The 72,089-nt window shown below is 36.8% G+C and overlaps 2 protein-coding genes across 2 annotated transcripts; both read left to right on the top strand.

Annotated features, from left to right (window-relative positions):
• The first annotated feature begins 6,048 nt into the window (after positions 1 to 6,048).
• Positions 6,049 to 8,586, top strand: LOC120355205. Its single transcript, XM_039443540.1, has 2 exons — positions 6,049 to 6,702; positions 8,457 to 8,586. The coding sequence occupies exons 1-2, from the start codon at positions 6,216 to 6,218 to the stop codon at positions 8,513 to 8,515; spliced, it is 546 nt and encodes a 181-aa protein (XP_039299474.1). The 5' UTR covers positions 6,049 to 6,215; the 3' UTR covers positions 8,516 to 8,586.
• Positions 8,587 to 46,563: 37,977 nt separating this feature from the next.
• Positions 46,564 to 47,013, top strand: LOC120355157. The gene has a single exon (XM_039443480.1). It carries the CDS (start codon positions 46,564 to 46,566, stop codon positions 47,011 to 47,013), a length of 450 nt encoding a protein of 149 aa, XP_039299414.1.
• Positions 47,014 to 72,089: the final 25,076 nt, after the last annotated feature.

The raw sequence follows: 72,089 nt of genomic DNA, 5'->3' as shown, positions 1-72,089 counted from the left end.
ATCTGTTTCAAACAAGAGTTACAAGACTGACGACTGTTGATGAATTTATTCTAGGTTAACTTACTATATATAGTGAGGCCCACGTTATAATGGCAGTGGATAAAGATAGAAGAATAGCGATGCCGATTCTCTGCATTAATAAATTATATTTCTACACTGTCATAAACATAATTGGCATTGTTGTGGACCTAGAAAAGGATAATACCACCGGCTTTGTCGAATGATAGACAAGGATAGCAAAACCAAAGTTGATCTAATAGTCATTATAACGTGGACCTCACTAAGGAACCCTTCATATTTGTTTTGCGATAAATTTGTTTCATCACTCATTTACACAGTCTCGCTAATAACGATCGATACTGTGAGCTCGATATATTTCCAATTCCACATACTTTCAATCCCACCAGCTGACAAGATATTTTGAGTTCCGCCGGCATGCACGATAATTATTCGGAGTTCCGCCTATCAACATATTCAGAGTTCCATGTATTTCCAATTCCGGCCAGCTGCAAGATATTTTGAGTTCCAGATATTCCCAATTCAGGCGACCCATATTATTCTCACAACATAATGTCCGTGCAAACGTCCCTTGACGCTTGACGCTCAGACGCTTCCTGTGTGTATCATGAACGCTCTGATCACGCCATGCCACGCTCCGCTCTGCTTACAGTGTGTTTGTACGCTTAGGCACAGAGAAGAGGATCTCTTCTCTGTGGCTTAGGGTAACCATCCACTGGAACCGTATTCAACCGATCCGTTCGGCTGTTGGATCGGACGAATCTGTCGGCCGTTAATTCGGCCGAATATGGTCGTCCATTGGGAGGATTTCTTATTTTATCAAGGATAAGATAAAAAGTCTCAAAGATAGATAAAACCAAAGATTTTAGTCAATCAGTCTAGTTGCCAATTATTGAATTAACTACTATCATAGCCACCAACATTTTTCATAAACAATGATTATATTGGGATTTTGAGAATATAATAAACAAATATCCACTAAATTAGTTATTCATTACAATAGTCTTACCTTCAACAGATATCCACTGAATTTTTTATTAGTTATTAAGCAATCTTTGTTGACAGATCCTTTGAACATTACGACAATGATATCTTTTGTCTCACATATCTCACAATGGAACATGCTCTTGAACCAAGCTTACAAACTTTTCATTGTCCATAGTTACAATTTTATAAAACAGAACAACTTCAAAAAACAACACAAACAAGACTGTGAAACAATTTCAGGTTAGGAGCACTTTTTTGTCTCAGCTTGACTAGTTAGTTCGGCCGGATAGAGCCGGAAAATCCCATTCAATTCGGATCGAAAAATTGATCGGCCGGAGATGGCTGTATGAACCTGTTGCAATGGACGAGCATCTATTCCTTCCTTTGTTGGGGGATCGTTCGGTCGCTTTCGGTAGTATTCGGCCGATGCTAGTTCAGACGAAAACGGTTCCAGTGGACGGCCCACCATAGACCTCGCTACGCTCGCTCACTTGTGTCTCAACAGTACATCTAACTTGTGCGTTTATAGCAAAACGAAAACAGCTGATTGCAGCGGGATAGTTCAAAAGAGCATGCTCTCCAAACTATTTTGTAAAATTATTTTGTGAAAAGCTGGAATAGCTATTTATGTATTAAGATCATAATGCGCGACTTTATCGCTCGGGCAAAACAGTTATCACGTGACGCAAAGTGGAGCTTGATAATTTTGCAAGAGCGATAAAGAAGCATTATGCGCGAATTACATACAAAAATTTTTCTACAACTGCCCAAACCTGTTAAATCACTTATATCTGGCAGAGTTGATAATTTTTCTATTCAATCTATCATTGACATTTGTAATGCAATTGATGTTCTAAATTAGCTGCTGCAATAAAATATTTTGAATTTTGACTGGTGACCTGCTTATCATCAGCTGATTAGCGAGTGTAAAGAAACTCTTCTGCGCATGCGAGAATGATTAGCAAGCTTAAAGAAAATCTACTGCGCATGCGCAGATGGTTAGCGAGCAAAAAAGTAGATTCTTCTCAGAAATAAGCTGTTTTACGAGGAGAATTGAGTACCCTATGTAGATTCTTTTTTAGAAAATACGTTTTTGCAACACTGCACAGAAAGCAGATGTTTTCCAGTCCCTATCAAGACATTGTTTGCAGACGACTCTCGTCTGACGTCAGAACAGGTTTCTTTCCGGCTAAGGCCGGAAAGAGTACCCTTTCAGGCTGCTTACATGGAACTAAGAAAGGTGAAAGAGAAATGGTCTCTAGCATTGGGAGCAAATGTATCGGATTTTCGGATAGATATTCCAAGCCAGGGCAGAGCTTAGAGATGGCTCAAATAGAACAGACCAATCAGCATCTCGGGATCACAGCCCCAGAACAAACATTAATGAATAAAAATGAACATTCCCAAAGTTAATAAATCCGTAGTTAATAAGTCATCCACTAGATCAGGCGAGTGTCAACTTTCTCCATCTGAAGTCACCATTATTTCAGTTCGAATTTCGAATCAAACTAATTCAGCATCGCTAAGCAACCATTTTTATTCAATTATTTATTGTTGATTAGCGCATTCCAAATTTTCAAAAATTCTTGAAGACGATGATGCCCGTGATATTCCAAGTGAAATTTTAAAAGAATCAGAAATCCTGACTGCAAATCTTCTACCAGAAAAATCAAGAGTTAGGTACAATAACGAGTATTCTTTATTTTGTAAGTGGCGCAACAATAGAGACATAAGAAAAGTGAACGATGATATTTTATTGGATTATATGTCAGAATTGGTGAAAAATATCATACGCGACTCTCTCAGAAAGGTGTTAACGGTATTCGGGTAACATATTAACTATCCTCATACCGTAAACACTAACTTTCTGTGCTTTTAGCGTAATGTACTATCACACCCCACCTGGATGTAATGAGCTGGTTTTCGTGCGCCATATGGATGCCGAAAGTGATTGTTTTCAGACCAGGCCGGTAAAATGTTTACGGCCCTAGGGCTGTAAAATAACCTTGAAGTCAGCTGATTCTGATTTGATGTGTACGTTTTTACAAAATAGTTTATGACACGGAATCAGTTTATGCAACTAGATTTGAATAAAGTATTTTGCAATAAGATACTATCATTTTATTTGGATGACTGAAATACAAATAATATATATCATATTAAACTATTCAAATTCGATTATCAGAGTAGGATAGAACTCCTAACCTAAACTTCCACAGCCGACGACGATAAGCATTGTTGACATTCAGATTAGCCAAATTTCAAGTGAGCTAAAACAGCTGATCAAAAAACTTCATTATTTGTGTTCATTATTCAAGAATCGAAATATTTATAATAATATCATCTTATTGTCATTTGAAAGAATAAAAAAGTATAAGCTCAACCTCCATCATTAAAAACATTTATAATAATATCATCTTATTGTCATTTGAAAGAATAAAAAAGTATAAACTCAACCTCCCTCATTAAAACATAATTGAACATAATCTTTTAGGTTATTTAGACATCAGAATAAAAACTAAAAAACTTGGACAATTTCCTGATATTCAGATTACCTAAGATTTGCTTCAGCTATGACCTTTCAGTTTTGCTTTCTGAAGTGCCTAATAAACAATATGTATATATATATATATATATATATATATATATATTATATATATATATATATATATTATATATATAATATATATATATATAATATATATATATATTATATATATATATATATATATATATATATATAGACCTTTCAGTTTTGCTTTCTGAAGTGCCTAATAAACAATATGTATATATTTAATATATATATATATTACACTATATATACATATATTGTTTTATTTTTTGTGTGGCGAAAAATAGCGTTCGCACCACGGGCAAAAATGTGCTTCTCGGCCTACGGCCTCGGACTTGAAAACCGATTTCGAGCCGGAAAAGTCTAATTTTCGGCCCTAGGTGCGAAATATACTATTTGTTTTTTTTTGTAGGCCCATTCAAAGCAAAACCTAACCTTTTGGAAGATGAATGACTGAACATTTTATTTTTCGTTATGCTATTATTGATCATTGATAAAAATTTCATTAGGCTATTGAGTTTGAAAATGTATCTATTTGTTTTGAAAAAAAAACTGGAATAATAATAATTTATTATTGTTATATTAATATGTTAAATATGACATTGATTAATAACATTCAGATTGGAATTTAAATTACAAGGCAACCCTTTTGTATCATTTTTCTTGAACATTAATTTTCAGGTTATGTCGCAGTCGTAAAATAAGGTTAGTTTTTTACGCATAATTCTAATAAACAAACTTGCTCCAAAATAAACTTCCTATAAGATGGAATAATCCAATAATTTAGGTATTCCATGACATCTATTTGGTTTTTCATCTACTCCAAAACAATAACTGAATTGATTTTGCTCAGTTAACTCTAGAACGTAAATTTAAACCCTACTCCCGTCGAGGGTTTTAAATCACGCTGTTTTAAGTTCTGGACTTGACAATTTTTATAAATCCTCGATTGGAGAGAGGCGAGAATCTAATTCAAGACCTGGACTTATAAGCCCTCACTCAGATAGCGAAATTATAACTCCAGGGTCTAACGTGATCTCTAAACTCCATAGTCTATTCAAGTCCTTAACTACGTTAATGCTCTGACTCTGAAGCCAATTTTCTGACTCCAGAGTTATGGCCATTTAAAGTTGTCAGGTGTACCTGGAAATCTTTATAAGATAGAGCGCTCTATCTGATCTCATATAGTAGAGCACAAAAATCCGCCCAGAGGGATTTTAAATTATACTTTTAAATGGTAACAATCGGAAGATATTGTTGATCGAAAACTAAAATTCATCAAAATTGATTTTTCTCTTTAAATTTCACTCATTTTTGAAACATCATAACTCAGTACTCATTGGAGATGAGACAGTTCCGAATGATCTCATTCTATTCAGAATTTTATAATCTAAAAAAAAGGCGAGAGCAAATTTTTCTGTCCGATTACGATATTTGGCAGAAATAGCTGAAAACTGGAAAATGAGCCGAAAATACGAGGTTTTTGGACCACTCTGTATCTAGCACAAGGAAATTTTGCATGAAGAAATTTGTTCTGGACTTCTCTCATGTACCCAAATTATAAATTTAAAAATCAGAACTACAATATAAATTGCATGCACCAATATATAAAGTGACTGGACTGGCAAAAAATTGAATTATGTTTAGGCTTTTTCAGTGTGTCATATCCTTATTATTGTCTGTAATTTTATGCCGATGATTTGGTAGTCAATGAACAATTCTGTGCATACTACTATGATTTACCATAATAATAATTAGTCAATTTGTGTCAATTTGTGCGATTGTTAAAACATTCGCTTTTCTCATTTACAAGTATTGTTGTTAATGTTTAGAAGGAGAGGTGGCGAATCCAGGGTTGGCGGGAATTTGGAGTGAAGAAAGGCTGAGGAACGAGGCTGATGCGAGCCAGCTCAGTGAGAAGCAATCGCAACAGAGAACGGCCAACAACAAAACTCTCAGTGAAGTTTTGCTGAGGCAGAGGCTCAGAGAAGCACTTAATGAGGTAGGTGATTATAAGTTGGAGAAAATCCAAATTAATGATATTCTTCATTAAGAAAATCTTTTCAGGCCGTTCTAACTCAAATCCTAAGTATAATAAAAATGAAACTCACTACACAGTACAAATCAATGTTTAAGTGCCGGTTGCACAGAAACCGGTTCAATTTTAATCGTGATTAGTTTCACGAGAACTAACCAGAGAAGCCGTCTTATCAAAAAGGCCTTCTCTGATTGGTTCTTCTGAAATTAATCACGGCCAAAATTGTACCGGCCTTTGTGCAACCGGGCCTCAGTGTTATAAATCTGTTATAAATCATGTGTCAAAAATGGCCCACGTTTGTGGGTCAAATCAGTTGTTAAGGGATCACCAATCAAAAACAGTAATTCTCTGAATCGGGATGGTAAAATTGATAAAAATGTCAATTCTCCCAAGTCAAAAATATCGTCCAGGTTGGAAAAATGTTTGCGATTGAACAATATAAAACCATGCTAAGTTGTAATTGTTAGATTACCTGAAAATTATAAACATTTGTCTGTGAAAACTCGCTCTTCTAGGCAGAAACAGAAGAAGAAAGCTCTCTTTCCAAAGCCAAAACAGAACAATGTAGTCGTTGATGACCGAAAATTAGTAGACTGCTCAATGCCAATTGAGAACAGTCGGCAAGTGAATCAGGGTGTAGCAGTATGCTCCGAGAAGGAGTTTGACACTTTTCAAGTGCCTTCCGATAGATTTGAAGTTGCTGAAACTAGCTCGAAAATAGATGTAGAAGACTGTCATAACCTATCCAAGTTGGTAGAAGAGAACCCGATTGAATTCAGGTTGTCTGTGAGATTGGATCGTATTGACCAATCAGTATTTTTCCTCAGCAATGAAAAGCGCGACTCGTTCAAAATCGACAATCTGTATGGATCGTTTGGAGAGGACATGGAGACTTCATCGGACGACGATGTGCCCATCACACCTTCAGCCAGAAAGACCGACCGCAACAAGGCACGTCTTAGCACACCTCGACCTAGATACAAACCATTGAAAGTGAAAATCACCAAGAGCCCGCCGAGGAAGGTCTCCAAACCTCTGCCCCATTGCTGGGTCCTCTTGAACAAACTCAATTTTGATGACTATAAAGGTACGACAATTTTGAACTATATGCTATTTGAAAACTGCTAATTTAGTATTTTCGATTGTTAGTTTCTTTAATCCAACTGTTCAGTCACCTAGAATAGTGGGCTTTAACAAATTTAGAACCACTTTCTATTGATTTGTATTGTTTTACTACTCATTATAACATATACAGGATGGCACAGATGAAGAAGAACTATTGTAATAATTTAATTTCTAAGAAAATTCATAAAATTAGTCAATTACTAATGTAATGGCATGCATTTTTGCTCCAATCAATACAATCTAAATTTCCAAAAGTATATCTATACGTTTTAAGATAGCATCGGAGAGATGTGCTCACATACAACGATCACAGCCAAGCAACCGAGAAATTTTGAAATGTCATTCCCACAAATAAATTTATAAAACTGGTAGATTACAGGTGAAATGGTATGTATATGTCATTCCATTTATGTTCCTTTAATCGTAATTTCTCATTACCCACGCTCCACGCTCAAGTAGAAAACAACGAACAATTACACGATTAGCACCTGTTTATTTCAAACAGGATTTTTACCTGTTTATTTCGATCTGTTTAAGTCACAATCAAAAAGATGTAGTTTATCTTTATTTCATCGTCAAACATCTCATTCGGCGTTCTCAGCATGTTATGGAATGACTGTGTAGCATATCTTGGGTAGTAAAATTTATTTTATTTATTTATTATACATGTCATAGACTATTTAGAATAGCATTGACAATAATTGTCACACATATAATAAATTTACATAATAATTATATTGCAACAATAAAATTATATAACAATATTCATAATAATTGAATAAAATCAATTGAAGGATTTATCATCCTTCAAAAAGGCTGTAATGTCTAATATAAGTTAGGAATCTCGCCAACAACCATTTCTTCACCCTAGTCCTGAATGACTAGTGGTGACTGAGAATTAGTAACTCAGTGACTGAGAGTTTTAAATGGGTACTTTTTTTCAGTTCATGTTTTGTTGTGGATGTTTACAGTGCACTGGATACGTTCATGACTTCAAAAGTGTCATGATATTCTAATAATGTCAAAATATTGTCTTTGCGGCAGTTATATCACCATTTTCATAAAATGCTCTCATCGCTATTGCACGTTCCAAACCAGTCCGATGATCATATTCTGCTCTCACTTAGCATGTTTTCGAAGGGAGGATAGGCCTACCGACTGCCGAGAAGGAACTGACCAAACCCTTAGTCTAGTTACAGTACTTACACATCGATTCCATGTCTTAAGATTTTTTGCAGCCCTTAGAAATTCTATTAGATTAAACATAACTTGACAAACATCTTTGAAACATACATAGCCTATTATGCTGTCTTATGTCTCTTTTCTGTATAGGGCTACTTTTTATAGAAATAGAAAGAGAAATAAAGATCTCAGTACCATTTTTTAATTATTTAATCACAACATGTTTCGGACATTGATGCCATTTTTGATAGAATTATGCGAATTTAAATCCACAATTTATAGTTTTAGTTCATATAATCATATGATCATATGATCAAAATAAGAATTTCCAGCAGTATTATTTATTTACTTCATATTACTTGAAAATGGCATCAATGTCCGAAACATGTTGTGATTAAATAATTCAAAAAGGGTACTGATATTTCTTATTTCTATTTCTATTCCTATTATGTTGTATTATCAATATATCAATGAGTAAACATTATTACTGTATATTATGCTTCTTAATAATGTGAAGTTGATTTTTGTTTGTAGGATCTTGTTCGAGCTCATCAGCCAGCTCGTCACACTGCTTGGCTGGTTATTCAAAGTGAGTAGCCTCTACTGTACTCAATCAAGTATATCTTCCTTTTATATTTATCAAATTGTCAATCATTTGTTTATTATAATTTAGTATTTGCTTAAGTATATTAAATACATAGCCCCATAGCCCCAAAGTATTTAAATGTATAAATCATTATTTTTATTTTTGAAGATTTATTTTAGATATAATTATTATTTTATCAACTCAAGATTCCCATGTTTAGTTTTTATATTACACATTGTTAAATGGGCATAAATATGTAGATATTTTCAGACCACTGAAGTGAGTAATTTTTTATTCAAACTTAAATACCATTGACTACATTCATGCATAAAATATTCGTATATCAGCTATTATTGTTATTAAATTATCATTCTTAATTTTTACGAATATAACCATTATCCATAATAGATTTTACGGAATATTTTTGTGATGACATCTATCGCATTTAATGAGTAATACCCTTTTTATGATATCTAAGTGCCTTCATCAGATAACATAAGATTGCTTTTTCTCACTTTTGTAGTTTATGATTTAGTGTCGTGTAATACTAGTTATCTGCTTGACTTTTCAAGAATTATTTTGAAATGTTGTCAAATCTATTCTTATTTTTTATTGTTTAAGTTGTTTTAAAGTATCTAAAACTTGTTTACATGACAATAAAGATTTTGCCCTCCACCAAGAAATAAACTTGAAAATTCACGCACATTAATTACATTCATTAGCAACCTCTATAATAATTACTTATAATAAAAATAAATAACCTACAGTGTTTAATAAGAATAAATACTTATTTCTCAACAATTGTTATTTCATAAAATATTAATTTATTGTTTGGGTAGTAGCTTTCCATTAAGTCATTGATCTTATTCATTGAAAACTTAATAATTATAAGTAATAATTATAATCTATAATGAAGAAATGTATAATAAATATATAAGTACCGATTTTTCTACATTTTTTATTTATAAACTTCCGAATGTTATTAATTTATTGTTTGGAATGGAGCTTTCACTAGCCTATTGATCTTATTCATTGAAAAGAACTTTCATACCTCCCTTTTAAACTACCTACATAATTTGAAGCATTATTTTAGGTTTATTTAGGACAATCTTTTTTATTTCTGCTTATATATTACCAAGTTTCAAGAATACGTGCCCGGGACCACTTTCTGACAGATTTTTCATTTTTTCAATCATGTTAAATTATAATTGAGTTTGAATACTAGATGAGTAATGTTAGTTGAAGTGGTTCACTTGTTTGTACTTTTTCACTGTAATATTATGTTTATCTTAGAAATAATACCAATTCATGTACTTGGTCCCTTGTATCACATTTATCAAGTTCTCTAAATATTTTAGTTAATTTTCATTATTGATGAAGTCGAGTATGATGATACATAGTGTTATCATAAGAAAACATTATGTGTGAGTTTATTTCATATGTGATAATAATTATTATGAATAATTAATCAATTCTCATTTATTATATAATTAGTTACCTAATTATCCGAAATATTTAGGATAATTTTACAATCAAAATATCTTGAGATAAGTAAATGAGTAAAAACTTACCTGTAAAAACACGATAGTTTCATGGTGATCTTGATCAATTTATTGTTTGTGAATGAATGAATTGTACCAAATTTTATTCATTAAAATATGTATACCATATGTTATAAATGTAAATAATTCTCTATTGGGGGACAATGTGATATCAGATTGTGTTATTCTTGCGTAGATAAATATAATTATTTTTTTAATATTGGAAGAATGCTCTCCACCACTCGACTGATGAAAGAGACAACTGTGAGCTGTGTGATAAACTATGAGGCCTGATTGAGTGATAAACTATTCCTGTGTTTGGCTAGCATTAAATTATAATGGTCGATTATGCAGTTCGATTCAACTGTTACAATTTATCACAAGCTTTTTCACACTAGAATAATGTTGAATTTGTATAAATACTTATATTTGGCTTTGAGAAGTCATAAGATTTCACCCTCAAGCATAAGAAGAACCATAATTTATATTGTATTTTCTTGTATTTAATAATTTCATGAGCCAATAAAGTAGTTTTAAAGGAATCAATAAAATAGCATACATAAAATTTGGGGTACAAAATATAAACTGATTCAATTATTTATAACGTTTTAGTACGATTTTTTATCGAACAATACTAATTGAAAAAATATCAACTTTTATATTCATTCCCTATTCAGATACATTAGGTATGAGCAATTGATATATACGTAATTATTTTTCCTCTTTATTTATTTTTTCGCGATTCCAAACGATAAACATTTGTCCTTCATGAATTATCTATTATTAAATAAATTATTAATGATCATTATTAAAAATCTAGACGAAAAAATATTAGTTTGATGCATAACAATGTGTTATGGTTGTGGGGTCACGGCTCCGTATCAATCAATTTCATTTTATTATTATTTTCATAACAGTATAATTTAACTTGGCTTTGTTCTTATCAACAAAATAGTACATTATTTTTAGTTGTCCAAGACACCCATTCGTCACTAAAAATTGATGTAATAACATTTGACGGAATTTGTTCATTTTGGATCTGAGAAATCAACTTCTACTACATTCATATTATAACAGTATAATTTAACTTGGCTTTGTTCTTATCAACAAAATAGTACATTATTTTTAGTTGTCCAAGACACCCATTCGTCACTAAAAATTGATGTAATAACATTGAAGGAATTTGTCCATTTTGGATCTGAAAAATCAACTTCTACTACATACATATTATGTATATAATTTATGTTTAAATTTGGCATTGAATACCATGAAAATATTCTGTATTTTCTAATTAAACATTCATTTACCGTAAGAGTTGATCTATTACCAAATATGATCAATAGTTTACTGTGAGTCTTGGTTATTTTTCAGTACGTTAATTGTATTTTTGAAACTAATATTCTCTTGGTTGAAGAAAAGAAGCTCACTTCAATGCCAAATAAATGTCAATAGTTTGAAATGTGATTCAGTATGTAAGAATACCTGTTAATTTTTATTATTAGATATTGTTGAAAATTTTCAAGGATATTGCATTCTTATTTTGTTCGAGATAGTTTCGTTTTGTTTTTAATTTGTTTCAAGAATCAATTTGTTCTTGTAATTGATAACTATGAGTTTTTGAATAAAATTAAATTTATTTCAAAATGTTGAGTTTTCTTTTATTTTGAATTTCAGGATCCGAAATCCTGTTGATGCCACTTGATCACATAGTCATTCGGGAAGTGATGATTGTGATATTTTCGGGGAGAGGGAGGTCCTATCGCAACCTGAACCGAAAAAGGCAGTGAATTTACAGTTAGAACCTGATGAAGATGATTTCGAATACTTGGCAAGCTCAAATTTATCTCAAGCTGCTCAAGACAAGACTTATCAGAGAGTTGAAACCAACTCAGAAGAGATAGGTTTGTGCTCTGAGAGCATAGATGAAGAAAATATTAATGATCAGTCATTCCTGAATGCCTCCGAAAATTATGATGATGATTCTGAAAAAAGGAGTTTTACCTATAGGAGTGCCTTACCAGTTAGTCCGGTTACATTTAAAAGTAAAGATACAGTGGATAAGTATATGAGCATACCTGGACCATCCACATCGTCCACCCAACCATGGTGCAATGCTAACGTTTATGGTAGTGATAGTTCCACTGATGAAAAAGAAGATAAAGCAATTTCAAGCTTTTATAATACCAGTGTCTATTTTCCAGAAAATGACTCGGATAGTGAGAAAACCATTTATGAAATTGTCTCAGGCGATGACAGTTGTGAAGTTAGTGACAAGGAGTACAAAACATTCATTCCTGAAATTCAGCCGCCATCTCACGACGGAATCTTGTCCTCCCTAACTCAGTACGGCTTGACCAAAGTTTTGAATCCAGAGCCGTTTTGTAGTGATCTCTCAGATAGGGCATCAACAGAGGTGGGTCCAGTTTCCTTGAAATTGAAAGGTCTTACAGCTATTGATGTTGAAGAGTACGATGGGCCTTATTCAAGGGGTCTCTGTATGTACAGAAATAATCTGTTGAAAAGTCTTCAGGTGAAAGGATCGTGTGTTCTAGCCGGCGATAGACAAGTGTCTCTAATACCATTGAAACGACCACCATCTTGCATGCAAGTTACAAAATGGTTGAAAGTGAAAACGGAACTAGAAGAAACTAAAAAATCGGAAACAGAGGACAAGAGTCAGTTGTTGTTGAGCATTCGAGGTGAAAGGTTCGTTTATCATTTGTGCGCCTTATCTGTTTGTTTCTTGAATCAAGTTATAACCGAAATACAATAATGTTCTAGCTTTACGGAATCTCTGTGTATAACCGCAAATTTGAAGAATTTAAAGCAGTAGGACTGGTTACTCTATTAGTGAATTCACTGTGATCGATTGTTGTTTTAAGTACGGTCGCCTACAAGATGAGTTGCGAGAGCTGCAAACAACAGGTTAATCATGCATCGAAATCGAAAATAACTTGCTCGAATTGCAGCTGTATGTTCCATGGTGCTTGTGTGGAGCTCACCGACAACGATCTCGATGTATTTCAAGGAACCGGCAAAGTTTGGTCATGTAAGAAGTGTACCAGTGCTTTACGTCTCCAACGAGCCAATTCAGACTCTACTCCAGTTAAGGCAAACACAAATTCAGCGACGAGTAGTAGTGCTCCAGTCGAACAATCGAACAATTAAATATTTTACTAACAAAAATGAATGACGAGCTACTGGATAAGCTCGGAGCTGAAATAGCTGCCTGCAGAAAAACTCTGGAAGAAAATGCAAAGGAAATCGCGAAGCAGGGGGCATCAATAACCGCCCTGAAGGAAGAAAACTCGCACCTAAAAACCAAACTTCGGGAGTTAGAACTGAAACAGGACGATCAGGAGCAATATGGCCGAAGAAACACCCTTGAAGTGTTCGGAGTTCCCGAGATGAACAACGAGGACGTCCAGGGCAGAATACTGGGGATCGGGAAGGCGCTGAACGTGAAGCTGGACCGCACGTCGATTGATGCATGTCATCGCCTCCCTAGAAGAAAGGACAACATCGCACCTGGAATAATAGTTCGTTTTGTTCGTCGTGGGGACAAGGATGCACTGCTGAAGAACAGAAAACAATGTAGAGACTTTTCAACTCAGCATATAAAATTGCAGGGAAATAGTCCAATTTAACGGTCCTTAACGGCGGATAGACGTAGACTGTTCGGTCAAGTCAAAAAGGTGCAAAGGGAGAGGGGTTTCCGTCATGTGTGGATCAACCGTGTAGGCCGAATAAAAGTTAGATGGGAGGATGGCGGTCCAATTCATATTGTTAGATGTGATGAGGATCTCCATAATCTTAAAAATGAGAAAAATGACGATGCCGACGTAAGTAAGATTAAAGTTTAGATCTCATAAAGCGTAGAAATGAACAGTAAGGTTATTTAAAATCTTAATCTAGTGTTTACTGAGACAATTTAGCGTAAACAATATAGTTGAGCGTAGTAAACTGTCATTGAAGAAGGATTATTTTAAAACTAATCTGTCATTTTATTTATTATAAGTTATCAAGTTATTTAATAAGAGTGTGAATGACATGCATGTATGGGTTGTTGTTCTGTATAATAAGTTTAAATAATTGTTCATTGCTCCCATCCAAGCTTACTTGAATGATAGTACGTTATTAGAATACAGTAGATTAGGAGAAACGAATTCAATTCGTTAGATAAACTAGATTCGTGAGATAGAGGTGTCTATTGTTATTTTGTCAAGTAAATAGTACCTATTGGACCTTTTATCGATAATGATAACTGACTATTTTGAACCGCTAATCTTTGAAGTTGGTAGAGAGTATTTGAGCTGAATTCCGTTATCTCGATCTTCTCTTGCTAATCTTTAAATACTGGGTTTCTCAGTTTAAATGAATTATATTTGCCTGTAGACTGACGAGTATGTGTGTGTGAGAAAAAGCATATCATTGAGTAGAATGGGGGGGGGCTAATATTTTTGTTGTTTGCATTATTATACAGTAAGTAATGAAGTTTTTGTTTATAAAATACTCATTCTTAGAATCATATTAATCCAGTCCTTGATAAATAACAATGTTGGTTGTGCACGGGGGATTCTATATGTAATTTTTCTTTTCTTACACACCTATATATATATTTTTTCTTAATTATTATTTCATATTCCTAATATTCTCTTCTTTTTTATTATCTATTTATTATTTTATAATCGTTTATATTCTCTCTCAATTTATTTGCTTTTCCAATATCAACTTATAATCGTAAAATTAATAATTACACTTTATTTTTTATATTTTCCTAGCTGTGGCTAGGCTGCTAGTATCAAATGATGACGTTGACCAATTTTCCAATTGCTCAGGATTGGTGCATTCAGAAGAATTTGTTTCTTTCTTTGATTCCGTGGATTTAAGCTTTAAGATATTATGTACTAATATAAGGAGTGTTTCTAGAAATTTCGATGAATTGTTGGTGTATATAGATTCTTTGAACACACGGTTGGATTTAATAGTGTTGACCGAATGCTGGCTTAAAGATGGGGCGGTGGGAAGGCCAATAGATGGATTTTTTGGTAGCTACTGATAAACAGCGCAATCAAAATGATGGCGTGATTATATATATACATTAATAGCACAATAAATTATAGCGTTAAACAAACAACATTGGCAGATGTTTATGGTTTAACGGTGTATTTTCAGATACTGAACAAGTCCTTTTCTCTCCTAGCAATTTATAGAACATTCGATAGTAACATTAATTTATTTCTAGATGAGTTGGAAAATTATTACTATGCTTTAAATTCTAATAAAAGCTGCTTACTGGTAGGAGATGTCAATATAAATTTGTTCTCAGATGACCTAATCGCGAACAGGTACTTGAACTGTTTGGTCGGTGCTGGTTTGTACAGTGTATAAATAAGCCGAATAGAATTGATGGTGACTCGATTTCTCTTATTGATCACATTTTTGTAAGATACGCTGATCAGGATCAGATGAAGGCGGCCGTGTTGCATACTGCAATAACAGATCATTTCAGTATAGCTCTTAATATTTCATTTCCAGTACAAAAACCGGCTGAATCGGCTAAGACCTATACTATTGTAAATAAAGGCTTATTAGCACAGGCTCTCCAGAATGCGGATTGGGGTTCGGTAGAAAACTGTTTTGAAATAAATAATTGTTCTAGTAAATTTCATCAAATTATGAAAAAATCTGTATAGATCAGTATGAATACTAAGACGATGAGGTCAAGAAGAAAAAAATTAAAGCCATGGATAAATTCAGACCTGATTGATGCTATTAGACAAAGAGATAAATTGAGTAGGAAATTGAAGAGGTAACCATATAATAACGCTCTGAAAAATCATTACCTATCTCACGCTTAGAAAAAATCTTACCGTTAATTTGAAAAGAACTAAACTTGAATATTATAAAAATAAACTAATGGAATTTAGAGATGATCCTAGGCGGTTCTGGGGAGTGATAGGAGAGTTGGCGGGAAAAAGTATTAATAAGGATTCTTTTATTAGTAAATTTCTACCAGGTATCCAGTCTGTTACAACAGCGATTTACAAGAATTTAGCTGATGAATTCAATGTTTCTTTTGCATCAGTCGGCCAAATTCTGGCTGATGCTATAGATTCTGGAGAGCCTCTTTTAGTCGATGATAGTCAATATTTGAATCGAAATCACTTTGAGTTTCAGGCTGTAACTGAAGCTGAAATTATGCATGCCATAGGTAGTCTCAGAGGTCGGTCAGCTCCAGGGTATGATATCTCTGCTAAGTTCCTGAAAGATAATATTGCAATTCTGATCAAGCCACTAACTCATTTAATCAATCTTAGTTTACAGTCTGGTGTGTTCCCTGAGTTCCTGAAGATGGCCAAGGTTTTTCCCCTCTTCAAATCTGGTGACCCTACCGATAAAAACAATTACCGTCCCATATCATTGCTAAGCGTTTTTTCAAAAATTCTAGAAAAAATAGTAAAAGAACAGCTCATTTTCTATCTTAATAGGAATAGAATTCTATGTGACTGTCAGTATGGCTTCAGAAAAGATAAAAATATACCTGATGCTCTATTTGACATTTGCAAAGCCATAAATGAAAAAATGAATGAAAATCGACGAATGATGCTTCTATTCCTTGACCTAAAAAAAGCCTTCGATTCGGTTGATAGGAACAAATTATTGAATAAATTAAACCTTATTGGAATACGAGGTACAGCGTTGGCATGGTTCAGAAGTTATCTGTCAAATCGCCTTCAGTTTGTTTCCTTGATGGATGTCAGGGGTGAAGATGTGGCGGTTGACTTTGGGGTGACTCAGGGAAGCACTTTGGGCCCAATCCTCTTTTTAATATATATAAATAATATATCAAAAGTGAATATACATGGGAGGTTATTTTTGTTTGCAGATGATGCATTGATATTTTTGAAAGGGCCAATAAGCTGGGTTGAAGTTAAGGAAAATGCTCAAAATGACCTTTTTCACATAAAAACATGGCTTGATCAGAATACACTGACAATGAACACCACGAAAACGAAATTTATGCCAATATCATTGAGACCAACGACCGATTACAATTTATCAAGTTTGAAAGTTCACTGCTGTGGGGATTTTGTCAGTGTTACATGTGGGTGTTCTTGTATTGAAATGGTCACTTCCTACAAGTATTTGGGCGTTTTTTTCGACCATAGGATGAGGTGGTCTGCTCACATTGAATACATAAAAAAAAGACTTAGAAAATATATATATGCATTTAGAATGATGAGCGATGTACTGGATAAGAGAGAGATTAGAATGGCATACTTTGCATATGTCCAGTCCCTTTTGGAGTTTGGTATAGTTGCATGGGGTGGTGCTTGCAAGACGGTACTTCAGCCACTCTTTATTGTCCAGGAAGCCATTTTGAAAGTAGCTCTAAAAAAAAATCCTCGTTTCTCAACTAACATTCTCTTTGAGTAGAGTGAGGTCCTGACTGTAAGACAGCTCTTCATTGAAAACATTTTAATACATTTATTCTCCAACATGAACATTCTTGGGCCCATTACACATATGCATCAAACGCGGTATGCTGTTAACACTGGTATTACAGCTATACCCCTCCAGAGATCCCTTACACAAACAAATTCCTTCTAGTATTTCAGGACGTCTCAAAATCCTTATTTAAATTGAAATTGAAGAAATTTTTAATACAACTGGGAGTGGACAATTCAGAAAACATCATCACAACAAATTATACCTACCTTAATTGATAAATTCGCTGGTGGTGACAACCTGACTACTGTTCTTGGAATCTGTATTCATCATTTCAATAATTAACCTTTTCATTATTTTTTTGAGCTATCCAATAATCCTCTGTACGTAATAATAATATTAAATAGGATTCTGAATGCAGCAAAATTAGTGTTCCCTTTCTTTCTAACAAACTTATAATATGCAACTCTGGTTTGCGCACAGGCATTTTTTGCCCATGCAGACCATTTTCTAAAGATTTACTTGGCTTACTGTATTCATGAGGTTGATTTTATTCTTTGTTGTTGTTTTATATTGATAATGAGTACATAAGATTATTACTTTGTATGTAAAGTGCATTTTTTTGAAATAAATATCTTTTGTCTGTCTGTCAGAGCGAGAAACTTGAGCGATTAATTATTGTGGCATGCAGTCCTGGCCAGGACTATGGCTCAGATGAGGAACAGAACACGCTTGTGTTGACCCCCATGATGTCACCCCCCAGTCGAATTCACAGCACCCCCAGTGACTGTCCGCCCGGTACTTCCCTCTCTCTCACCGACACCCCTCTTTGTACTCCGGCCCCCCTTGCACCGGGTCGACGCACCAAACGAAATTCGTCTGATATATTGAAGAAATCTTCCGCAAAATTGCTGAAAAATTATGCTGCCATGTCCTCCATACAGGAGAATGAATCTGATGCTGCCCATGCTCAAAAATAAGAACTAGAACTACAGGTGAGATTATTATGTTTGCGAAATTTTTACCTTTTTTCGTCGAATGATGATGGGTGTTCTCTGATACAACAACTTTGACAGAGTGTAAGTAATGATACATACATTGCAGAAATATGTGTACCGTATTCAGTGTGTATAAGTAAGGGCCGGCCCTACACACTTACGGATGTGGCCTGTGTCCTTGAACGGCTCGGTGCAAAATCACTACACACTTGTGAGCAACACGAGTCCCACCTTCCATACTTCTTTCTCCACCGAAATCTGAATCGGCCAATAATGAAGATAGAGGAATTTTGATTTGGGATTTGGATTCAGTATCCCCACATTCTTCAAAGCGTAAGTCCCTTTCTCGAAAATAACCGAAAACAAGGGAGTTATGGCTGTATTTTATTATAGATTTCTATTATCGTAGTAAAAACAAACTAGGTTAATAAGATAATAATTTTTTGCTTATAAAGGGACAGGCAAAAAGGTTTTTGCCTTAAAGTTTTTTAACACTTGAAGATTTAGGTCTAAACATGATAATTTTAAATCTTAAAAATACTTTTTTTTAATTTTAAACTTTAAAAAGATGAGTCCAAATATGAAATCAGAAAACTTATCACCTAATAAAATAAAAGATAAATAAATTTCTTCATAGAAATATAATTCTTCATTAACAAGTTGGATAAACTGTTTTCTTTTCCATTTGTATATTTCTTATAAATAAATTTATGACATCCAAAGTTAAATACTGTTAATGCAAAAGTATTCTTTGGCGAAAATAGTAGTGCTGGTTGGTTGGTTTTATTCACGAGCCTTCAAATATACAATCGGCAACTTAGGACAAAAATACCAGAGTATATTGGTTCATGCTGAATAAGAAGCAACAACAATAAAAAGAACAAGAGTTTCTGAAGGGTGAGCGCACACATGCATGTGCTTTGTGAATTCAACTCTGACCATTTTCTCTTCCATTTTATCCTTATTATTATGTTGATTATTTTCTCCATATTCATGTTGATTGAATGTACAAATTCAGTTACTTTTTATCCATCATTCAAAGTGTAAACATTAAATGATTTTTAGAAATTTTTAATTATTTTAAAAATTCAGTTACTCTTTATCCACCATTCAAAGTGTGAACATTAAATGATTTTCTATTCAATTTATGACTTATTCAATTTCCACATTCATTCAATCACAATAGTTCAATATCTGTCTCTCTAGAGAATTGTTGTCAACTGGTAGTATTTAAATACATTATGTCAAATTCAAGCTGGGACCTCAAAAATAAATACTGCAAAGCCTAACTAGCTCCCATTCAGAACAGTATGGAACTCTCAACATCTAGTGTAAGAGGTTTATATTATTCATTAATTTCAAATACTATGACAATTCATTAATCGAAAAAGGTTGCCATACTCAATATTTTCCTGTAAAAATAGAGACAAAAAATTGTGATTCGATTTCAGCTTCTTCAAATCAATAAAATTCCACACAAGTAGACGAAAATAATAAAAAAATAAGTTCATTTTTATTGAATGAAAAAATTAAATATGTTTATTCTACAGCTAACTTGATAAAAATTTGGGAGAAACACTTTATTTTCGACTATTTTAGAGTTACCGCGAACCATTTTACTAATTCGAGGGCGCTGAATCCGAATCTGAAAGTAAAATTTTGCTATCTCGATTTTTAGGCGATTTAGATTTTTTGTAACTACACGCGCCCGGCCGGAAGAGCCTGCACACTCACGGAGCCGAAACGCACCAGAAGCCCTGGACGAAGTTGGCCTGGCTCGGCTCGGAAGAAAATTGACTACACACTCACGGATTTCGCCCGAGCCGAGCCGAGCCAGGCCAAATCTGCAGGCTGCCACAGGTGAAATCCGCAATTTTGTAGGATCACATTGCAAACGCATTATCACGTTTAAATCTTAATTACAGTATGTTACACAATAACTAGCACGTTAATAATCATTTATAGATAAATTGCTACAGTAGATTGTAATTTAGAACAACGTTTTTAATACAGTATTTGATGTTTTCGCTATGTATTTGAGCACAACATTGTAAGAATTGTAGTTCTTACCGGCAACGTTAGTAAATCGTTCTAGTGGAAGAAAAGTAACTACTCATATTGTTGTGACATTGCTTCGTCTCTGGGGAAGGCACTTGTGGTGCCATGTAGGTGGCACTTGCGGAGACATATTTTCTTACAAATTTCTCTCGACTTTTTTCATTTTCCAACTATCAGATTCTGACTGTTCAGCAGGATTAAAGCAACAAAGTAGGTAATCAGAGATAGAAATCAAGAAGAGTAATAAGCTGCTTTCTGTAATTATTATTGTTCAAGAAATTGGAAATCTTTCGAGTGGATGCAGTAATAACTACACATTATAAACACTTCAAATTTTCTCAGTTAACTCATTTTAATTAATTATAAAGTGTTGATTATTGTTATCTTCAAATGTTTAAGCTGTGCTATAGAAATAATAAACCCTGCTTTATCTGAGAAAACATTACAGAAGAATAGGTTGACTAGAATAGCCTTTAATGTTTATTATTTTCTTTATGATCATGATTCCCTTGTCGCAAGTAGAAGAATAATCAACAATCATTCTAGAAATTATTTACAACTGGATGGACTATAAAAATATATTCATAGGTATTTATTTTTAAAAATATTGCAGTTGTCGGACAGTTCAATTTGCATTTCTGAAGAGACTAGGAATAACATGGAAGCCGAGCTGAAGAAGAAGACCCGTTTATCGTGCAGTTTCCAAATAGAGGCCTGTAATAATTCAGACAGTACCAGCAGTGGCCTTCCTACCCGAATTGATAATTTACAAAAGACTCGTCACAAATACAGGTACAGTTGCTACGGCATCTATTGTTCTATTACAAATAAAGTATATTTCAAAGGTGAAACATAATCCTTAATTACTTTACAATTTTTGGAATTCATGGAAATGAATTTTACTCTTAAGAAGGTAGCCTTTTGATATGAATTCAATGGGAATTCTGAATAAGTAATTAGGCCTACTGCGTCATTAAAAAAAATCAAGTGTGAATAGAAAGAACTGAATATTTTTATTGAATCAAGTATCGTGTAAAATTTATAGAATTTTCTATTTTGTACTCTCCTCCGCCAGTATATTTTTTCCAGTCTTCAATGAGCAACAACTCTGTGGAAGAGTGGTTGCTGCCAAACAAATTGGAACAACTTGATTCGTGTTTTAAAAATCTTTAACGTTATTACATTAAAGGTTATCTTGGCAAATTCATGTGAAATGATTGGAAGGAATACTGAAATTCGATTGATTTTACATGAGTTATTATGATTCAATATTATTCACAGTGCTACAAATGTATATTTTATTTTATTCAAATAAATTAATCAAATTCAACTCAGACAATTTTGGTGTTTACATTAATTATCGCCGTGCTACCAATTTCTCCTAAATAGGTTGGATAGCATTTCACACCTATTAACCTAAAGGAATTTATCGGCTCCAAAATGGTCGATTCTTGATAAACTATGAATGGATCTATTGCTTATGAATGAGAAATCCAGTTTTCAGAGCAAACAAACTTATAATCTTCAGAACAATTTTGGCAATATACAACACAAATCCACAAAACAATACCTTACACACTTAAGCATCTAGCATCATTACAAGCTAAATACTTATCCATTTATATAGTTGAAAAACAATGGCTATAGGCTTGTAGACACACAAAACAATTTATACAAAATTAGAACACCATGAATCTGTTCAAAACTTAATTTAAAATATTAAAAATTCAATTGAACAGAAAAATATTCAGAGAACACGAAATTAGAACACATAGCCAGCCACCATTTTTTAGAGAGAGACCTAACAAGTACAGAGCAAAGCCCCACCTCAAAATCAGTGTCGACATCATGAACATGTCACCGATATTAAATTCCAAAAAATTATAAATTACAAGTTTAGAATTTACATTTTACATTTGTTCTCAATAAAACTTTATTTCGAAACTGTTATTTTAAATTTATATATCCTCTATATTTATAATGATCTATTTATCTGTTTATTTATTTATTTATTTATTTATTCTTACAAAAATCTAGGAGTGCAACAGGCATAACAGCCCAAACGCACTCATGAATACAAGAAATACATTATTAAAAATTATTACAAAATAATAGATATATATAAATACTAGAAAAGTAATAAAAGAGAATGTTTAATATGGTACATGTGAAAAACAGACGAGAAGAATAGTATAATAGCTACTTTGAGAAAGAAGAGAAAAATGTTAAAGGTAAATGATAAAACTAATTTTGATTATTCAATAAGATCAATCATAACCACATAAAATAACAACATATAACCTACGTATTACATATGGTACTAAGAGAAGTGATAAAAGAACTAGAGAAAAAGGGATCAAAAGGGAAGTGGAAAAATATGAAAAGTTAGTAAGTGGAAAAAGGGTGACCATGGAGAGAACAATGAAAAGGCCATTGTGAACCAGAGTAAATTAAGAACAACAGGTCTATATTACTCTTCAATTGAAGAATGGTGACATTTTTCTCTTGAAGCTCCATTTAGACAAGGAGAAGAGATCCACCTGACCATCACAGCAGAGGAATGTACGAGGAATACGATTCATTGGTGAGAAATAATGACCAACCGTGTTACATCTACAGATTGAGAACTCTTGCCGATTACGATTATTGAAGACAGGAACCTTAAAATTCAGCCTTGCCAACAGATTAGGACTGCTCGCGGAACCGTTCACAAGACCATAGAGGAATAAACAAGAAAGTACCTTCCGTCTGGATGCCAAAGTCTCAAAGCCGAACATGCTGCGCAACACACCAGTTGGAAACCCCAAAGGACAAGGACGATTCAGTTTTCTACAAAATAACAATCTCAAAAATTTATTCTGAACAATTTCAATCTCATGTATCAGATCCACCTGATGGGGATCCCAAATCACCGCGCAATATTCAAGCAAGCTCCGAACAAGGCTAGGAAAGAGAGCCATCAAGCCTTCAACATCTCTAAACCCAGCTGTAGATCTCATGATGAAACCCAGCATCCTATTAGCCCTACCAACCAAAGAATGGACATGGGGAGCAAAACTCAGAGAAGAATCAAACAATACACCCAGATCCTTGAAACTATCGACTCTAGAGAGTTGAAAGCTGTTAATTCTGTAATTAAAAATAGGATAATTCAGCTTACGAGTGAAGACCATAAATTTACATTTGCCAACATTGAGATCGAGGCCGTTATCCGTGCACCACCCCGAGACAAAATCCAGGTCACTTTGAAGCAGAACAGAATCATTATGGCAATCAATCCTCCTGTAGATCTTCAAGTCATCAGCAAACATCAAACAATTGGATTGCAACAGGCAGCCAGGTAGGTCATTAATAAACATTAAGAACAACAAAGGACCCAAATTACTACCCTGAGGCACACCAGAGGAACTGACATAAGTGCAAGATTTTAAATTCAAGACAGAAACATAATTAAGACGATCACTCAGGTAGTCAGAAAAGAAACTAACAAGCCGAGGCACCAAACCAAAACTAGATAATTTACAAACAAGCCGCTTATGACTGATTCTATCAAAAGCCTTGGAAAAGTCAGTGTATACTACATCCACTCTACCCCCAACATCAAGCGCCTCTGAAACATCAGCCGTGAACTCAAGCAAGTTAGTTGTGGTTGAGCGACCCCTCAGGAAACCATGCTGACTATCAGATAAAAAGGGACTAATATGACAAATCACACAATCATAAAGCACTCTCTCAAATACCTTAGAAAAAGGTGACAATTGAGTTATTGGGCGGAAGTTGGATATGTCATTTCTTCTTCCAGATTTAAATATGGGAATAACCTTACCAATTTTCCATCTGGTTGGGAACACTGAAGACCTCAAGGACAGATCAAAGATGAACTTCATGGGAGGACCCAGTATTTCAGCACAACCCTTTACAATAAATGGAGGAACATTGTCAGGGCCACAGCCAGAACTAGGTCTCAGATTACCTATTGCTGCCAATATTGTACTCAGGTCAATAGAACCAATTGAAAGGGAAGGGATATTAATTCCAGGATTGATGTTGCCATCGTCGACATCAGCCAAGTGTGTGTCATCAGAAAAAACTGAAGAAAAATATTGAGCGAAGCCATCCGGCAAATCATGCAAACCAAAAACCTGGTCACCCAAATGCATACCTTCATGAGTAGAGCCATTAGCTCTCCTTGAGTTGACAAAACCCCAAAAGCTCTTGACATCACTTTTGATACCTGATTCCACCCTGGATATATAGTTACTATATTGCCGAGCAATCAACTGCTTGACCCGAGTTCTCAAGCTTTTAAATTGTTCCAAGTGGGATAAAGAGAAACTCTTCTTTTTAGCACTCCTATCCTTCCTTTTCATTAATCCAATTATTTCAGCATTAAACCATGGTGGATATTTAGTGCCTCCGGGCCTGACCCTCCTCTTTGGCACACAATTATCAAAGCACTCATAGATGAAGTTGTAAAATATATCAACAACTTCATCCACACTAGAAGAATTATAAAGAAGTTCCCAATGACAATCTCTCAACTGAGTATAAAGCATGAGATAGTCCGCCCTCCTGAAGTCATACAGTTCAATACAATTCGAACGGGAATTAGGGAATGTGGACAACATCTGAACTGTAATGACAAGCGATGGATGGTGAGCATCCTCTGGAACCAGGAAATAATCACAACGCTCGACATTAATGTCAATGCTGGAAAAGACCAAGTCCAAGATACGATTATTACAATTAAGAACTGTATTACAGAGAGCCAGCTCATAAAAGTTAACGAAAGAGGCCAATCTTCTGGCAGAAGGAGAGCCCAGCTCCAAACAATACCTATCATTGGTAATTTCAGGTAAGTTAAAATCCCCCAAAAAGATCAACTTATCACCAATAGCTGCATAACAAGATTCCAGGTGACTCAAATAGGTATCGAAGTACTGAAAGCTGGAAGAGCAAGGAATGTAAACAGCGATTACTGTATGGCTAACACCCTCAAAGTTGATATTAACACCAAGACTCTCGTACGGATCAAGAGTTAAACAGGGACATAGATTAGAGCGAACCCTACGATTAACAGCAATCAGGACCCCACCGCCCATACCTTGAGGCCTATCTCTCCGATAAATAATATAGGAGTCGGTGAACAACTCACTGTCCATGATTCCATTACACAACCACGTCTCAGTGATAACAATAACATCATAATCAGAAGCCAGGAGTGAAGTCAGAAATAAGTGTGTCCTCAAACCTCTAACATTTTGATAGTATATTGATATAGATTCATGCTGCTCATTTACTCTCTCCATGACAGTAACAATTTTTAAAAAATAGAAGAAAAACAAATAGAATGATTGGATGGTAATAGTACTATTAAAATTGAAAGTACAAATTAAAATAGAATAAAAACAGTTAAGATATGGAATAAGATGAACGGATAAGGATAAACCCATTCCGCACTCATCACCGATAATTAAGTAAACAAAACTAAACTCAATCTAGACAAAACAACCAAAAATTAATTCCAAGATAAACATAGAAGGAATGGATGAGAAAAAAAAACAAAATAAAGCAAGGGTTTGCTGACCCAAAATTAAATAACTTGATAGATAGAAACTCTGTGATAACTAAGTAGGTACCCTAAACCATGTACACTCTCTCATTCTCCTTTCCTCGCTCACTCACACACACACACACACACACACACACACACACACACACACACACACACACACACACACACACACACACACACACACACACACACACACACACACACACACACACACACACACACACACACACACACACACACACACACACACACACACACACACACACACACACACACACACACACACACACACACACACACACACACACACACACACACACACACACACAAACTCACAACCAGACATAGCCAGCGCTCAATAGAAAAATATTTAAATCATGCAGAATTCAACCAAATAAAAAAGAAAAGAATTTCAGTATTTGATTATTCATTGTTAATGCAGAAGATGAAGGAAGAGGCAATAGTAATAAACAAAATTGTAAAGCGAGAAACGAGATAAAACTTATAGGAGTCAAAACAAGCCAGTCAAGATAACACTGAATGAAATGCTAGAGATAGTGATTGTACGCAATTACGAGTTCAGCTATTCAACAAGTGCATAATAGTGGTGTTAATTCATTCAATGCACGAAACAAAATAATTTGTAAAAATCATTCACCTGCAACTGCATATTCACTCTCACCAGCATGGAAGGACATTAATGAAGAGATCCACTAAATATGCATATAATATGAATAACGAGATATATAAAAACTACTGAACAATAAGAATAATCATTCAAAATAATTCACTCAATGCACGAAATCAAACCGATTGTTTAAACCATTCAACTTCAACTGCATGTTCACTCCCATAAGCATAGAAAAAAAATTAATGAGGGGATCCCACTAAATATGTGCATAAAATAGCTAAATTATATAAGATATATAAAAACTAATAAATAACGAGAGCATTCATTCAAAATAATTCATTAATGCATGAAATCAAACTGATTGTTAAACCATTCACCAGCAGCAGAATATTAACTCTCATAAGCAAAGAAATAATATAAAAAAGGGAGCCTATAAAAATGAAACATGATAAATACTATTATGAGATATTTAAAACAAATAATAATAAGAACATTCATTCCATGCATGACATCAAACAGATTTTTAGAGCCATTCACCTGCTAGCAGTTGCATATTCACTTTCATAACCAAATAAAGAATATTAATTCTTAATAGAGACAGCCCATTAAATATGCATGCACACAATATAAAAACAAGAAATAAATAAAAAACTGATAAACAATAACAAGAATACTCAATCAAAATAGTTCACTCAAAGCACGAGATCAAACTGATTGTTCATTTTAAAGTTTATTCAATTAGAATAACCAATTATTGCGAAGTGTCAGCAAATCGAGAAAAGGGCAGCAAATCGTCGTCCGATTGAATCACAGATACAGGTCCACCGTCCACAACTCTTGCCTTGATTCTTCCAGCTCGATCCACCCACAGGTATTTGATTTTAGCGGCTTTCACCAGCTGTCTGGCCTTCCCGAACAGGACTCTACGCTTTGCCGTTAACGATGCGTTGATGAATATGTGATTGGCTCCAGTCAGACCAGTATCACGTGTAGTTAGAACTCCCTTATCCTTCTTCAACTGAATGAAGTCCTCCGCATCCTCCCTCCTCGTGAACTTTACTATTATCCCAGGTGTAGCTTGATTGTTGCGCTTTTTCAGTCGATGACAACAGCTGACTGCCTCGTAGCCCTTTTTAAATTTAATTGCTTTCCCTACATCCTGGAATAGCTTTTGCAAATTTTCATTTCTCGCCTCGGGAACACCGTGTATTTCGATACATTCTCTACGCGAATATTGTTCCAAATCATCAAATTCACTACTGAGTTTAATCACTTTATGCTTCAATTCTACATTTTCGGAACGGAGACACTTGATAGTTTCATTCTGACTAGCGATAGTCTTCTGCAATTCTTTCAGGAGCTCATTATTACTAGCAAGATTAGCACTAATAGGAAGCAAGGAGTTTGAGATTTTTTCGTCCATTTGAACAATAAACTCTTTCAAACAGTCCGAGATCAACACTTTGACTCGATCCAAAGTCAGCGGTTCAGTCACGAAAGCATCAGTGCAATCAAATGAATCGACATTACTCACCGAAATATCACCTTCCGTCAATGAGCGATTAAGTCTCTTCATTTTAAGGCATTTACTACACGACCACGGCTTACCAGCGATATGTTGCAGTTCAACAGCGGTGAGATTTACACACTTAGCATGGTACATGTCCTTACATTGACCACATTTGATTTTATCCTTCTCGGTCCTCGCAAGGACTAAGGAGCAAATCCCGCATGCACTCATACCGTCTACCAGTGGAAGAAGTAGTTTCAACGAAAAAATAGTCACTGTTAATTCTGTTAACTCAGTTTCGGTGATACCATGGAATGTGCAACACAATTATTTACGATAAATTCTCAGTTAAAAAGTTGTCAGCATATCGATTACTCTGATATTTACTATCAAGTTTCATAGATCTCGAATTGAAGATTCGATTTTAATCGAGAAAAAATGTAATAATATTACAAATACCCCCCTCTTGACATAAAAAATTTTACTGTTTGAAAATTTAAAGAAAAAATTACATTGAAACAATTGGAAATTGTTGAAATTAAATTCGAGAACAGTAACAATTTTCCTATAAAAACATTACATGTCATCCTATATATTGAAAATTATTATAAAAATTCATCAATAGCATTTGTTATACGTTTCCAAACAATATTTCAAAGTATAGAATATCAAAATTACTTTTGATTTAGCTTTATAATATTATGGAAAATATCTCAACAGAAAGTTTAATATATATAAAGAATAGTTTTTGAAATTGCACATAAATTTAATAGATAGAAAAATTCAATTTTTTATTGCATAAAAAAAAATTTAGTATGTTGAATGTAAAAAAATATTTCTTTTCAAATGAATTGATGAATTGTTACATTTAATTTTCACATAAAATTTCAATAAATCAAAAAATGTTTATTTCTTTCACTATTGACGCGGTTGATTTTATCAATGCAAATTTTGGAAAACAGTCCGTTAAGGCACTCAGTATGAATTTCAGTTAAGTGTGATGACATCAGTGTTGGGCTGATCCGAATACTCGTAGTGTTGGGCTGATACTTGTAGTCGACTGATGCATACCAAACTCGATACAGGTGACATCTCAGTTAGCATTGCCTCATGTTTGTAGTAGACGGCTGCATACTAAACTCGATACAGGTGACATCTCAGTTAGCATTGCCTCATGCTTGTAGTAGACGGCTGCATACCAAACTCGATACAGAGTCACATAAATTTTGTATCATATAAATTATACAATGTACATTTCAGGCTTGAAATGACAATGTAATTTGTTTTTTGGAAAAGAGATAGACGCTGCATACAGGATTAACTTAGGTGAGGATTAATTTAGGTAAGGTTTGGTTTTTTATATTTTCAGCTTTCAAGGTTTAGAGTTCTGCATACAGGAATAATTTAGGAGAGGATTTTTTGAATCAATTCTTTCATGATACTGTGACAGTTATACTGAATTCAAAGTTGTGAATGTGAACATGGATGGCAATTACCTCCAGGTAATGTGGTAGTGTTGAAGTTTGAGTTTCATGGTCAGCAATAGGCGTTGGCATTGTCATTGGCGTATGCATTGGTGTCGGCATAGGCATCGGCGTAGACATCAACGTAGATATTGGCGTTGGCATTAGTGTAGACATCAGAGCAGATATTGGCGTTGATATTGGCATAGGCATCAGCATCGATATTGGCGTAGGCATTGGTGTAGATATAAGCGTAGATATTGGCATTGGCATTTGTAAAGATATCAGCGTAGATATTGGCGTTGATAGTCAATTAATGAGTCTCACTAGTTCGAAAATCACCCAAATGTTCTTAACACTCTTCATGGTGTCCACTTGTTGTTGATTTCGAGATTCACGTGATAATTATTTCGATGTTAATGTCCATGCTGTACCTGTTATCTTAAAATGCTTATAAACTAAAAAGAAAATTTTGATTGGGCTACCAATACAATCTAATACACATGAAAATTATTTACAAGTCAATATTCATAATCAATATGAAAATGAAATTTGTTAACATCTCATAATACAGTCAGAAATACATAAATTGTGAAATTTCCTCAAACTCAATGGAGACATCAATTACAAAATTTTAATAAAAAAATAATTCAATTTCAATTTATTCACTGTTCAAATAACAAAATTTAATCCATTCTTCAAAATTTAGAATAAACAAATACATGTTACATAAATTTCATAACACTCTGTATCATTATCAAAATTGTAAAAAACATCAGATCATCACAACAAAAATAATTCCAATACATATTTCAATAATTTCAGACAATTGGTCTTCTATTCACAATCATTTCATAATACAATATATCTGCATTTCATCATCGTTTGGTATAATATTTCACATTTATGATTTATCATTCAGGGTTTCAAAATTATTTATGTGGACAAATTTATAAATTTTCATTTTAATTTTTTGTTCAAATATTGTATAAAAAGCAAAATATTTAATATTATTAATTATCGTTTATCGGATACTATAGTTTATTTCGACTTTTCAATGTTCTAAACACAAACTATATTTCATGACAAAACTTTACTATCAATCATTAAACAAGAAATCATTCAAAACATCAATAATATTTTGCTTCAAAGGCAATCAATATTCATAAGTAATCATCTGCATCTATGGCAATCAACATTATTAATCATTATTTTGCATCTATGGCAATCAACATAAGTAATCAACACAAAAAATATTATCTCATTACTGCCTCTCTAAGTCATAACCTCTATTATTCCTTCTTTAGGCTATTGCCTAAAGGGTTTCCATCTCAAAAAACAATCACATACCAGCAAAATTCTAATCAACAAACCCCACTAAAAATTCTGCATACACTCCAGCATCCATTTCAAACGATAATCAATCATATCAAAATTTATAGAACAAACAGTTTTTTTTAATCTAGAAAGAGACATCAATTACAAAAACTTTAGAGAAATTTTAATCTTCAACTCATTTCAATTAATAATATGACAAGACGTTTTTATTTAATGAAATCATTATTATTCAAGTTAACTTTCATTTATATTGAACATCTCATATATATGGCGACACAATTCATTAATACTTTCAAATTTTGAAGTTTTATTAGTATAACAAAAGAATTTATACATAAGATTAGATTTCAGCATGTTCTGAATTGAACCATTTATTTTTTAAATAATTTCAGAATTTGAAGACTGAATAATAAGTACAAGCCATTTCAAGATTACAATACAAAGACGATCAAGATGGATAACGGGTAAATAAGTTCCCTAAAAAATACAAATAAGAGAAAAAGAAAAATTGAGTAAATAAATTTCCTATATAATACAAGGAAGAGAAAGATTAATTAGAGCCTATCCTACATGTCAGTACTAAACTTTCATAAGGAAGTATATTCAATAAAATATACTACTATGGAATTTTGTAGATTCCAAGTATGACTCTAATTTGTTATAACTGTGAGCTATCACTCCCACAAAAACAACTGGTGAAGGAAAAAATATTTTGACCATTGTGACTGGGTGGAGAGTTCCTAGATGTCTATAAGGCAATGTAATAGCAGACTTCAGTATCGGACAACAAAAACAAAAGTATGCAAAAGTTTTTACAAACATTTGATGTTGCAGTCTTAAGGTTTTTATATCGCAAACAAGTAGGTCAGATAATCGAGTACAGCCATATGTGGTTCACGCCCACACCTCTAAAAGAATCACACCTACTTGTCTACCAAAAATCCAAAGTATTGGACAGCAAAAAAAAAATATATATATAAAATGCAAAATGAGTTAAAAGCCCAGAAGAAAACTATAACCTAATTACATATGGCTTATGGCACAATATGCAATGAAAGATGAGAAAATGGGACATAATTTGCTCTGAAAAACCTAGTTACCAAATATGATACCTGACAAAAAATAGATATAATTAAAATATGTAATACGTGATGAAAAAATATACCGCAAGCAAACAATTATTTACACTACAATGGATAGATTTTAGAAAAGTTAAGTTTTATCAACAATTTAAAGATTAGGAAAATAAGCTACTATTTCAACTTCCAAAATTATTTCAGAAAAAAATACAAATTTAAATGACTATGGACTAGATTGGTTAAGATATGCATCATAGAAGAAATTTACTGAACATTACACCAAGACAGGAAAGAATCGAAATTTGAAACGATTAAGGGCCAAGAAAAATAGGCTACAGGAAAGAAAAAAGATACAATTATGAACTCTTACCATACGTCCCAGGTAGCACAGAAACGTTGAAATAACGTTAGAAACACGTAATACCTTAACGTTGAAAAGACGTTTAAATTCAACGTTGAAAACACGAGAAAATGTCCGCCGTTTCCACATTATTTTCAACGTTGAATAATAGTTGAAAAAACATTGTAACAACCATTATTTTCAACTATAAATAGACGTTGAAAGCACGTCGTGACAACCATTATTTTCAACCATAAATAGACGTTGAATTAGCCATACTTTTGAACCGGTACCTTATCAATTACATGGTAATATTTCTAAAATCATTTGAAAAGAGATGAAAATACGAAATCATATTTCCATTTATTTACATATGATTTCATGTAACAGAAATATTACCCTGCAATGCGGTACATTGGTAAGTTGACATTAAAAACACACAATAAAAACCATATTCATCTCTTTTCTGTATAGGCCTACATTATCTGAAAATTGAAATAATTGATCTTGTATCTCAACACTACTATCATCCTGCTTCAATTTGCTTTCATCTTCATGATTATCTATCAATGTTTCATGTGTATCTTTTAATAGAAGGTATTTATACTAACCTGCTCTAGTCTTATGCTAGCAGATTCTTGCTTCATATCATCAAACCTAGCACTTTGATATTGTTTCAAATTATCAATCTTAGCATTTTGCTTATCAAACCTAGCATTTAGCTCATCAAACCTAGCATTTTGCTCATCAAACCTAGCATTTTGCTCATCAAACTTGTGTTAAGAACGCTATAAGATTCAGATCATTTTTAATGTTTGCAATTTTGTAATATGCACTGATATCTATTCATTAAAACTTGACCACTCCAGAACTGACCTCCCATTCAGCAGCATACCATTCATAACCTATCAAGACATCAGCCTACTAATAATTTTTCATAACCAGGGATATATTTTGTAGTTTGAGTCCCACACCAGGGCGTACCATTTGCTGTGCTACCAATTTCTCCTAAATAGGTTGGATAGCATTTCACACCTCTTAACCTAAAGGAATTTATCGGCTCCAAAATGGTAGATTCTTGATAAACTATGAATGGATCTATTGCTTATGAATGAGAAATCTAGTTTTCAGAGCTAACCAACTTATAATCTTCAGAAGAATTTTGGCAATATACAACACAAATCCACAAAACAATACCTTACACACTTAAGCATCTAGCATCATTACAAGCTAAATACTTATCCATTTATATAGTTGAAAAACAATGGCTATAGGCTTGAAGACACACAAAACAATTTATACAAAATTAGAACACCATAAAACTGTTCAAAACTCAATTTAAAACATTAAAAATCAATTAAACAGAAAAATATTCAGAGAACACAAAATTAGAACACATAGCCAGCCACCATTTTTTAGAGAGACACCTAACAAGTACAGAGCAAAGCCCCACCTCAAAATCAGTGTCGACATCATGAACATGTCACCTATATCAAATTCCGAAAAATTATAAATTACAAATTTAGAATTTACATTTTACATTTTACAGTGGAGCGATTCATCTGTCAGAAGCTCCAACTACAGCAGCGCTTAGGAACCAACCTGGCTGAAGACGAGGTGATCGCCCTGCTCATCGGTCAGCTGAGTTCCGAGCTTCGCACCCTTGTTCGAGCTGCTCGTCCCACGAACTATGAAGAGCTGATCATGATCGCCAACGACCTGGAAACCAACCTCAACAGTCGACCAAAATATAAGCCACCTCAACCTACGGCACCCGCAGGGCCACCCCATCGAGAGCCGCCGCCGAGGTTCAACTACAACCAGCTTCCTCAGTGTCATTACTGCCCGGCCAAGCATTTTCATCGCGACTGCCCAGAACTCGCGAAGAAACGGCAGGGAAACGGCGATACTGGAGAGACTCGAACTCCACCCCTCCAGCACGGAAAGTAGGAGTCCACTACACTAACAATGAGGTGCAAGACCCGCAGCACCAGCCTCACAGGTCACCACCCCAACTACAAGTGATAACCGTCACCGAACCGGCCAGCCAGTCATTCCTTGGTCACGCCACCGTGGATCCTGCCAGCGTCACCAAGCCTCCTTCCAACGTCACCGAAGACCCCTTGCTCTTCTCGGCTGATGGAGACTCTCCACGGTACCTAGCAGCCGCACCTCCACGGGCTATCAAGAATGACCCAGTACCAGTTGTCACCCGGGTCACCATCTCACAACAGCAACCGCGTCCGGTACACCCTTGCGCGTCAACCACCCAGCCGTCACTCATGACCGTCTCACTCACAACGGATCGATCGCCTACCCGTCACGCCACCGTAGACCCTGATAGCGTCGCTAAGTCTCCTTCCAATGTCACCGAAGACCCCTTGCTCTTCCCGGCTGACAGAGACTCTCCACAGCACCCAGCAGCCGCGCCTCTACTGGCCCGCGAGAGGACAGCATCACCAGCCGATGATGAGCGCGTCATCGACCACCAGCCTGGGGAGGAACATGCAACTGTGACCCACACGCACCCGCCACCTACCGGGATCGCTGTCAGCCACCAGGTCACCAACACTGCCCCAGCCGCAGTCAGCCACCAGGTCACCAACACTGACCCAGCCGCCGTCAACCAGCCGGTCACCAACACTGCCCCAGCCGCAGTCAGCCACCAGGTCACCAACACTGCCCTGGCCGCAGTCACTGACAAGGTCACCAACACTGCCGCCCCAGTAGTCAACAACCACATCACCAGCCCTCCGCCCAGCCAAGCACCGAACCTAGCCGTGATCCAGATAGACGGACAGACTCTACCCCTGATCCCTGTCATCCTCGCAGGTGAACAACTACACGCTCTACTCGATTCAGCCGCAATGCACAACTTTGTGAGAGCTGCTCACCTCGACCACGGTACACGGATCCAACTGCTGAAGCTACCTGTACTGCTGGCCAACCGTCCCACTAGCTGCGAAACGGCCATACAAGGACATCTGGAACTCCAGATCCAACAGCACATTCAAAATATTCCCTTCCTAGGTCTACCTGACCTACGCGAAGACATCATCTTGGGACAACCATGGTTTCGGGAGAATAAGGCAGTGCTTGACTTTGAGCAAGACAGGCTAATCTACAGCAAGACGCAGCGAGATACAATCTTCTGGATAGCGCAACCACCAGTTTCAGTAGAGATGGACACTCACCTGGTTGACAAGTTACTAGAAGACACGCCCAGCGACCAGCACCGACGGTTAACAGTATTACTGCTCAACTTTTTCGTTGTCGGGTTGCCATGACAGTGCATCGGCGAACTGATTCTCTTTACCTGGGCAGAGTTCTAGGGTGAAGTCAAATTCTTGTAGGAGCAGGGCCCATCGAGTGAGTTTGGCGCGGCTGTCCTTTGCAGTTTGTAACCAGGTAACCTTATAACCTTGTAACCTTATTGTCAGTACAGAGTATGAATGGCCTGCCTTCCAGGTAAGGGCGATATGGCTTTATTGCCCAGACAACCGCAAGGCACTCTTGTTCGTTACTGTGATACTGTTGTTCCGTGTGGTTCAGCTTGACACTGGCGTATGCAATCACCTTACGGTCATTGTTGATTTCTTGGTATAGGACAGCCCCTATACCGACCTTGCTGGCGTCTGTCTGTAGGATGAAGGTCTTGGAGAAATCTGGTCGACAGAGTGGTTGGATGTTGGCGGTCAATGCTTGTAGGCGGCGGAAAGCTGTCTCTTCTGTTGGTGACCATTTCCATTGTGTCTTCGTGCTAAGTAGCTTAGACAAGGGCCACAAACGTCAGCGGCGTTGGGTAAAAATTCTCGTAGCCAGCCGACTACCCAAGAAATTCTCGCAGTTTCTTCTGGTGGTGGGTGGTTGGGCAGAAGTCACAGCTAGGATAGCCTGCGGTTTTGCTTGGTGCCCTCGGAGGTGATTATGTGACCGAGGTATTCAAGTTGCTTGTGGCTGATCTGGCATTTTGCTGCTGAGACAGAGAGATTGTATAGATTTAACCGTTCAAACACTTTGACTAGAATAGAATAGAATAGAATAGAATAGTTTATTCTCTGCATTTACATATTGTATCAAATATGTTTCACAGTCGTCATACATAATAGACTATATAAATTTCAATTTCATGAGAATTCACAAATTTAAATGTAAGATAACATAATAAATACATTTATACATATGTGATGTGAATACCATCGTAAATAATCGCAAATAACATTTTAAGCACCTCTCTGATCAAAAAGTTCCACCACACTGTAAAAACACATTTCTATTAGCCAGTTCTTCAATTTATTCTTAAACAAAACTTTGGATTCAATTGTAGATAATATAGGTGGGAGAGAATTCAATATTTTTCTGCTCATGTGATCAGGACTACTTTGGAAAAACGAAGTTCTATGTACATCCAGTCTTAGAGCATTCCTAGACCTCGTGTTGTAGCTATGAATGTCCGATCCTCTAGCCCAGGAAGCTCTATGTTTAAATCCATGTAGTGCAGCCTCGAGTATGTATAGACAGGGAAGAGTGAGAATTCTGGCGCTTTGGAACAGGGGCCTACAAGGGGTTCTGGGAGGTTTCCCAAGCATCATCCTGACTACTCGCTTTTGTGATCTGAATACTCTGCCGAGTCCAGTTGAAGAGCCCCAGAATATCAAGCCGTATGTCAGTAGAGGTTGGAAGTATCCATAATAAGCCGCGAACACTACGCTCTTGTTCATATTCAACGTTAATCTTGAGATAGCAAATGTCGCTCTGCTCAGTCGTTTCACAACTTCGTCAACATGATTGTTCCACCTCAAACAAGCATCAACCTCAATTCCCAGAAAGCCACAAGCACCTTTGTGTTTGATTTCTTTCGAATCCATCTTGAAATCCAGTAAATTAGGGAATGCAGGGCGGTTGGAATCATTAATTATTGAAAAATTGACAAAACAGGTCTTCTCCACGTTGACTTTGAGTCTGTTTGCCCTGCACCAATTCTCGATGCTTTCTATGACGAGCTCTCCCTGCCTTAGAAGTTGCTGCAGATTATTTCCGACAACAAGAAAGTTCGCATCATCTGCAAATAGAACACTACTGGCAACAGGTACATTACTGGGTAAATCATTTATAAACAATGAAAATAATACAGGACCGAGAACTGTCCCCTGTGGTACTCCTCTCTTTATCTGGCAAGCTTTCGATCTGTATTTATGATTCACTATTTTCTGTTTTGTGTCTTCAATTTCTACAATCTGCAATCTATCCGTTGTGAATGATTTCAGCCATTTTAGTGCTGAACCTCTAAAACCATAATGTCGCAACTTCTCTATCAAAATATCGTGCTCAATACTATCGAATGCTCGTTGGAAATCGATAAAGAAACCCAAAGCCTTTTTTTCAGTATCCAGTGACTTGTATATTCGGCAAAGGAAGTTATTAATGGCATCGATAGTCGACTTTCCGTGTCGAAACCCGAACTGACTTGAAGAGAGAATTGCATTTACTTCAAGGTGCTCTGCAACGGTTGTTATAGCCAATTTCTCATACAACTTAGCAAATGAGCTCGTGACTGATATTGGTCGAAAGTTGCTTACTTCTGAAGTGGATCCTTTTTTATGAACTGGAATAACTTTCCCCACCTTCAATTGACAAGGAAACGTTCCTGAGCTGAATGATAAATTGATAAGCTTTGTTGTTATACTTCTTATTGGCTCGAAACACTCCTTCAATATACTGCTTGGAATATCATCCACTCCACTCGACATTTTGCTCTTGACATTTTTCAAGGCTGAAGAAACCTCCTCCTCTGAAAATTTAGGAAATCTATCTAAGGTGGCGCCTACGTACATACGATTTGATAGCAAAGGCTTGAACGATAAGTTTGAGTGCGTAGTTTGATCGGCAACATTTATGAAATACTCATTTATCCTATCTGGTATGAGATCAATCGAGCAGACTTCGACACCATTAATAGTTTTAGGATAATTCTTTTTCACGGTGTTTGCGACCGTCTCCATTTTTATTAACTTCCAAATTAGTTTCGATTTATTTTCTGACGACGCAAACACTCTTTCTGCATACGCTTGCCTTGATGAAACAATTAAATGTCTTATAAGCCGCGACATGTCCTTCAGCCTATCCTTGTATGTTATTTCGGTTGGAAATTTTCTCGCAAGAAGTATAAGATCTCTTTTAGCTTCACAAATGAACTCTAATAGCGGTGAAGTCCACTTTATTTTCTTATTGTCATTTTTCTTCTTCCGATAAACAATTGGGAACGATTCACTAAATGCTCGACAATATACGCTCAAGAAATTATTGAATTTTTCATCAACCGAATTTCCACTATTAAACACCATTGACCAGTCTACTTCAGCAAGTCGTCTTAGAAATTTTAGTTTCGCATTTCCTGAATAACATCGTGATGAGAAAAGGTGTCCATCATTACCATCCGTGTTTGCCAATTTATAGTTTACAACTTGAGCACAATGGTCGGAAAGTCCTAATTCTATTACATCTACATATTAGTCTCAATCATTGGCGTCACGAAACAATTATCAATCAACGTTGAGGATGTCTCTGTTATTCTTGTGCAACTCTTAACCAATCCTCTTAGACCGTATGCCTCAAATAAAGATTCCAGTGTCTTTCTTCTATTTGAATCCACCATGAAGTCTACGTTGAAATCACCGAGCACTATACAGCTCTCAAATCTATTTGTAATTTTTGAGAGAATTTCCTCCAGTTTGTCAGTAAAATTTTTGTAATCATTATTGGGCGGTCTATATATACATACAATCGCACATTTTGTGTGCACTGCCACTGCCACTTCAAAATCATTGCCCTCTGCCTGTTTAATATCTAGTTTATTAGCCAGTATGCCTTCTCTTGCATAAATTGCCACTCCGCCCCCTTGTCTATCGGTCCTATTTTTTGATGAAATGAGGTTAAAATTACTAATGTTCACTGAGTTATCATTCTGAAGCCAGGTTTCTGATAGGCACAAAAAGTCAATTCGGGTTTTTTTATCATTTTTCTTTATATTTTCAAGTTGAATTGCTAGTTCGTCTGTCTTGTTTTTTAAACTTCTAATATTATAATGGACTAAATTGAAGAGATTATCTTTTTTATCTTGTTTTAGTTTTTCTGAAGTTTTTACGTAAATCAAATGCTATTGATGCTACCGGTCCTTTCTCTAAAAAACTTTTAATGTTTCTTGTGCCTCTATTTTCCACAACTGGAATCTCCATTTCCCCACTCTGGTTAGTTTCCGTCACTTTCATACTCTGTGACACACTCATCCGCTCGTAAATAATGTCTGGAGTATCTACTGTTACTTGTCTCGGTTTCATTATTATATCTTTTAGTCTTCTAGCGATTACTGATTTACCCCTCCTGTTCAAGTGTAGTCCGTGACGTGTATGTTCACAAGCTTTCAGATTCCACATATCTAGTACTGTCGCTTTATTACGTGCGATATTCTTTAATCCTGCATTGATATTTTTAATTGAAGAATGAATGGTCGATGAATTGGGCAAATCATATCGATATGGAATTGTTCCGATGACAATATTTGTTTTTACTGACAGAGCAAGAAGTCTACATATTTGCTGTCGAAATGCTCTAATTTTCATCCCAATTCAAATTCACGTCGTTTGTACCCCCTATAATTATCACCAAGTCATTGTCGTTCAGATTAGCCACCTCCTTGCTTCTCAGAACTGCATCCACTATCTGTGAAATTTTCGCACCCCCAAGCACGAAACCAGACACCAAGAAATTGTTTGTCAACGTATTGTTCAAATATGTTGCCTGATCACGGCCTTGGCTATCCGAGAAAATAAGCACTTTTCTTTTCCAATCTTGCGTTTCATTAATTTTATGGTCTGAATTCTTGAGTTCCCAATTGCGCTTGTTTTTAAGTTCATCGACTCGATTGGTGAAACTTGATACAATATCTCTCAATTTATAGTTTTCTTCCATTACAGTATTTATTCTGTCGTAATTTTTCCTTATCTCGAGTTCCATTTCTTGAATTTCTCTATGGAGAGAATTATTATTATCATTTAAAATTTTTATTGTTTGCTCTCGGATACCAACTATTTCTAAACTATCACAATCTGCCTTGCATTTACTAGTCGTCAGTCTGTAAGATGTTTCGGTTTGCGTATTAACACTTTGAGAACTTGTATCCAGTTCAGTTTGCGTTCCTACATCATTATTGTTTAGAGATAAACTACTATCAAGTATTTTCATTTCCTGATCTCCTCAATGAGTGCATCTCTTTGAGAGAGTAACTCATCTATGCGCGCAGTGAGTTCCTCCTTCTCTTTGAGTATCAAATCGTCTGTTTGACATTCTGCGTCATTTAGCTTACTCTTTTGTCTACTATTTATTTGGAGTCGAGTGACAATCTTTGTGTACTGTTTACTACTTTGTCTAGTTGCTCAATTAACCTCCCTTTTGCCTGAACATTTGTGAAATTCGTTGGGACCGGGGGTACTGTATGCTTAACATGCTTCACACTTATTTTTACTTTATCAAGCATTGCGTCGGTTGTAATGGAACCTGAACAACCCTTACTACTGCATTTCCACACCACGTCACCGTTAATCAGCGGATGACTTTTTCTGTAGCATTGATTTCCATAATAAACTCCTAATCCATTCCTAGAATTTTTGTACGTTAATATTGTCATGATAGTTTATAGGGTTTTATAAAAATTGAAAAAATCGTGAGTTATTTTGGGTGTAGTCTAATAGCTGCGATATTTTTTTAGCGAGGACATTTATTTATAAATCGGTGAATAAGGATAGCGAAGATAAATAGGGTGAGAAAAGATATAGATAATATCTCTGGAGATGTGATAATCTAGTTGCAATTTAAAATTTATAATTAATAATTATTAAACTGCCAAATAGTAAATTTGAGTGAGTTGATAGAAATGAATTTAAATTAAAGTAGTATAATCACTCACTTATATTGTTTTGAATTATTATAGTCCTTGTTTTAGATAATAAACTTTAAAAAGAAGAGGAAAGATCTACAAAACTTTAATATAGTATTTAATATTATGATATGCTATATTCTATTAAACTTTAATCAATAATTCTCTATTCAATATTTTACCAGTCAGAAGATTTCTTCTCAAATAAAATTATATTTCAATTACTCTAGTCGGGCTCACTTTCAAACAGTGTATGAAAATCACAGCACATGTAGAGTCGCGCGTGCTCTGTCAATCAGCAGACCAAGCCTGACTAAACAAATCCAGAGCAAAGTTGTGCTGAGTTTACATTGAAATTCACCCAAGCACAATATTTGCAAGGACTACTGATACTCACAAAAAATGACAATTCGCCTCACAACCAAAAATGTACACAACCCAGTTGGTTGAAATAAGTTTATTCAATGAGTGAAAGCCGAAAATCAAGTGAGAAGAAAGTCTGACAAATTTGTACTCTATCACGTGAAAAAGACTGAACTAGCAGAAAGACTAGAAAAACAGTCGAAACTATTGAAATAAATAATTAAAACGATTCAAAAGGAAAAAATGCTCTATTTGAGAGAACCTGTTATCTTTAGAGTTCGTACCAATATCAATCAGAACCAGTCGTTCAACGATTCTTATCAAGACGATAAAGGCACATCCGAAAAACAAACTAGTGATAAAGTAATAATATACTGTAAGGTAAATTTTAAAATTCTCTATTGGTCAACCTGTCTTCAAAAATCCATCACTCGCTCAAAAATTCCAACCTCCAATTCCGATCAAGATACAATACATAGACATATAATAAATTACTTACAGTTTCCAGGATCAAAATATCAAAGCACACTAAGAAGTAACACTTGAATAAAAATGCTAATACCCTTTTGGATACATGAAAATCACATTTATCGAAAGAAAACACCACTAATTGGAGACACGATTTCACCACCAACTTCTCACTACAGGCAGGCCTGCCAACCTCCAAGACTAAGTGCAGTAAGTGTTCTTCCCAGGTATCCGAGTACACAATGATGTCGTCGAGATAAGCGTAGCAGAACTTGTCAACGTATCCACTCAGTACCTTGTCCATCATGGATTGGAAGCAGCTGGGTGCATCTCGTAGGCCGAAAGGCATGACCTTAAATTGTAGCTTTTCGCTGTAGGGAGTGGTGAAGGCCGTGTAAGGTCGAGACTGGGGTGCGAGTGGTACCTGCCAGTATCACATCCGTAGGTCGAGTGAGCTGAATATTTTTAAAGTTCCCAGGCTTCGAATGACGTCCTGTAGGGTCATCTGCGGTGCCGTGGCTGGAATGGTGAAGTTGCTCCCACTAACCAAAAGAGAGAAAGAATGACATAATGCAGCTGATTTCTGCGAGGCCTGCAATGAACGGTTCAATAAAGATAAGGTGTATGACCATTGTCATATAACTGGTATCTACCGGAATGCATTATGCCGTAAATGCAACCTGCAGCGAGAGCGACAATCATTCATACCAGTGTTTCTCCACAACTCTTCCAACTACGATACACACCTCATTATTCCAGAGCTGGGTAGAGATAAGGATCGGCTGTCTGTCATCCCAAATTCATCCGAAAAGTATATATCATTCACCAAACAAATATCTCCAAAAATGCACCTTGGATTCATCGATACATTCCGGTTTATGCCTGATAGTTTAGACAATCTGGTCACCAACCTAGTCAAATCAGCATCGAATCCAGAAGACTTGTCCAAAGTGCTGCCACATACTGCCAAGGTGTTTGGAAACAAATTGAGCCTTGTCTCAAGGAAAGAAGTGTTTCCATATGACTACTGTGATTCATGGCAGAAACTCGAAGAAACATTGCTACCACCCAAAGAGGCATTTTTCAGCAAGCTGGTTGATAGGAGTGTTAGCAATGATGATTATGAACATGCTCAAACTGTGTGGAACCAATTCAGTTGTAGAACTCTGGGAGAATACAGTGACCTATACTTGAAAACAGATGTTCTCCTGTTGGCTGATGTCTTTGAGAGCTTCCGCGATGTATGCATGAAGACTTATGATTTGGATTGTGCTCACTACTTTACATCTCCAGGCTTTTCCCTTTGATGTCATGCTGAAATATACTAAAGTCGAGCTTGAGCTCCTTACTGACTATGACATGTACATGCTCATCGAGCAAGGTATCAGAGAAGGAATAACAAATTGTATACACCATCATGCTGTAGCCAACAATGCCTACACAGGAGCGCCTATTGACCCCGAGAAGCCTACATCATATCTCTTGTACACAGATGCGAACAACCTGTATGGCTGGGCAATGTGCCAACCACTTCCATGCCGGAAATTCCAGTGGATGGAGAAAGATGAGTTGGAGGGGGTGAGCAGAGGTATTGAGGGTGTTGGAGATGTTCAAAAGATTGGCTACATCTTGGAGGTGGACATTGAGTACCCTTCTGAATTGCATGATGAGCATAACGACTTCCCATTCCTGGCAGAGAACAAAAAAACTCCTAAATCTAATCATGTACAGCTCATGACAGCTCTAAGCAACCGTGAACGATATGTATGTCATTACCGCACCCTAAAACAGGCAGTACAACATGGATTGAAAATCACTAAAGTTTATCGAGGTGTGTGGTTTGAGCAGGAGGACTTCCTAGCACCCTACATCATGCTGAACACCAGACTTCGACAGCAGTTGAAGAATAAGTTTGAGAAAAATTTCTTCAAACTTATGAACAACGCAGTTTTTGGCAAGACAATGGAAAATGTGCGAAAAAGGGTGAGTATGGAGCTAGTGAATGACGAGAAGCGATTAAAGAAACTGCTCGACCAGTGTACAAGGACTGCATCATCTTTGGCGAGAATATTCGTGCTGTTACGATGCATAAAGAGAAAGTGGAGCTCAATAAGCCCATCTACATAGGGTTATCAGTGCTCGACATCAGCAAAACCCTCATGTATGAATTCCACTATAACATCATGAAGCCCATCTACAAGGACCGTCTTCAACTCCCATATCAAGATACTGATAGCTTATTCTACCTTGTCAAGACAGAGGACATGTACAATGACATCATCAACAACCAACAACTGAAAGATGCCTTTGACACCTCAGAGTACCCTGCAGAGCACCCATGCTACTCAGATGCAAACAAAATGGTGCTTGGCAAGTTTAAAGATAAATATGATGGCCGAGCGCCACTTGAGTATGTGGGCTTATGATTGAAGCTATATGCCTGTAGGTGTTACAATAGTGATCAAAATCAGCTGACAAGTCGATTGATAAAGAAAGCTAAAGGAGTGAGGAGACCAATACTTGGGCGAGAACTCTCAAAAATGCGTCCAGATGCTGAACGTTACATAGGCTTCCAAGACTATCTAGATTGTCTATATGATGATGAGGATATCTATAGAGAACAAGTGATGTTTGGTACTAGGAAACATCAGATCATGACCCAAGTCATGAGAAAGGAGGCATTGAGCAAAGCTGATGAGAAGAGGTATATTCTAGATGATGGAATTACAACTCTTGCACATGGACATTACAAGATCCCCACTCTAGCACACATTGATGAGAAGGATGAGGAGGAGGATGAGGAGGAGGAGGATGAGGAGGAAGAGATGATTGACTCTCAAGAAATTCCCAAGGTTCAGGCAGCTAGCAGTACTACGACAGCTAAACGGTTACATTCCTCATCACATGATGAGCTCATTGATAAAGTCAATGAGTCAGGAAGCAGTACTATCCCTGCTAAACGGTCACGTCCCTTATCAAATGATGAGCTTGCTGATATGCTATAAAATAGATGGTGATGCATCCCAGTACAGCATTTTGAGAAAATTGCTTGAAAAGTGACGTCATACCTCATGCCAGGAAGTGTCAACAATCCATTGCGCATATGCAACTGTCTCCACCCATCGCTGGATTTCCTTGAAGCAGTTATTACAAAGTCAGTCGAGGTGTGCTCATCCTGCTATCAACATGGGCTGTCAACAACATCTATATCCAGTACTTCAATCAGCAATGGTGCCAGCAGATCCTGAATCACCATGACCTTGCGGTGATTGCATGTTTGTCATGAGTGCAAGGTGGAGTGTTGAGCCACTATTCAACATTGGAGAAGGATATTATGATCCTTTTGGAACTTTCGAGAATTTTGCTGATGTGATTCTTCAACATTCCCAACAGCTACACTCATCCTTGTCACAATAGACAGATGATGATCTGAACTTTCCTTATAGCTATGCATTTTGTGAAATGTGTACTAATTTAGGACCATTATTTGACTATGTGCTGTTAAACCTTGATGATTGAGATGTTATTTATATATGTCTGATAATATTCTTTGTATCTAATGTGTACTAGAGTATGACTACAATATAATCATATCAAATCAACTGTCTCTTATTGCTCAAACCTCTGAATCATGTAGAAGTAAGAGTACAAGGCGTCTCACATCCTGCACTATCAAAGTGTAGAGGTTATGGAAAGAAAAAAGTTGCAATCTCTATCCTCTTCCACAGGATATGGAGAATGTTTGGATTAGCATGATAGACTATTTAAAGTTGATGACATAGATTTTATTAGTCAGTATGGATAAGACTGTTATAGCGAGAGAGCTGCACAAGCAGGCTCATAGGAGGTTCCCTTCACGAATGGTTACTGTGAAAGGTCTTGATGATCTTTATCAGGCTGATCTGTAGAGATGCTACCATATGCAAGACAGAACAAACGCTATAGATATTATTACAATAATCAATTGTCTTAGTAAGTTTGCTTTTGCTATACCAATTAAAAGCAAGTCAGCTGATGAAGTGGTTAAGGCAATGCAGCCTATATTTGAGCAGAATCCCATGAAGAATTTGCAAACTGATGACGGAAAGGAATGGTTTAATAGTAAGTTTCAACAGCTTATGCAAAAGTATGGCATCAATCATTATTCAACTTTTTCTGATAAGAAAGCATCTATAGTTGAACGTTTCAATAGATCGCTCAAACATCTTATGTGGACAAAGTTTACTGAACAAGGAGCCTATTTGTGGACAGGCATCCTAACCTCACTCTTGAAAGAGTATAATCAACGGGTCCATTGAACGACAGGTATGCGGCAAGTTGACGTTAAGAGCAAGAAGCATGAGAGGCTGTTGCTTTCCAGGCTCAGCAAACAAAGGCAAGAATATAAGGAAAAGTTGGTCAGCAAACCTCAAAACAAGTTTTATCCAGTTCCCAGTCAGAGTATTGAGCCTGGTGATAAAGTGAGAATCAGCAAGTATAAAAAGACGTTTGACAAGGTATATCTAGCCAATTGGACTAATGAACTGTTCACAGTAAGACGTGTGCGACCTACAGTGCCTGTAACCTATGAATTGGAGGACTATAGAGGTGAACCCATTGAAGGAGGATTCTATTCTGAAGAAATTGTAAAGACAAAAGTGCCCAGTGTTTTCGAAGTTGAAAAAGTGTTGAGGAAAAGAGGAAATAAACTGTTGGTAGGTTGGAAAGAATATAGCTCCAGTCACGACTCATGGATTGATAAGAATGATCTTGTGTAAGATGAAACAGGTTGTGCAACAGAAAAACCAGTTGAGAGTTATCGATTTTGACAAAGTGATTAGGGAGTGTGGCTTGGTGGAAATTGATACAAAGAAAAAGCGTCATGGACCATTGTTCCCCAATCATATGAGATGTATTATATGTGGACCTTCTGGTTGCGGCAAAACCAACCTACTATTCAACATGCTTTTTGATGAGAAAGGAATTCATTTTCAAACATCTACCTTTTTTCAAAGACTACATTCCAGTCCAAGTATGAGCTGCTCCGTACAATCATGCAAGGACTTGCAGGAAATGGAATAAACTATGTCGAGTGTGATACAAGTGAAGAAATACCCGACCCGCATGAGCTGCCACCCAACTCAATAATTATTTTCGACGATGTGATTTGTGAGCAGCAGGATACCATCAGGAAGTACTTTAGTGCAGGCCGACACAGTGACGTTGATGTGTTTTATCTAGCACAGACCTATAGCCGCATTCCAAAACAGCTGATTCGTGACAATGCAAACTTTCTTGTCATGTTTTAACAGGATGAGCTAAACATGAAACACTTGTACCGAGATCATGTCGGTGCTGACATGACCTTTGATCAGTTTAAGGATATGTGTAACAAGGTTTGGTCAGTGGGGGGTGCACACTCATTCCTAGTGATTGATCGGACATTGGACAGAAATGGAGGGCGCTAATGGAATGGGCTTGATACGTATTTAGTTGATGCATAGTGTCAGTTGAGCTTCAGTATATGTTGGTACGTTGAGCAAGATGGACGTCTCCAGAAATAGACACCGTCAAAAGACTGTAGAAGAGATTGCACCAACCATCAAGGCAATTGCAAAGTTGCGACGTAACATCAAAAGGAAACACAAGGAACTGACTCTTGGAAGGCAAGTGGCAGAGGAGCAGCATGCAAAACACTTTAAACCACTAACTGAACCACTTGACAATATAGTTGAAGTTCTCAATCAGCATTTGGCAACACCACCACCACCACAGCCAGCAGCAGCAGCAGCAGCAGCACAACCACTACATGAACAATCTCCAGAGCCACGCCCACATCGCAGACGTTTTGCAGTTCCTGTAGGTCATCATGCACCACATACACCGCCACCTACACCATTGCTGTACCGACCCCTAAAACAAGCGGTAAGACGTCTGCCCAAAATTGGTGAGGAGACTCCTTTGACCTTTGAAGGAATTGGAGAAGCTTTGCAGTAAGCCCAGTTCCAAGTACCTCAAGTACTGCACGCAAATTGTGGCCATCTGCAAGTGCCAATGATTATGAAAGTGATGTGATGGATGTGGATGAGGAGGAGGAGGAGGAGGGTGCTACTGCTCAGGAAGCATTACTAACCAGCAGTCAAAAGAGGATTCGACAAGCAATGATCGACAAGCGTTATCTCCATAGAGCTATGAGTGGTGATAGCAGCTCTGACAAAACATATGGACCAGAAGTTGTTGGTAATGACTACTATTTGGGTAACAAACTGTTAACCTTTCGAAGTGATGGAAGAAAGATTGTTCTGACTGAACTTAACAATCCTTCAAACATGACTAGATTCGATGCAACACGTGGACTTTGTGAACTCATTTTCAAAAAGAAACCCATCACTCCATTGGCTAGTGATGAGGTGGCATACACTCGGATATTACACATTACAAACTTGTATAAGGAAAATCATGATCTGGATGGTAAGAGTAAAAACTCAAATGATACAAAGTATAGAACAGTGATCCATAAACTGCTCAATAATGCTAAACCCAAATATAGCAAGGTCAGTGGCAGAGGACTTGTGGCGCCATTCAATATGTTGGCAAACAACCGTACCAAGATTGAGTACGTCTACTACAATGATCCCAATGAACTTGTGGACAGGCTAAAACTATTGGATCAGTCCAAGGCAGTTGGCAACACTGGACATGAGAATGAAATCACTTCAATTCTAGAAGAGTTGGTAGAAGGTAGCTACATAGTTGCTAATCCTGCATACTAGTTTCACTATATAAGAGACATTGCTTTGCTTATGTATAGCAGTCAAGTCATGGATTCCATAGGAAACATTAATGCTCGCTACAGGCGTTTGACCAATTTGGGAAATCCACGTGCTGACAGGGATGCTGTCAACTTTTCAACATGTAGAGAACTGATTTCAATGTGGCTGCCAAAGACAAGGGACAATACCACATCACAGGTATTTAAAAGTCTCAATGATTCAATACTTACTGATATGATGGATCCAATTAAGCCTACTGATGGAGTGAACAATCGATATCTTGAGAAGAGGCTGATTGAGTTTGCTGGTAAAATGTTTTGATTGTATTTAGACATTGTGTTAGATCCGAAAAAAACTAAAACTATGAAGGGATTGCCACCCAATGAAATGAAGAAACGTTTCATAGATCTTATGGGATTACCGGAACCCCCTCCTACAACACCACCCGCACAAACATTGTCCATACCAAAAAAAGTATAAAACCAGCTGCTAAAACCGTTAAGAAACATTAGATGGCTGGATGTAAGAGAGAGAGGAAGTACCGGGGAAGAGGGGTACTGTCATCAATTGCAAAAGTTGCAGGTTCAATAGTTAAAAAGAGTGCTGGAAATTGGTGAACAAGGCAATTGACATTCTACCTGTTGAACTTCACATCCCTGGTTTACAGTACTGGGACCTGTTACAAAGTATAGAAGTGGTTGGCACGAGGCGATCCCGGTATAAATAGAGTCTTTGAATCGAGCCTGTAAACGTTGGGTTACCAACCAAAAGAGAAGCACGAGGCGACCATAAAGGGCACAACATTGCTTACTCGAGGAGCAGTGATACATTGAGCAGAGCAGTAGCAGACAACATTTTGGCAGATCAAGCTTGAGTGTGGTAAAATCTGCAGATGCAGGAGCACTTGAGAAGGCTGCAGCACTAGCAGTGACCAGCATCATGAAGGCTAAAGCAAAGTTTGGTGGAGGAGTACACCGCAGACGTAAGACAACAAAGACTCGTGGTAAAAACAAGTAAAGTGATGTTCTGGTAAAAAGGTAAAGGACTCTACCTGAGACAACAGCGCAGGACGCAGGGAAATGGGGCACGTCGCCGTCAATGTGGCGGCAAGAGAAGACGCTAGTTGCCCTACCTGATCGAGCCCTTACCGATGCTGATCTTTACAAGTATGCATGTCGACTGAAGCTAAAGCACTTTCGAGGAGTGTTTGTGCGGGACGCTCTACCATTGAATGGGCCCTGGAGGAGAGAATGCGGCATTATCAACCTGGACACCAGCACTGGAGCTGGCACTCATTGGGTGTGCTATGTGAAGAAGGATGATGTGTCTCACTACTTTGATGGATTTGGCAAACTGAGACCGCCACAGGAGTTTATCAACTATATGCACAAATGACTGGAGCCAGCATCGAGTATTGAGTACAACTATGATCAGAAGCAGGAAGATCTTTACTCACACATCTGTGGGCATTTGTGTTTACAATTTTTGATTGATGAAAATAAATAAATAATTCACTATCTCTCTTGTACATTATTTCCATCCCTATAAATAACGAGTGTAGGCTGATTGCTACTCATTGTGCAACTGTATGTTTAGCAGGCAACAACAATGATGCTGTGTTTTGGAGGTAGGACATCAATACTAAAGAGTGACTTTTATCCACCACTTGATGTGAGCAGTGGTGAATGGGAAATTGGTCTGATTAGCTTTACAAGTTGCAACTCAATACCTAATATTGAGGAAGGTTTCAATAATGTACTACATTTTTATGCAAGTAATAGAATTTCTAAGAAGGGTGTTACTAGTGCAGAGATAACACATGATGAGCTACGGAGTATGGCTAAAGCAAGATTTGAAGAGTATTGGAGCAAGGTGCTTAAACATCAGAAGCATAAACCTGTCAAGTCTGATGATGATGATAAGGATGGTACAGTATTGCCTAAAAGGACTAAAAGGAGAATGCCAGCTACTACTGTTGACAAGGAGGATTTGGTTCTGCATCAGGTATCATTACCAACAGGTAGCTTTGAATTTTCTACAATTACTGACTTGCTTGCACAAAGGCTGTCGGAAAATGATGTTGATTTCCAGGTGACTGTAGATCCATCAACCTTAAAGTGTATAGTTTTGAGCAGTGCTAAGCTGGATTTACGACCACAAGATTCAATAGGGAAACTGTTGGGTTTCACCAATACCCAGTTCATAGAGCCCATCACATCTACTAGAAGTGATAATACTGTACAAATCAGTCGCCTAATGTGATACGCATCACCTGCAACATTGTGACTGGATCTTACTCTAATGGAATTACAGATCACGTGATCTATGAGTTTTACCCAAACGTTGATCCAGGGTATAAAATGGTGGTGACTGTGCAGAATGTAATCTATTTACCTATAGACATCAAGCAGATTGGTAGCATTACACTGCAAGTAGTCGACGAGTACGGTCGTCTTATAAATAATAGAGGTGAGGAAATAAATATTGCTTCACATTTGAGACAACGCAAGTGAAATGGTGCTGTTATTTGAAAAGTGGAATCGAGGATTGGATATGGAGGCTGCAGTCCATCCTCCTTCTTCTTCTTCTCTCCATCATCATCATCCTCCTTTGCTCATAAAAGAAGATAAAAGGAAAGAAAGATTCATTCAGCATTCAACCTTGACAAGGTTAACATCTAGGAGCATCAAGTATTTGCAAGAACGAGGCTGTCAGATACGAGTAGAATAGTAAGCTGGGAGTTTTGGATGTGACACAGAATGGACCGTCATCGGACAACAGTATCATTGGGTTTGAGTACCATTCTCATGCACCCTATACTGTGAGCTATAATGCCAATGACGAGATATAGATTCCAATTCAACAGCAAGATGTTTACACACTGCCATCGGAGAGCTATCTACATTTGGAGTATACTGTGACTGGAGCTGCCAACGCTGCTGTGGCCGGAACTCCATGTGTCTCTGGATTCTTCAGCAATGTGTTTTCAGAGATACGCTATGAAATCAATGTGTGGAGGTGGATGGTATACGCAATCCTGGAGTTACCAGCCTAATGAAGAATGCTGTTACATTTGAACGCGATGAGTGGACCAAGATGGAAGGAGCTGGCTACAAGTTTAGTTCAACCACTGGATTCGCCGGTTTTGCCGCCAATGGAGCTGACACTACAATCATGGATGTGCCTTTGAGATATCTGCTAGGCTTTGCCGAACTATAGACAGATTTTACTCAATTTGAAACAGAGCTGGTGTTGAGGGTCAGCCCCAACTTTCACGACTGTGTGAATGTTGCTGCTACCAATGTAGCAATCACAAAGCTTTTGTGGAGAATGCCTCATGTGGAAGTGGCAGATGATGTGAAACTGCGTCTGCTACAGATTGTACAGAATGACACACCCATCAGTATACCATTTCGACATTGGTAGTTGTATACCTATCCAACTTCCGCAGACAAGAAAGCATACATGGACTGTCAAGTCGACATCACAGCTTGAAAAGCCACGATACATTGGGTTGGGCTACAGACTGCAAGACAAGGTGTGGCGGCAGCCAACAGTTCTCGCTTTGACAAGTGTAATATGAAGGATGTTCGAGTGTTTTTAAACACAGATACTACCCATATGAGAGCATTGATGGTGATGATAATCGCATCTACAACATGTATGCAGCTTTCAATGGAGTCTACAACCATGGTAATGCTCGTGCAAGCAACCTCTGTTTGAAAAGAATGCCATTGGTGATGGAAAAATAATGCTGTTTGCTTTTGATTGCTCCCGCCAAAATGAGTCACTCAAAACTGGAAGTATTGATGTGAGGATTGAGTTTGAAGCATCTGAAAACATCCAGGTAATACAACTGCCTACTGTATGATGATTCATGAGATGACTAAAGAGTATCGGCCATGTCAGGCCTTGTACTATCAGTATAAAAAGATATATAGTCAGTGTACAGCAATAAATTGCTCAGTTGAGCTCGAGACAATGAATGAGCCAGTCATGACAGATACAAAGGACTCTTTATGGAGGAGGGGGAGCTGTCTTCGCATGAGGAGGAGGAGGAGTGTGGTTTGTGTTATTGGTGGGCGACCGCTGATGAAAGATGCCTCTACAAGTACAACTGGACTCAATGGTGACGACTCCTACATTACAGCAGAAAGTGGTGTAGATGACTGGTCATCGAGTAGAGCAGAAAACATTTTTGGGCCACTACCACTATACCTGATGAACTTTCAAGGTTTTGAAGGTTTGGACAACAAGTTTATTGTGAAGGAGATGGCTATCCTGGAGCAGGATGATGAGCATCATGTGACTACTCATCACTACTTTTTCAAGCCTCCCTACTCTGAGTCTCTGCTCAAGACTAGCAGGCAAATCATCGCCAACAACTGTATACATCAAGCTAAACATGGACTCAGGTGGTCAGACTGTGGGACAGAACATCTTCCCTATTCAGCTTTGATGGAAATTGTGCGTGGAACAGTTGGAAGGTGGTTGGATCAGAACCAGCAGCGTCCAATTAAAATCTTTGTCCATGGATATAAGCAGATTACTCTACTGGATACAATTCTACAACTGAACAATGTGGAGTACCTGGACCTATCATCGCCATATTCCTTTCCTGCTATGCCTGATTTGGAGTTGCTGATCAAGAAGATTGATGGTATATACTGCCCGGAACATCATCTACTCAACGTTATCGACATGGTGTGGAACAAGCTATCATCTCCAACGTTTTGAGATTGGTCAACCAACAATGTCAGCAACATTGATGGATTGTCAAATACACAACTATTTTGCTCATTGAAAATTGTTATTGCTCTACATGGATGGATTAATAAAACTTTGTTAGAAGATAGAACCTTTTGTCGCAATTTTTTCAATGCTGTTAACTCATTTGCATTATCAATATTGATAACATTAAATAATATTGTAATCAACTCTATGATCTATCATTTATCCTCCTCCTCACCCCTTTGAGTAAAGTGCACACTATGTTTCACATAGAGCTATTGTATTACATCAGACCTATTGAAACAGGAATGGTTACCCCCACCACTCAGCAAGCAGAGTATAAAAGATGATGCTGACAACAAAATGCACTCAGTCTTACAATGTTGTCAGACAGTGAACGTGAACTTTATCTGTTTAATGCAGTGAGTGAGCTTGAAGCTGAACTGAATTATCACGGTATAATGACATTGAGTGACTTTTTCAAGGAGAGTGGACATTTAGAGTTTTGTACAGATCATGAATCTCATAGTTGTGCATGCATACGACTCAGGCAGAAGCAGCAGGCTGCTGTTGATACAGTCAAGGATAGAAACGTTTTCTTTGTATGTGATGATCTTCACAACCCATTGAGAAATACTCATGTGACCTCCACTGATGTGAAATGTTTCCTGCTGAAAGTTTTCATGCAAACTATGAAGAGTATCAAGGATAATATCAATAAGAAGGCAATGCGTCATTGCCCACCAGGACTTGCAATGAAATTCACTGTCATGTTTGATGATACTTGCATACTGCTAAAATCTTTCTTCAAGTTGGATAAGGGTAGAATGGCTGCTATTGTTAATCTTGCGAGGTACCCAACTGAGGGATAAGGATGTGAAGATTGTGTTGAGTGTTCTCAATCAGGACCAATACTACAAGTGTGATTTTATATGCGGACAACAATCTAAATGTCTACTGGGACTGGGTCAAAAGGAGATCAAATTTGCAGGATTTACAAAAATTGAGAGCACAGGACATGTGAAACGATTCAGGCTGGAGGATGGAACATCTGGTGATTCAGCTTTTGAGATTAGCATCTACAAGGCTGTACGCATACCTATGCCACTGCCATCTACTGGGGGATATGATGAACGATTCAGGCTGGAGGATGGAACATCTGGTGATTCAGCTTTTGAGATTTGCATCTACAAGGCTGTACGCATACCTATGCCACTGCCATCTACTGGGGGATATGATGAAGTTGATGGACCATGCATTGTTCGTGAAAGGAATAAGCCATCAGTTGAGCGTTATGTCACCAACAATGATTATAGCCGAGGAGAAAGAATTCTTCAGCTGTATATTCTATTCAATACTGAAGATTGATTATATGTTTGCCAATAAATACTATGTGTAATGAGCCATTAGTTATTATTGATTATCCTACTTCCTCATATAGATAAGAAATTGGGTTGTTATGCTTTAAATGGAAATATCTATTGACATGTTGCAATAGGTTGACCAAGATGCAAAATATCAAAAGATATCCATTATGGTGTAATGGTATACAACCCTGTATACTTACCTTATCAATTGGGACCCTACATCAATCTCTACCCCTGAAGGTTTGAGCCCAGGACCTACAGCATGGAAAGCGGCGCCGCTAACCACTACACTATAATGGATATCTATTAACTAGCTTCAACTATATGCTATTTCAGTATTGAACCAGAGGGAACATCTATATTGATGTGCAAGATTCTGACCTACTATTATTATTATTATCTATGGGATGAGGTGTTGAACATTGAATTAATGAAACTCTCAATCAATGGTTAACACATAAAATGAGGTTTATTTCATACATGAGAGTTAGTTTTAGACAGTGGATCAGCCAATGAGGGTTTATTTCTTTATTATCATATTACAAATGGTAATACATTCGATATTAACTGATTGGTGTGATGAGGGCTACTGCCAAATTGAAACCGTCTTGGCCTCAGCTGGTGGGATGATTGGTGGCGGTGGTGGGTTGACTGGCAGCAATAGTGGGGCAACTGGTGGCGATAGTGGGGCAACTGGTGGCGATAGTGGGGCGACTGGTGACGATAGTGGGGCGACTGGTGGCGATAGTGGGGCGACTGGTGACAATAGTGGGACGACTGGTGACGATAGTGGGACGACTGGTGACGATAGTGGGACGACTGGTGGCGATAGTGGGACGACTGGTGGTGATGGTGGGATGACTGGTGACGATAGTGGTATGACTGGTGGCGATAGTGGGACGACTGGCGGCGATAGTGAGTGGCTCAACACTCCACCTTGCACTCATGACAAAAATGCAATCACCGCAAGGACATGGTGATTCAGGGTCTGCTGGCGCCATTGCTGATTGAAGTACTGGATGTAGATGTCGTTGACAGCCCATGTTGACAGTAGGATGAGCACACCTCGACTGACTTTGTAATAACTGCTTCAAGGAAATCCAGCGATGTGAATGATGGGTGGAGACAGTTATGCAGATCATATGCGCAGTGGATTTTGTGGCACAGTTCCTTCCCCACTTCATGCTCTCCTGCGATTTTCAAGTACCAGTTGCTGACATCATTGTACATTGTTGCAAGGTTGTGGTTGAACTTGCTGGATGACATCAGACATTGCCTGATGTGGAAAATGTTGTATGTATCCAGTCCATGCTCCCTGGATGCTAGAAAGTCTTCACTCCTATACTTTGGATCCAGTGAATAGGCTCCGAGAGCCAGCATGAGGCAGAGCATGACTTGAATGTTGGCAGCATGCATGTTGAATGCAGAGTGATGAGATCTGGAACAATGCAAAACAATATTGTATTAGTATGGTATGCAGTATTCAACTCTATATATATCACTATCAACAGATGTGGGGGATGAAGGCAGTGAATCAGTATCAATATCTAGGATCGTGGGTCGGGTGTGTGGGTGGGTCGGGATGGAGGTTTGTAGGTTTTATGTTCTAGGGATGATGGTCCGGAGCGTATGGTGGGTGAGGTGGGGTGGGGATGGGAATGTGAATGGGGGTCTAGGATCTACTTTGTGATTATACGGTTTTTAGGTTAGGATGATTACAACCATGTGAATGGAGGTCTCGGATCTACTTTATGATTATACGTTTTTTAGGTTAGGATGGATTACAAACACCAACTCAAAGAACCTAATTCACAATTAAACTCTTGACTTGTATGTATTGGAACCTAATTCATAATTACACTAGTCATTTTTGAATATGTCATTTACTCTATGTATTGGAACCTAATTCATAATTAAACTTGTCATTTTCGAATTTAAGTCATTTTAGAATTTAATTGTCAGTCTCAAACTACTTCATAATTCTACTCTTTTGGACTTAATTGTTGAATCATGAATATAATATAAATATATAATATATATATATATCTATAGATATATAGATATATATATTAATATATATATATATATATATATATATCTATATATATATATATATATATATCATATAAATGCACTGGTACTTACTCTTGATGTTGATAAAGATGGAAGTAATCCAAAACCAATACGCCGAAATCACACACACACGTACTGACGGCATGACTGCCCAAGACACAATGTCACCTCCTTGCAGAACAACTCCTTTTATACCCCAGTTCAGGATCCAAAGGAATTTTTTTCCCTTTTCCCTTTTTTCCTATTTATTTCCGATTTTATGTGTTTTTCAATTTTTTTTAATTTTTTTTTTAATTTTTTTTTATATTATTTTTTTATTATTTTTTTTAATATTTTTAAAAATTTTTTTTAATTTTTTTAATTTTTTTATTTTAGTTTTTTTTTTTTTAATTTTTTTTTATTCAATTTTTTTTTGTGACTTTGAGGTTAGGGTGGTTGACCTGGATGACTTGAGGTTAAGGTGGTTGACCTGGATGACCTTGAGGTGGGTGTGGTTGACTGGATGACCTTGAGGTGGGTGTGGTTGATCTAGATGACCTTGAGGTGGGTGTGGTTGACCTGGATGACCTTGAGGTTGGTGTGGTTGACCTGGATGACCTTGAGGTTAAGGTGGTTGACCTGGATGACTTGAGGTTAAGGTGGTTGACCTGGATGACCTTGAGGTTAAGGTGGTTGACCTAGATGACCTTGAGGTGGGTGTGGTTGACCTGGATGACCTTGAGGTTTGGGGTGGTTGACCTGGATGACCTTGAGGTTGGGGGTGGTTGACCTGGATGACCTTGAGGTAAAGGGCGACTCTGGCACACTTGTGTGCCAGAGTCGCCCTTTTCTATCTACTCACCAGCCGAGAACACTACCAGAGACCACTACCAGCCGAGACCACTACCGAGACCAGGAGCAGAGCAGCGAGCAGGCCAATGAGGGAACCACGGCGAGACTAACCGCAGCCTGAGGTGTCTTCCTTGTCTACTACCCAGCCGATGCCTAGGAGGAACCGAGCCGGCCGCCGAATCCAGAAGAGGAGGGCCCTACGTCGGCTTCGCCAGGTGGAGGAGAGGCTGAGGCTGTACACCGCCGCGCCAGCTGCGCCCCAAGACTTAGCGCCCCAGCCTAACAACTGGCGCGCGGTTCTGGATGTGCGGGTTGCGTGCCGGACCGACATCGGAGTGTGTGCAGCGGAAGCCTACGACCCTGCCTGCCCGGGTTTGACCGAGGCCCCTTCTAAACGAGGAAGTGGTCGAGGAGGTCCTCCCGGCGGAGATTCGGCACGACCTCTGGCTAGTAGATCACCCGGTCAGCCCTCTCCGTAGCCCGGGTAAACCAGAGTGGAGACTGCGAACCATTGACTTGAGCCCCTGCCGGCCTGCTCTCGCACCAGACGGACCTCCCGGACCCTCGCGCGGCGTGGTATCGCGCCAGTCGACGACTACTAAACATCTAGCCTGCCTTGGTCCCTTTAGGGCAACCAGCAACAATCTTGGTCCCTTTTCAGGGCCACCAGCAACAAACTTGGCCCTTTCAGGGCCACCAAACCCTTTTTTCAGACAGTGGTAACAAACCCCTCGCTCGACCCGACTGACTAGCCCAATTGATGAACGAGCCACCCTTCCGCCATATCAAGTGCAATGAATTGAAATAATGTAATCAATGTTATTATAATTGAATTCTTATTAAAACTAATCAAAATAGGTCTAAATAATATTATTTCTAATATAACATAACCAAAAACTTTAAGTATAACTGCAACTGCACAAATATTGAGTATATATGAAATGTAGCCTAACTAAATTAATAATTTTTCTTTATTACAAACTTAAACCTAAAAACTAATATAAAATATTTACAATGTATTATAATATACTTTATCTTAATTAAAATGATAAGAATAATGATTGTCATAATATATTTTATTCAATTTTGAGGTTAGAATGTCTTTTTGGAGGGTTTTTGATTGCTCATCCTTCTTGTTTTGTTTGAGAGCTGGTAAAGAAAACATCAATTGTTTGGGGGATGAAATCTGGATATGATACCTATTTTATATTGTATTATATTCATTATAAGACCTTAAAGATATTTCTTTAAGGTCTTTGTATTCATTTAGTAGTCATAAGGGCCCAGTTAGTTTTTTATGAGTCACTTCTCTCTTGTAAATGTGGTATAAGACCTTACATAATTTATTTATTTATTTATTTATACGTGGATACAATAACAAATCATATAAATATGATTGGGAAGGAACAACAGGCTGGCCCCAAAACTATTCCATTCCCAAATTTTGATTACATGTCCAAAAATAGTTATGTTTGTTCTGTAAGAAGTTCAAGGTCAACTTTCGTCCAAAAATAAATATGAGATGCAAATTTTAAATTTAGAAGAATTAAAACACCAAATTATAGTTAAATATTATAAATAATGGGATATATACAATTTCAATGCAAAATCATTCTTGTACTTTGGGCTAAAGACGCCAGTAGAATAAAGACTATTATTGGAATCAATAGTTGTTTGTCTTACCGAACCTCCAACATCATTTTTATTACATTAAATAAATAAGAATCATTTCTCCGAACTGAATGGAACGTTTCAGAAGTACCTAAATGGTGTTTGGGTCAATAGCACCCGGTATTGTGAAAGAACTAGGTTCGGAAGAGCGCATTCCTCTTCAACTCTTGAAGAAAGTAGGAGAGGTGTGCCACAACATTGTGAATTGCAACCAGTATAGTCGTGTATTCTTTAAAATTATTTAATAAAATACACGAGCATACTGGTCACAAGGATCATTGCACAAGAGGATGCACAAGAGGATCATTGCGCAGGTTGATTTGGTGTGCGGGATTCTGCTGGGCACATCCTTCACACATACAAAGATGTAAACACGGCAAACATATATGTGTTGAAGGATGGTCCAGACAGATCACGCAAGGCCGGACCCGACCAACATCCTCATTCTGTGGAGGGATGGGAATTTCCCCCTGGCCACGACCAGCGAATCCGCGTCACACTCTCCCTCTCCTGGGTCCTCGTCCACGGTCTCTCCTAACTCTCGGAGCACCTCCAGCTGCTGGTCGAGCTTCTTCTGGTGGAGCCAAGAATCAAGAATTTTATTGGCCGTGAAACTTTACAAGAAAGCAACATTGTCAATTTAAAGCAACATCAACAATTTATAATACTACCTCTGTCGTAAGTTATATAGTTGAAACAGTTTACATTTGGTTATCATACAATTTACAAAATCATTATACTGAATACTTTTCCTTTCAGCCAGTTACCCTAAGACTCTACTGAATTGTTTTGATGGTAGTTTTTAAACACTGCTTGGTAATTTATTATAGAGAAGAATCTGCTGATACCTATGACTTTCAATGGATTTGTGCAGTTCAACCCTAGGTCTCACAACGAGGTCCTCTTGTATCGTATTGTAAGAGTGAGTTTCCGAGATTTCATTATATAAATGAATATTGTTCTTAACAAAAACTAAATTATAAAAAAAGTACAGACATGGCAAAGTCATTATTTTGTTTTCCGGAAAAATATTCCTACAAGTTTCATTATAACTCAGATGAAATATTATTCTCATTGCGGTTTTCTGCCATATGAAGGCATTTTTAGCTGAAGGTGAGTAACCCCATAATTTTACACCGTAAATGAGATGTGAATGGAACAGTCCATAATAGATCATTACAATGACATTCCAGCTCACACAAGCCTAAAATTTTCTCAAGAGAAAATTAATACGAGCAAGCTTTTTTCATACACTTTCAACATGATGATTCCAAGTGAGTTTACTATCCATAAATATTCCTAGTAGTCTAACAGGCTGAAATAAATCATCTCCCACATTCAGATTACATTTGTTAGTAAGTGAGAAAATAAATTGTTCAGTTTTATTTCCATTAATAGTCAGCATATTAGCTTCAAACCACAATTGTGATTCTTCTAAGGCCCTATCAAGTTTATTTCCAACACTTTTCAAGTCAACATCTGAGTGAACCATGGTTGTGTCGTCTGCATACAATACAGAGAATACAGAATTAATGAAGCTGAAATTATAAATAAATACTAAAATTTGAAAAGGTCCAAGTACGGAACCCCGTGGGACTTCTACTTTCACTTCCAGAAATGTCGAATTCATATAGTCACAGCTGACCATCTGTTTTCTACCATTCAAATATGTTTGAATATGCCTTAGCTCCTTGTCAACAACTCCATACTTTTCTAACTTAGTACCTAGAATGGAGTGCGAAACACACTCAAAGGTTTCACCCAAATCTATCATGACAGATCCCATAGTAAGCTTTTGTTCGAAACCATCCAATACCAAATCAACAACCTTCTAAACTGCATCTATTGTGGAGTGGTTGGGCCGAAAGCCAAACTGTAGTGAATAAAGTAAATTATTACAAACAAAATATTTATTAAGTTGAATTAGAAAGCATGATTCAATAATTTTACTCAATATGGGCGCAATCGCTGTTGGTCTATAATTCACAGACTCATTTGGATCACCTTTCTTAAATATTTGCATTACCTTGATTACTTTCAAGCAGGCAGGGAATAAACCATTTACAAGAACAAAATCTACAATATAAGTAAGTTGGAATAGAATAACATCATGCTGAACCGGCTTCTTGAGAAGCGAGACTTCAATATCAAAGTCAACAAGTCACATATCGATAATAGTCACAATCACTAAAACAACAAGTTCTGAAGTGAAAGTCGAGAGTATTGAAACAATTATTCACTGTTTTAACTTTGGTAGTCAAGTAATAGGTTAGCTTGTAAGAGCCAAAACAATTTTAAGATCAATTGATTTCATACAAGAACTATCTGCTCGCTTAAACAAGAACACTTGACAACTGATATCAAACACGAATATAAGACGAAATAAACTTTCCTAATAAAATTTAAACTTGTTTAAAATAGCTATTATGAAGATCAACTAACCAGGCAGACCGTACTGCCAATGGAGCCAATGGGGTGTGGCCAATGGTGCTGGTGGAGCCAATGGAGCTGGTGGAGCGGCAGTGGCACTTCTTCCACAAGTGCAACGCCTTGCCCCATAAACTCCTCCCAGTTTACAATGTCATCTGTAATAATACAGTCAATATTAGAAGAGAAATAAATGTTATAGTGAGCAGTATCTGTTTCAGAAGATCCAATAGCATGAGAGAGCACTAATTTACAATACAGTTATTACAATATTACAACTCAGTTTTTTCTATTTTAGCAAAAATAGAAAAGAAATGAAGACAAACTTTTTTCAAAAATGTCACACCTTGTTTTCTCCACGCGTCTCATGCGATCAAGGCAACCCTCAATATACTTTTCTTGATTTCTCTCAACCCGTAGTGTTGTCTGCCATGTACGAGTCTACTCTGTATCTAGTTTTCTGTATCAATTGTTTAATAGTTGAGTATTGACCAAAACTAGTCTCTCTAACTAAATATATAACTTTTTCACCTAATAGAAGCGGTCAACCTTCAGAACATTTAAAACTAATAATACATAATCATAACTGCGACACTCCCAACTGTACTTGTTCAACTATAGAAAGAGTTAAGTCAATGAAATATTTAGGAATTACGATTGATCAGCATATTAAATGGGACATTCACATACAAAATCTTTGTTATAAATTAAAATACTTGATTCTAATATTTTACAAAATTAATCAATTGAAAGACTTGAACATTCTCAGAACAATTTACAATGCATATGCTCACTCAATCTCCACTACAATATAGAAGTAGGGAGCAGCCTTTGACACCCATTTCAATAACTTTTTACCATTCAAAAGCATATCATCAGGGCTGCGCTAGGAAGACCAAGACGCTATCCTAGCAGACTATATTTGATGAGATAAACTTACCAACGCTTCGCCAACGTACATAACAAACTTAATTATTCATCAATATAAAATACACATCTATTTACTCAACGCAATGTCACTTACAATTAAGACCAGCAAGTGTAAGTGCTTACAGTATAAATTCACTGCATTGACAACCAGCAATCATCAATTCAAGTTCAGAGCGATAAGCTAATAAATGGATACCAGACGATTTCATTAGGGATAAATTACAAGTAATAATTAAATAAAAATAAGATCCTGGGTAAAAGAGAATTACTTTTTTAAAATCGAAAACTAAATTACTATAATTATGACTTGTTTTATGTATATTAGTTGATAAGTGTATTTTGTAAATTTCTAGTGAATTGGTAAATAAATAAATAAATAAAATAAATAATAAAAATAAATTTGATCGGTTGGATGAAATTCTGTCAAAACCCCACCTCCATCAAAATCGCCTCAGCGTCTTCGTCTGGTCAGCAGGATCAAGAACACCATCAATCCATCAGCAGTGTGCGAACCGTCCGCAAAAAGTGGATTAATGGTATTCTTTGATTGACTAGCTTAATGAGGCTCCGCCTGATTGAGGTAGTCAGCTGCTCACTCTTCTCCGCCTACATTGACATTGTGCAGGTTGGCTCTTTCAAAGTCATCAAAACTTCCTGCTCAATGTCTTGAAGCCGGTCTGGGAAGCAACGAAAAATTGTATACAAACTTCTAACAAAATGACACATAGCGGAATGATGAAAAGTATAAAGTACTTCTATTTATAACATTGTGCTTGGCACTCATATACCTATGTTATTCGCGCACAAATAATACAAATAAGCTTCAACTACATACGGCAATGAATAGTACAAAGGTGATGATTGTATGGTCGGTGACATATGGTATTGAATGAAAAAGACTAAGAGATTTCTCAGTCCTTTTCATTCAATATGAATGATTACTTAATTAATGATAAAAGTATTGACAATCTCATAAATGTAGTCATGGGCCCGATATATCGTGTTTGGCATAGTATAAGCTTGTGTTTTATCCAGCTGTTATAGTATATTTGAATGAGCGTTAGCGAGTTCTTAATCTCGAATTACTGAAAGCAAAGTCGTTGTCAGTCTGTTTGTATGTTCTACAATAACTGTAGAAAGAATTGTTCAATCAGCTTTAAATTTTGAACACGTATTCTATGAACCTTTTTACAGGCCAAGTTCGTTGGACAACAAAACTGACTCACTCCATCGTCCTTTTAGAAGTATATAGAAAAAACAATGTGGTATTGCTCCTACACAGACAGTCCTCCATGAGCTGACACATGATTTCATCTGGTTATTAGGATATATATAAAACATAATTTACAACTTTTACACCAACAAACTGATACTGGTTGAGATATCAATGTGCAGCTGTTCTTTCCATGCATGTTGACTTGTAACTCTGTATCGAAATCATGTATCACATGACCACCTTCTCATTAAAAAAATGAATTTGGATTTAGATGAGGGTCAAAGATGTTTAAGCGACTGAGTTATTTGAAGAGTGTTTTTTTTCATTTCAATAGTATTCCAAATGAAACCTATTGTCAAATTATTCCTCTGAAAGAAATATTCAACTGTTTTCATGATTTTCACCAACTCTGTATAAATAAAAGTTTCTGGTTTCAAAGATTACAATACAAAAGTTAATGAGTGGGTTCTCCAACCGAGGGGGTCAGTAATCATCTCAATGCGGCATTCGGTGAGCAATGAACGGTGTTAGATTGAGAGAGAATTATGCCAGCTGTTTCTGAAAACGGCTCAGAAACAGTTGGCATATTCATAACTCTCCAACTGTGTTCGATGTTGAAAGGATGTCACATGTTGTATGGAGTCGGCTCAATCTATTTAACATAATTTTTCAATGACCATTAGTCAAAGACCTTAAAGATGCAAAGACTCACATGCAGCGCTAGTGTCGTACTTGGAATTGAAATCCGCCATTGAGGGAGCAACCCATAAGATTATTACATACCAATGTCACCAATGCCTTTGTGATCTATGGTATTACAAATATTATTTATATAATATCTTGTGCTAAAATACCCCAATGGCGGCCTTCAATTTCAAGTGCGAGCTATGATTGGGAAGGCATAGGTGGGCATTGTGGGTCATTGTGGATCTCTTTAAGGTGTTTGCCGCCATTAGTTGAACTGAGCATGTGAGGTCCTGATCAAGTTAATATTAACTTATAAATAGAGCTGTGATATTGACAAAATAAGTGTTTCATCTTCATATACTATAGTCAAACACCACAACATTTCAACCCACACAACCTATTACACAACAGCTAATTACTTTTCAAATGTATTGTGACTGTTAGTCAAAGTATAAGGATTTGAAGGAGTGATTTGCAATAAAACTATGTGCTTATGTTTTCCAATTACTCACTGACGAATCTCCAAATATTTGGATGCGACCCAAGATTGGCAAGCAATCTTGAGTGGAAACCCTCCAGGTCATTGTTGGTCCTCCTTGCCACGCCAAAGTTGGAGATGCTAGCCGCTACCTACTCTTCCCAACCAATATCTCCGAACATATCCGATTAGCTCCTGCAATCGGATATCCATTTGTGCCTCGTTGATGTAGTTACTGATGGCAACCAGGCCATCAGCAATTGTGCAATTTTGAGGCACATTGGGATCGTTCGGGGCGTTATCGGCTGGTAAGTGCGCCAGCGCCATCACCATTTTAGCGACCTGCATTACTAAATGGTCATCGCGGCATAGCTGGAGCTAGACCTGCTATCCGACGCACCTTTCTCCAAATTGCCTGTAAATAGAAATGCCCCGTGTGTTACATATTCTTTTTATAATGTTGCACTTCATTAAAAGTTATTATGATATATCCTAAACTATTGAACACTACTGTAGAACAACTTAATTTTCTAAAAATGTTTGTTTTGACTCAGCTTTCTCTCGTTTGTCTGTATGTAGGCTACTGCATTTACGGCTAGATGCGTCATTATTTCGTGGTATCTTGCAGAATTTTTTAATTGTGCGTCAATGTATTATGTATATGTAGAGTTTTGATGAAATTATGCGTTCGAGAGCGGACAAAGGAGAAAGGATATTCACTGTTGAAGAATGTTTACCTTGTATGTGCCCCTCTGTACATGCATTTCCTATAGGTATTATAATCATCTTGAAACAAGTGACTGTAATTCATATTGGAAGAGATTTAGATATGAATAATATTTTCTTTGACACTATACTTATGAACGGAATATTGGACTTAAGCAGCACCGCTGTATTCAAATACTTACATAGCAAAAATGAAACCAGCACCCATGATGTCGCGCCTCGGGGAACACCTGCATTACCACATTCACAAGACCCGCCTCAAAGTCTGTGGTGATGAACTCCACTCTCCATGTAACTAGGTGTTGTCTCACGAATTGCAGAATTGGTAAATACGATTCTGCAGTTCGTGAGGTCATCACGAAGTAGGCGATTGGGAATACCTGAAAAAAAGAATATTTATTATCTATTACTTTATGCTCATTAATACAATCTGATGGAAGAGATAAACCTGTTTCAGTCGGGAATTTCTTTGTGTACAAAACTTAAACATGTACGGTATTATAAATCTAGTAATTTTTGCTAGTGCTCAACGGTTTCAACAAACAGCTCACAATAATTATCGTTAATATAATGAGACACTACAAATATCCAAGGATATTCAAAAGTATGTCGTTTATATTCCAAAGAATTTTTCACATTGCTGAAGAACCACTGCTTATCATAGTTTAAACAGAATGTACGGTTTGAAAGAAGAACGTCAATTCAAATATGGAATTCAAATGCATTATGGTGAATTTTTACCATTAATTTTTATGGTGAAGAATTTCAATTTGAAAACCTTCTCAATATTGAACTATTTCTATTATATTCTCAAGTTTTACAAGATTACACACTCACAATCTTGCTATACAAATTATTGAAGGTAATTTCCAATGTAGACTAACCGTCCTGACCCTCCACACTTATACTTCAAGAGTATCTCTCATTTGCCAAATTCAAAGATTCATAAATCAGAAATGTTTTTATAGCATATGATCGCTCCTCTACATCTTCCAAAAAATTATTCAAAATTTTTTGTTTCAATGATAGAGGATAATGAATACATGATTGTTGAGGTAATCCTTACTTCTTGAAACTGCCGAACTAAATATACTAAATAATATACTTTGGCTTGCTTTGTAGCTCACTTATGAATTTGTTATGTGCGGACGCGTTTTAAACATTGATACTCAACGGTCCTTGCAGAGATATCAATGTTGAACATTATTCTCCAAGGATGAACATCGATGTTCGAAATGCGTCCGCAACTCAAAAAATCGTGAGCTGCAAAAAAAAGCAGAAGTACATTATACATCAATATTTATAATTCAAACAATATATTCTATTATTTTTATATAAATACTGCTTAATTTCCCTAGTGCCTATTCTCTTTCGAAACTTTGCATTATAATAATTTTTGGTATGGTTGAGAAATTTCCATTACAAACTACAATATTAATAACTTGGCACAGCTTTGATATTATATTGATAACTTCAAATCACGGTAATTAGAAGAAGACGGTAGGGTCACGCATGTAGCTCGGAGCTCTGACGTCATAGCCACCGAAGCTACCTACTCTACTGACTACTTTAAGCGGTATTTGTATGCACGCTGTTGCTAAACAGATTACAATTCATTTGCTAATCGTTTTGAGATTTGAAATTTCGCCTCTCTATCATCAAAATGTCAGTTGGGATATTTCAAGTATAATTCTTGTATATTGGACCTGGAAATACGGCACATTTGATAGAATAATTCGAAACCCATTGTAGGCTACTGTAGGCTACTGCTGTTATAGTATTAATTTCGGTCTAAATAATGTTAAATAATGAATACTGTATTAACATATCTGAATTAGAATATACAGTGTGTGTATTGGATCAGGTATATGATCCAATATTTAATATGATATGGTATTTAATCAGGTCAAATAAATATCTTTGGTCACCATTATTCCACCTGGCAGTTCAAACCCTTGGTCCAAGAGATGGTTACGTATCAATTTAAGCACATGAGGAACTTCCGAAAAGCCCAAATAGCACGATCATCACAACAGGGATCATCACTAAGGGTTCGTTTGTGATATTCCCAAGTCAGATACAAGCTTACGATTAGACCCCCCATATCGCTAACAAATCCTCTACACCTAAATCCACTTTCCTCTACAAGTCTTATTGCTTGGAAAAATATTATATCTACTGTTATAGCTTGATCAAACTGATAGAAAATCGGTTGTTTCCATTTTCCTGCTAAACTCCGTATCACTTGTACATTTACATGAGGACCCTAAAAACATCCATTATGCTGTCATAACAAATTTCCGATCGTACCTTCATTCATCGAAGCTCATAATCACATCTTTCTCAAATTCATTTGTTATAATGCTAGCTTGATCCCTGAGTGGAGAAAAACTAAATTCCAAAAACCCAGGTGGAGTAGAAAACTAAGATAAACGTCTATAAATAGTCTTTTTCACTTGAAAGAGGATATTTTAGAATCTCTCTTATATAGTCCAAACCTTTTTTTGAATACTTTTAGTCACAGCCTTTGCCACATATCTGATGACCAATTAGTGCATTTTCCTTTCGAGATCATCTGTTGCTGACAATTAGAAAAAATGCGTCCATAATGCTTCAGTTTTTTTCTAATATTAAAATTGATTATTGGCTCTTTCCACTTCATCCTCCAGCATTAGATTAATTTCTTAAGCTTCTTATTCTCATGCAATAGCAAAGCTTTGTAATTAGCAATGTCAATAACATTAGGCCTATATTATCTTCATTATTACAATATCTACATTATCTGCATTATGTTAAAATCATCCAACAATGTCTGCACAATTTTTCTTTTCCGGCCTATTAATCGACAGCTACGCTCAGATTCAGTTTTTTTTTTTTAAAACTTGGTAAACTTGGAATTTTGACTGTTGGAATCGCATTTTTTAAAAAAATATTTTCTTAGGGAGTTTTAGTAATTCGGATTTCAAGTCACGCTCGAATTCATCTGATACGAAATGTTGGAGCATATGACTGCCGTTTTCGAAATCATCTGATACGAAATGTTGGGAGCATATGACTGCCGTTTTCCCATTAAATCATCCTTCCTTCTACAAGGAATGCACCATTATAAGGATACAAGTCATCCTGTTTTGGAAATTGTGAAATGATATGTTAAGCAACTTGGCTGTGTCCGATGATTCGAACAGCCAGCTATCGCGCAACACGGCATATCGCACTACACAGTCATCGAGTGACAAGTATTTAAAAGTGTAGAAAGTCGGAGTTTAAAAAAACAAATCTGCATGAGTTAATCGGAGAAGATCCAACACATCATTATCAAAACGATAAACTACACTTTTAAACAACACTTTTTCCGAATTCTATTCGATGTTGCAAATATCGACTATGTTTAAATACACTTGCATACTGCAAAAGCACAACTGAAGGCATAGACGCATAGTGCATATTCATACTCGGGGTTCAGTGTTTTGGTGGCGCTGACGTCAGAGAACCAGTTTGCCACTGCGCATCCTATTCGTGACTACTACCGTCTTCTTCAATATACCGTGCTTCAAATCCTCCTCATTTCAATTATTTACATCTAGAATCTTCACTTTTTAATTATTATATTATTTTGTTAAGCCTATAGTTGATCTAGATTTTGTTATCGAAAAAAAATTTCATTAGCGAGCCTAAAGAGTAAATATAAGTCCTAAAAATGGTTAAATTTTACTTACGACATCCATGTACAATAGGTGTACAGAAACAGCTGTACCAGGCCTCCTAGGCTTCTTGGGACGACTTTGAAGTTCCATCAAGGACTGTGTTCGCCTGACCCAGGTGGACAATCGCATCAACCAGTCTCCTGCTGGCACAAACCCGATTGTTCCGCCTCCCACTTCTGCCCAAAAGCACGTCACTCTGTCCATTTTCGTTCGACGAAGGTTGGCAAAGCGATCTTCCTGAAGGGACGCCCGCATCTCTTCGATGGATTGTGGGTTTTGGGCTGAATGCCCTCCTAGATCTGGCCATAGTTCGCAGAACCGTAGATCTTGATAGTCGTACAGCTGCATCTCTATGTCTGGGAAGGAAAGTAATTGAAGAAAAAAAATTAATAGTCACGTGTGTTGTCATGAACTATGGATTAAACAATCGTCAGCCGGAAAGTCGGTAAATCCAATAATACTATTATTACATAAATCAAAGCTATGCAGAATGTTCTTTTAAATAGTGAAACAAAAACAGAAAAAAACAACCTTAGAAACAAAATAAATCATAATGTTGAATTCAATAAAGTGAATATTCATAAATTAGTTTTAATAGTAACCTACATTCTAAACAAAATCCATTAATTTTATTAAAGAAAGCTATAATTTCATATTATGATAATAACTGTCAGCAGTTGGGAAATCATAACATAGAATTAATATTCCCTTTCATTTCGTCTTCCTATGATGTCCTCCTGAGAATATTCGAATAACCTATATTGTATTATATCATAACACGATACTTCTACCCAACTCAGATTCAATAAATAAGTTTCAATTTATTATACTAAGTTACCAGTTAAACTCCTGTGTAAGTAATCGCCTATAACGCAGGCATCTACAGTAGGAGGCCAAACCCTACCCAATCTCTTCCATTCATAAAAGAAACGAAATCATCCCTTGATATCTCCCCAATTCCAAACCATTTTCTTCTCCATTCTCTTAAACAAGGACATCGAGCTATGAAATGATAAAATCCTCAATTTCTTCCAGATACACATGGAGCAAACATAATTCCCATCAGCAACCCATGGCTTGTAGTTTAAATGGATCAGTTCACCCTTTGCTTTAAGTATCCACCTCATGACCCACATTTCATAATTATAATTTTTGTCACCCAGTTCCAAATTGAGAGTTTGTACATGTGTGGAAACGCCCATCTTGAGCATCCCCAAAAAATTTCCCTATGCATCTTGTTTAAACCTGTGATCATTCTTTTAAATGAGTCATCCCAATTAACTTCGTACTCATAATTTATACCAATTTGATTACTTAATTTCTTCCACTCTTTGAACCAGAAACATTTCTCTTGAATAACTTGTTGAGTCAGGAATTTATGGAGCCTTTCATCTTTCATTTTCATAACTCTTAGAATATAATTGTAATGGAGTCTAAGGCAATATTCGAATAGAGGCGTTAGTTGAGTTTCAATAAACAACATATAATTCGGTGTATTTATTGGAAGTGCAAAAATCTTCTTGATGAAAAGGCGCTGCAACTTTCTACACTATCATATTGTCTAAAACCCCACACCTGTGCTCCGTAACACAAGATCGCCCTTGCACAAATTGAACAACTTACATTTGGCTGAAAAATCTACACTACTACTATTTAAAATACCTTCCATGCCACATTCAATGCTAATTTTGCCTTGTCTAATTTATCACTCCTTGAGCTTCAAAATTCAAGGTTGGAGCTAGAACTACCCCCAGATATTTATACCTGTTGACACACTCTATCTGCTCATTTTTATATGTCCATTTCTCGCTCCTAGCCATTTTCCCCCCGTTCCAAAAACCATTAACTACTTTTGACTTATCTAAATTAACTCTTAAATTCCACCTTTCACAGTAACGCTCTAAATTGTTTATCATGTACTGGAGTCCCACTGGCGAGTCCGAAATCAAAGCTATGTCATCGGCATACAATAAAACCCTAATCCTCTTACCACCTATTATTAATCCTCCCCCTAATTCATCATGTAAGTCATCATAAATAGGAAAAAAAGCAACGGGCTCAACAAACAACCTGCCTCAAGCCTGACTTCGTTCAAAACGTTGGGAGAGACCCCCATTGGCAGTACACCATACACTAGAAGTTGTGCCTTCATTTAATGCCCTCAAAATATTCAATGTCCTTGTTGAGAGACCTAAGAGACTAAGCTTATAAAATAGTGCATTCCTATCAATTGAGTCGAA

This window comes from Nilaparvata lugens, chromosome Y (genome assembly GCF_014356525.2).
Source record: "Nilaparvata lugens isolate BPH chromosome Y, ASM1435652v1, whole genome shotgun sequence".
Taxonomy (NCBI): domain Eukaryota; kingdom Metazoa; phylum Arthropoda; class Insecta; order Hemiptera; family Delphacidae; genus Nilaparvata; species Nilaparvata lugens.
The sequence above is the reverse complement of the archived record's forward strand: the minus strand, read 5'-3'. Positions and strand labels throughout refer to the sequence as shown.

Coding starts and splice junctions, on each gene's coding strand:
- LOC120355205 (XM_039443540.1), top strand. CDS start 6,216: ATGCCAATTGAGAACAGTCGGCAAGTGAATCAGGGTGTAGCAGTATGC. Junction 6,703..8,456: donor CAATTTTGATGACTATAAAG/GTACGACAATTT, acceptor TTTTGTTTGTAG/GATCTTGTTCGAGCTCATCA.
- LOC120355157 (XM_039443480.1), top strand. CDS start 46,564: ATGCGGCAAGTTGACGTTAAGAGCAAGAAGCATGAGAGGCTGTTGCTT.